At 38.8% G+C, this 65,833-nt stretch overlaps 1 protein-coding gene across 4 annotated transcripts; it reads right to left on the reverse strand.

Moving 5' to 3' along the window:
- Window positions 1-6,623: 6,623 nt before the first annotated feature.
- Window positions 6,624-35,391, reverse strand: LOC100716014 (zinc finger protein 709-like). Of its 4 annotated transcripts, none has more exons than XM_063243076.1 (4): window positions 35,262-35,391; window positions 13,512-13,638; window positions 13,273-13,333; window positions 6,624-11,442 (listed from the first exon to the last, which is right to left on the reverse strand). In XM_063243076.1, the coding sequence occupies exons 1-4, from the start codon at window positions 35,262-35,264 to the stop codon at window positions 9,927-9,929; spliced, it is 1,707 nt and encodes a 568-aa protein (XP_063099146.1). In that variant the 5' UTR covers window positions 35,265-35,391; the 3' UTR covers window positions 6,624-9,926. The 4 variants fall into 4 exon arrangements, with proteins under 4 accessions (XP_063099146.1, XP_063099145.1, XP_013013780.2 ...); XM_063243075.1 differs by having other exon boundaries at window positions 35,256-35,379; XM_013158326.3 differs by lacking the exon at window positions 35,262-35,391 and adding an exon at window positions 24,693-24,908.
- Window positions 35,392-65,833: the final 30,442 nt, after the last annotated feature.

Consider the following 65,833-nt stretch of genomic DNA (forward strand, 5'->3'; position numbering starts at 1 on the left):
ATGACAGTGAACCTTGTCATCTTCAGTGCAGTTGCCTATACTCACAGACATGATACTATCAATCATAACAGATTTGAATAAAATCTGTCTCGTGTTGTATCTTACTGGATTTTATTGTGTGGTAGTATAAACAAAATTTTTATGAGCAATGAGATAATACAGTAACCATTGTTCAACTTCTGTTCTATGGTTCTGAATGCCCTGTAATATTTTCATTATCTTTAATGATTTTATATTATCTTGTTATTTTTGACATTATTGTGTATGAAGGTATACTCATGTATTTCAAGGAAAGAGACATTATGGTTAGCTACTGTTATATCGGGTTGTCTTGTAGTGAAATATTGTGTTGCTTAAATTGTCCTGTTCTGATCTGCTTTGTTATGGCCTCTTTTATCTTAATCTCTTTAAAATAAAAAAAAAATTTTAAATTAAAATCTGTTGATACAAAACAGCAATCTAACAAACCAGAGTCAACTAAGATCAGTCATGGTAAAACAGTATAAGTTATATAGGGCTTCAGATTAAGTTAATAGGAAGTTAAGGATGATTACCATACTATATCCTGCTATTTTTGGGATAGCTGTCTGTGCCCTCAAATCTAGTAGAAGTAGACAAACTGGAACAGAATATAATATATCTAAACAGAGTGGTGTGAGCAATGTGTGTTTTAAATCCTCATACACTATTAACAATATCCTATGCTTTCTGGTTTTTTTTTAGACCACTCCTCCCTTTTCACTCCCACAGGGTGCGCTGTGCATTTTGGTCCCAACAACTCCCTCAGATTTTAGATTGGGAGGGCAACGTGCTATTTACCTAAGTGGTTCCAAATCTTCTCACTTCTGGACTTGATCTCAAGTTGTATTCCTTTACCTACAAAACCTGTCTTTCCAAGCTACCTGCATGTGCTTGCAGAGTTGCACCTATTCCTCTCTGGTTCCCTGTCACATAGAGCATTGTTTTCTCATATTTGATTTTTGGTCCATTATCCCTATTTCAGGTTAATTATATTTCCTATTCAGAGAATCTCAGTGGACTCTACCTCCTGATCTGATCTGCCTGTGTTTCTTCTTTCTTTTTCAGTGTATCAAGGCTATCTATATCAGAGATTATAGCCAACCTTCTCTGCCTCATTTCTGCTATGCTATTTTTCTGCCATTAGTTGTCTGATTTTCTTCTTCATTCCAATTTCTGCCCCATTCATTGAGGCCTCTCTTCCCACTATTCCTGACATTCTGGTACTTTTATTTTCTTTCTCTAGAATGTCCTTCATTATTCTCTGTAGGGTTGGATTGGTGGTCGTGAACTCCCTCCATTCCTCTTTGTCATGGAAGCATCTTGTTTCTCCATTAATTTTGAGAGACAGTTTTGCAGTGTACATCAATCTGGGCTGAAGGTTATTTTCTTTCAGGGCACGGAAAACTTCACTCCAATCTCTTCTGGATTTGATGGTCTGTGTCAAGAAGTCTCCCATGTTTTTGATGGGTTTTCCTTTATATGTGACCTGCTTCTTTTCTATGATGGATTTTAATATTCTGTTCTTATGTTGAGATTCTGGGATCTTGATTATCATCTGACTGGGTATAGCTCTGTTTTTGTTGTAGGTGGCTGAAGGTCTGTATGCCTCAAACTTCTGAATATCATTTCCTTTTCCTATGCTTGGGGAATTTTCCATAATTATTTCTCTGAATAGTCTTTGTATTTCCTTGTTTTACCCCTGCTTCTTCATTGAATTCTTTATTCTTAAGTTATAGATCCTTTTGTCATCTTCTAGCCTTTGTATCATTACTGCCTGTTTCCTTGTACTTTTAAGAGATCTTTCCTTTCATAATCACACATTGCAAAACTGTGTTCAAGGTTTAATAGTCTATCCTTAGTTTCTTTCGAGCAGTTTTGCCAGCTTTCAATGGAGTATTTAATTTCCTGGTAATCTCTTTGAACGTGCTTCATGTATTCTAGGTTTTCTCTATATTTATCATTGAACGTTTCTCTCCTTTTTTTGTCTTCTTCTATTCTTCTGTCTGTGTCTTCTTTGAGAGATTCCTAGCATTTCTTTTATTAATCTATGTATATTTTGCTTTACTTGCATTAATATTTAATTTTGAATTCACGTATGAGGTCCCAAAGTATTTCTTTTGTCTACTGATGCCATGTCAGCTATTGCATGTTTGCTGCCCTCAATCTCTTTTGTATTTACCTCTCCTGTATCAATGTCCTCAGGGTTGGGGACTTTTTCTTACTTCTTTCTTTTGTCATGATTTTGTTTTCTTCCATACAGGTGTATAGAGGAGGTCCCAACCCCTTTCCTTGTTGGTTATGGTTCATCTGAAGCATGCTGGCTAGGGATTTCTGTCCTCTCCAGTTTTTCTGTTGGTCACTGAGGTGCAAACAGATACAGCATATGCTGGCCCCTCCCCTCTGGGTAAGTCAACCTGTTAGGGCCTTCACTGTGTTAGTGTGTGCCACGCATACAGAATTGATGTGGGGTGACTTATTGGGTCTCAGCCTGGAGTGTGACCCAAGCCAAGCAGATCCCACCAATCGGCTCTGGGAAGGAAACAACTGAGTGAAATCACTACTGTTCCTTGTTCCTGCCCATTCTGCCTAATTCCAACATGTCGTCCAGTTGGTCACTCCTTTCCCATGGGAGGATCTTACTTCCAGCACTCACTGAGGGTTAATGCAGGTCCTTTGCTGGTTCCATTGTCTATTAGGTTTGGAGACCTCTAACTTCAGTGCAACCATGGCTCCAGCAAGTCTCAGCAGTGGGAATTTGCATGGCCGCTAATCTTAGCTGCACCAATTGTAGCCCCAGGACTGTGTGCTTGACCAACTCTTTTCCCTTTAGTTTCTTCCTGGGTCGAGAGGATCCATCTCCCTCTGTCTGGACCTTTCCATGATAGTTTATTCCAGCATCTGAGTTGTCTCTCTCAGGGAGCTTCTGTATTCTGCTGCTTACCAATCCACCATCTTTTGCATTATACCTTTCATGTGCATCAATTTGGCTATAAATAAGTCCTGTTTATCCTTTTTTGTGGCTAAATAGTACTGTATTCTTCATATATACCGTGTTTTCCTATTGATTCATGTATCAATCATGGCATTGCGCTGCTTTAAACATGTGCATGCCAGTATTACTGCATTATGATAACAAATCATTTTGGGAGGTAAATCTTTCATCACAAATAATTCTTAGTTTTTAGTTTTCTGAAATATTCTCATAGTGCTTCTTTTAGTGGTTGTACCATTTTACTTTCCTACCAACCAAATGCTACAAACCATGAGAGCATTTCTTGTTATTTAAGTTAGTGCTGGTAGTGATGTTGAACATTTTTCCATGGACTTATTTGTACCTCAATTTGTACTTTCGTTTTTTGTTTCAGCCTTATTTTGGAAGGGCTCTAATTTGCTGATGTTCTGGTATTTTCATATATTAGTCACCTGTCTGAGGAGTAGCTGGCAAAACTGTTTTCCCATTCTGTTATTTGTCACTTCACTGTGCTGGTAGTTGAACTCTGCTGTGCAGAAATTTTTCATGTTGATATGATAAAACTTGAATCTTAATGTTGTTTCTTCTTCAATTAGTTTTCTGATGAGATAGTTATTGAAGACACCTGTCTTCAAGACTTTTACCTAGTTCACCTTTTGCAGACTCTGTATGTTTTTATTTCTAGGTTTTTGATCTATTGTGACTAGTTGAACCCATGCTGAGAGACAATGGTCTTGATTCCATTATGTCTATGTGGAAAAGATTCTCAGCACTGTTTATCACTTTCTTCAGCATTTTTCAAATGTCAGACTGCTCCATGTACCTGTAGGTTTCTGCAGTCTTTCCTTGAATTCATCTACCTACGTGTCTGCTTTTCATAGAACATAGAATTCACTGCAGCTTTGTAAAATAACCTGAAGTCTGATATTGTGATTCCTGCTGCTTGTTTTACTGCCCAGCAATGCTTTTGCTATTTTGATCTCTCTGATGAAGAATGATGTTGGTGTTTTGATTGGGGTTGCATTCAATGTATGTTTCAGTTTTGGAAATGTGACAATACTTATTTTGCCTACTCAGAAAAAGGGGTTATATTGCTATTTTTGAGGTCTTCTTTGATCACATTTTTCCACAAAAAAAGCCACATTTTTTTACAGAGATCTTTTACTTCCCTTGCTATTTCAATATACATTATTGATGCTATATTTAATTGTATTATTTCCTTGATTTGGTTTCCAGTGACTTCAAATTTTTAGTGTTGGTATTAATTTTTGTTACTGATTTTGTATCCTACTAAATTTCTGGATTTGTTTATTAGTTCTAGGTCACTACTGAGGAATTCTTTTGATGTTTCCATGTAAATAATCTTGTCATTTATAAATATGGTTTGGCTCATTCCTCTACATTTTCTCTATATTTCTTCCTATTGCTGATTGCTATGAGAAATATTTTGAGTACTATATTGAATAGGATTATTATGTTAAACAGTACCATATTGAATACCATATTCAATATTATCTTAAGCAATGAGAATCCACATTATCTTCTTTTACATTTGAGGAATTTTTTCAGTATTTCCAGTATTGTATGTTGTTAACAGTAGGAATGTCATTAAGACTTTTATCAGATTGACAATATTCCAGTTCAGGTCAGAACTTTCTTGGAGCTAAGAAAACTGTTTCTCTGGATTGTCAATATTTATTGATCTTTCACCAAATTTGAAGATGGGGCAGGAAAATGGACAGAATACGTGAAGCTTAAAGTGAAAAAATGAGAGATGCCAGCCCTCTCCTGTGAGTCAGGGCCATTCAAAGACTGAGAGTAGAACAAGAAATCAACAAGAACGTAAGACCTCCTGTGACTCGGCACCATGCCCGGACTGATTGGTGGGGAGCAAGATACCTGCACTCTGCTGAGTTAGTGTCATTCTCAAACTGTGGAAGAAGAGAACAGGAGGTCAGTAAGAAGCTGAGATTTCCTGTGGTTTGCAGCCACACACAGGTTGCCTGAGGGAAGGTCAGAGGCATCAGCGTCATTTATGGACTGTGCAGGAGGAGAAAAAGAAGTCAAAAAGAATATAAGACTTTCTGTGACTCGGCCCCATGTGCAGGATGATTGATGGAAAGCCAGATGCCAGCCCCTTATGGCATGTGGGCAGGAACACAAGAAGAGCCTATGTCCCCACTGCTCATAAGCGACTGGCTGATCTGGAGAAACACAGGCTGTGATGATAGCTAATAAGCAAAAATACAACTTAATAGTTGTAATGTTTAGTGTTTCACTGAGTTTATAGGCCTAAAACTGGTAGTCTAAACATGTGTTAGGAGAACAATACACAGTGTAGCATAAATGCAGGCTCTCCTTCCTAAGGTGGCAGCCATAGTTAATGTTCTATTGTTTTAAAGTCCTGTATCATTCTCATTGTTTTGGTTGGTTGGATTTTATTGTTTTATCTTGATTTTATTGTATCTGATGACATGAGTTGCTATTTCAATGATAACAAGATATACTATGGTACCCATATTGGATTCACTATTATATTGTTCTGAAGTCTTGTACTGAAATCATTATTTTGTTTTCATTGCTGTATTCTGTCATGTTTTGCTTGATTTTACTACGTCTGAAGGTATGGGCAGCTATTTTGAAGACAAGAGTCACAGGGTGACCATTGTTGATTTCCTAATATCTTGTTTTAAAGTCCATTCTCACTGACAAGTCTTGTTTTGATTGGCTTTATTTTGTTTTATGTGGTTTTATTCTAGCTTCAGTTAGAGCTTCTCATATTTTGGCACACATTCCACCGAGTTGCACACGTTATTTCCCCTCTGCCCCCATTTAGTTTTAATTACGCAGTACACCTGTGCCTGAGTGGCAACATGACAGACACAAACTGCTGACATTAATATTTTCTTGATTGTAAGCTGGTGGGAAATAAATATGCTCAGGATAAAATGACCTCTATTTGCAGTTTTGCTTTGGCTGCTCTAACAGTGTGCATTATGCAATGCTCTAATGATGATAAGAGTTAGAAATGAACTGAAGTAAAATTACTCACAAATGCAAGCATATAAATGCATATGGTATATTACACAATGTAGTAGAGTTCAAGATAAATGAGACAGATTATTTCATTATAAAATAGACAAAAAATTTCCCTGGGGTGGTAAATGCCTAACCAACATTTGGCAGGATTAAGATTGCCATGAGTTGAAGGCTACATGGCGAGACCTTATCATTAAAAAGAAAAGAGTAAATAAAATGTGGCTTGTCTAAGTATAATAAACTTAGGCTACGGTGAGGTACCAATGTGCAGAGTACTAAGACTACTCAATGTATTTCTCATTTACGCTCTGACCTGGCATTACTGAAACCTGACCTCATGGTAAATGGAGCTGCTACTGAATTGAAAGGGAAAGCAATGCAGCATATTTTACAAAGCACTGCAGTATTTGGAGATAGAGGCAAAATAAGTCAAGGATGCCAGATGGTCTCACCCTGACAGCATGAACAAATCTTATGCTGTGTAAGTGACATCATTTTCTTTAATCATCTGACAGTGGTACTTGGCAATGAAAACACTACCATAAATCTATGTCTAAATTTGAGAAAATAGAACACAAATGAATCACACAAATTACTCAATTTCTATTTTTAATGACTGATTTGAGTTTTCCAAGTTAAAAAATGTATTTCCAAAGTATAAAAGATATTTTCAGCATAGAAAAAATAGAGCTAAGAACTGACAAATTGTGAATAAAAGAAAGCACCCAATAGTGTCAAAAATCAATAGGATCAAAATTCCTGAGGATGTTCTTGCACACAATCGAAAATCATCATTAAGGAATGTGGAGAGGTTAATTATAATGTATTGTATTTTCACTGAGAAAATATATAGTCCTGCTGGTCTCTGGCAGTGGGGGACTCATAGAAATAGAGATATACTTTGAATAATGAATTCCAAAATAAATCATGGAATATGAGCCTAAAAAGTAAAATTTAATGATAAAAAACAACTGATATTATAGACACATGATATTAATGTTTCTGATGTGGAGAAATGGCGGACAAATTTTTGCACTCCCTGTGATTTGTAATCATGTTGCAATATATTATTTTTACAGTATTAAAAATGTATTTGTTAACTTACATATTATTTGAAACAAATGCACGCTCAAACACATGTATGGAAGTTACTAGGATTAAAATTATAAATTATGACATCCATTTATAAAATTCTTACTAGAATAGTGCACAGTATACAGCAAAAGTTTAAATACAAACTAGTGGAAAAATAACAACAGTTAATGGAAACTCAGCTTTAGAGCACAGTTCCTTAAAGAGAAAACAAAGGAACAAACAAGAAAACCCAAAATAATGAACCTAATGGTGTGTATGGAAATACAAGATATCTAACCTGCAGCTCTAACAAATAAAAGACAATTATCATCTACTTTAAGAAAACAATACGAATCTGCTGTGCCACTGCTTACAAGGAGGCACAGATTTAAATGTAGTATATATTTTTTTTCTTTTTTTTTTTTTTTTTTTGTCTTTTTCGTTTTTACTGGTACCAGGGATCGAACTCATGACTGCCTGCTTGCAAGGCAGGCGCTTATGCCACTGAGCTAAATCCCCAGCCCCTAAATGTAGTATATATTTTTAAAAGTAAACTTCAAATTATTTAATCCAGAAATCTCCATTAAGACTGAGTTTACAGTATTTTTACTTTAAGATATCTCTTCCACATGTGCATTTTCTGGAGAAATAATTGATATCTTATTTTAACATAACTCATCTTTAGGTTTAAACTATATAAAATTGATCAAAGAATTAGGAAAATTATAGCTGAGAGTTTCGTACAAACACCGATAGATACAATATTCACTCTTAGATGCAGTGCAACTGAGAACTTCTGTACATCAGTTATATTAATGTTCTGCCACAGTGCTGTGCTAACACGCCACATGAATTAAGCCAAAATGACTACAGGTGTTCCCACATGATGGACATTCTTATGAACTCTACTGTGCTGTGCAAGATTTAATAAAAAATGCAAAAATGATTTCTCATATTCTGCTTTTTACTAACCCTCCTGAATCTGTAGGTTTTGTGATATTATCTTATCAATGAATTCTCACATTACTTACCCAGATTTCTTTTTAGTGGAAGTACTTTCATGTATTTCAAGTCAATTGGAAGAATGGAAGAATATGGATTTCTTTTCATTAGAATTCTTTCATATATTTCAGGTGAGGAAAAAATACTCCTACATAGCTCATCCATGTTGTGAGTCTGTCCACTGTAAATTCTTTCATCTATTTATTGATACCAGTTGGACTACAACATGCTTTATTATTTCAAGAAAAGATCTACTCCATATGATTCATGTCAGTATAAGTCACTTTATATGTTCAGATTTTATTCTCCCTTTTATATACTGATGATGTTACTGAAAAGGCTTTTCCAGTAACAGTCTTTCTCCTAAGTGAGATTTTTTATGTATTTCACAGTATCAATCTGTACTGACTGCATTCTCTCATTGTTTACATAGATAGCATTTAAAGCTTATGAGTCCATTTGTATCTTGGTCAAACACTGCATGCCGAAAGGCTTTCCACATTGCCTGCAAACGCTGGGTTTCTCCACAGTGTCTTTTTATATATTTTAAAATATGATTTACTGAAAAATTTCCCACAGTTTACTTACATAGGGTTTTTCCCCAGTCTGAGTTCTCTTGTGTACTCAGTGTACAGGTATGTTTACTCTGTTGCTTATGTAGAAAGGACTTCTCTACAGTGAGTCTTTGCATGTACTTGACAGTAATGTATTTTGCTAGAAGCTTTCCCATATTCTGTACATACCTAGGGTTTTTCCCCAGTGTGAGCTGTCTTATGTACTTGATAATGACTGTATGTGCTGGAAGGATTTCTGTTTTTTGGTTTTTTTGTTTGTTTATTTGTTTTTGGTACCAGGGATCAAACTCACAACCATACGCTTGCAAGGCAGGCATTTATGCAGTTGAGCTAAATCCCAGCTCAAGTAGTATTTTTGGGTATGTTATTGCTAGGGATCGAACTCATGATCTTGCATTTGCCAAGCAGGCACTTACACTGCTGAGCTAAACTCCCGGCCCACTGGAAGGTTTTCTATATAGCTTACATACATAGGACTTCTCTGCAGTGAGGCTTTTCATGTACTGGGCAGTAACGTATTTTTCTACTTTCCCACATTGCTTACATACTTAGGGTTTCTCCCCATTATGAGTCCATTAGTTAATTTAGAATAAGTTTTGTCCAAAGCCTTTCCCACCTTACTGTTTCTCTACAGTGGGAGTCCTTTAATGTATTCAAATATGGCTAGTACACACTGCTAATGTACATAGGTTTTTTTACAAAGTGTGGACACCTTCACAAATCTTGTAATCTTTGTAGTGAAAGTTCTCCTATATTGCTTATATACATAGGGCTTCTCCTCAGTGTTAATTCTTTGATGTTTCACAATAACCATGTGTGCTGAAAGCTTTACCATACGGCTTACATATACAGGTTTTCTCTGCAGTGTCTTTTCATGATTTGACAATATCTTGAATTAAAAGCTTTAGCATATATCTGGCAAACATAATTCATACACAGTGTGAATTTTTTCATGTTTTTTCCGCAATAAGCACTTGTGCTGAAAGATTTTCCACATCACTTACACAACCAGGCTTTCTCTACAGTGAGTCCTTTCATGTTTTCGCCTATTATCTTTTGTGCTGAATGCTTTCCCACAGTGCTCATATATAGTTTTCCTGCAGTGTGACTCCTTTCATGATGTTGCCATCTATATTTTCTGCTGAAAGCTTTCCCACAGTGCTTACATACATAGTTTCTCACTAGTGTGAATACTTTCATGAACTCGACAACACCTTTTAGTCTTAAAAGCTCCCCCACATTGCTTACATACATACAGTCTCTCTGTAGTGAGTTCTTTCATGTACACTAACACCACTGTATGTAGCAAAAGCTTTTCCACATTGCTTGCATACATGGGGTTTCTCTCCAGTGTGAGTCCTTTCATGTACTCTAATACCACTGTATGTGGCAAAAGCTTTCCCACACTGCTTACATACATAGGGTTTCTCTCCAGTGTGAGTCCTTTCATGTACTTGACAATTCCTTTTTGTGGTGAAAGCTTTCCCACATTTCTTACATACATATGGTTTCTCCCCAGTGTGAATCATTTCATGTGTTTTACAAACTGTGTTTGTGGTGAAAGCTTTCCCACACTGCTTGCACACATAGAGTTTCTCTGCAGTGTGAATTCTTTTATGTACTTGACAATTTCTTTTTGTGCTGAATGCTTTTCCACAATGATTACATATATAGGGTTTCTCCCCAGTATGACTTCTTTCATGTGCCCGGCAGTGACCATGGGTGATGAAAGCTTTCCCACAATGGTTACACACATAAGGTTTTTCTCCAGTGTGAATTCTTTCATGAATTCGACAACTACTACTTGTGCTGAAAGCTTTCCCACACTGCTTACATACATAGGGTTTCTCCCCAGTGTGAGTTCTTTCATGTATTCGGCAACTATCTTGGGAGCTAAAAGCTTTCCCACATTGGTTACAAATATAAGGTTTCTCTCCAGTGTGAATTCTCTCATGAATTCTGTAAGTACTACCTTTGCTGAATGCTTTCCCACACTGCTTACATACATAGGGTCTGTCTGCAGTGTGAAATTTTTCATGTACTTGACAATAATATTTTGTGCTAAAAGCTTTCCCACAGTGCTTGCATACATAGGGTTTCTCCCCAGTGTGACTTCTTTCATGTATTTCACAATGAGCACGTGTGCTTAAAGCTTTTCCGCATTGCTTACATACATAGGGTTTCTCCCCAGTGTGACTTCTTTCATGTATTCGACAACTATTTCGGGTGCTGAAAGCTTTCCCACATTGGTTACATATATAAGGTTTCTCTCCAGTGTGAATTCTCTCATGAATTCTGCAAGTACTACCTTTCCTGAATGCTTTCCCACACTGGTTACATACATAGGGTTTTTCTCCAGTGTGAATCCATTCATGCATTCGCAAACTATCTCTTCTGCTAAAAGCTTTCCCACATTGTTTACATACATACGGTTTTTCTGCCAAGTGACTTCTTGCATCATTAGCCAATGAATTGTTAGTGAAGGATTTTCCACATTGTTCAAGTCCATAGGTTTTATCTCTAAAGTGAGGTTTTTCATGTGCCCGAGTTTCCTTTCCCGATGATACACGTATGTACATATTTACTTCACTGTGACTGCTTGCTCCAATTTGCACATCATTTGATGTAATGATGGAAACGCTTTCACGTGGTTTTATACCAATGACTCTCATTTGCACATTTGTGTCAGGTGTCGGAGAAACCATTTTGCCTTGTTGATACCAGAGTTGATACTGCCAGGACTGCTCTATCTCTTCACTTCTGAAAGAGGGGAGAGTAACAAATCAACCTCACATTTTACAGTGTCTTTGTAGTAGTGATTCACCACAAGGAGATCTGCTTGGATGCCCTTAAGAACACACAACCATCCCTTATTGTGCAGCCTGCAAGACAGCTGGGATGCAGCTGTCACCCAAACAGGATTCAAATGAGAGTTTGTAATTGACCCATTTGCAATTCCCAATACTTATTTCCACATTGAGGAACTGCAGCACAGCTTGCAGAACCCAGCTCCATGCACTGCTGACCTCTCACACCTTTCCCGCCATGATCCCATCCCCTGCCCTCCACTCAGCCCCCTCAGCCCCTCCAGTGCCTACCTCTCTCTCTGCCACCATCTCTCTCCTGTTTACTCCTTAGCTCATATGGTGGGATTCTCATGCATAAGAGAACATTTGATACTGAAATTTCTTTTTGACTTATTTAATCTAACTTTATGGTATATTTTGACAAACGGCACTTCATTCTTTTTGGCATGAATACTAAGCCATTATGTGGATAGAATACATGTTTTTCACTACTGGAAATTGAATCCACAGTTTTAGCATTAAGATACATGCACATGCATTTTTATTTTTATTTTGAAACGGAGTCTCATCAATCATTAAGTTACCCAGGCTAAGTATGAATGCATGATCTTCCTGCTTCAGTTTACTAGAATACTAACATTCAAAGCCTGTCCTTTTATGCCTAAGTGAATTCCGTATTTCCTTAGTCAGTTCATCTGAGAATGGATATTTAGGCTTTCACCGGAGCTTAGCTTTTCCAATTTGTGTTGCTACAAATGGTTATTTGATAACTAATGTAATGTCATTATTTAAACATTTGGGGAATACAAGCAGTGTAAGTATAGTTGGGTAAACCCCGGGAGGGTGTTGCGTTACTGTCATCCTAGCCTTTGGGAGGCTGAAGCTAGAGGATCACTGTGAGTTTGAGGTCACCCTGGACTACACAGTGATAACCTATTTTTTAAAAAAACAGTATAGATGATAAAATACAACGTCTACATTTCTTTTTCTGTGGCATCTCCGTATCCATCGGCATAGATATCACAGCACACTGACAGTTCCGCCAATGACATGGAGATGTACCTTTTAATATATAGAATATGAATCATCTGTGGGTTTTGGAGGACTGCTTGAAAAGAAATCAATCACATCAGAACAGTGGTATTCATTTAGATTTTGAATATATCCACAATATTAAAATTTTCAAACACTCTATGGGTACATCACATTGAACTGCATATAATGTCACCTATAATTTGTTTAGTATGGAATTGGTCTTTTAAAAACACATGTACATACCATTAGAAATTAGCTCTAGGTGCACACAAAAAATGTGTTTCATATCGTCTTGTCCTCAATGTCTGAATTCAATTTCAGTGAAAACATGTATAAATCTGAGCATGGAAAAACTTGTAAATTTTTTTATTTTAATTTTTAAAATTTCAGCTAAGGCTTCACGGCCATTGGGGCTTTGAAGTCAGTGGCTTTGAACTCACTGTATGTCCCACTCTGGCCTGACCTGGTGGCAGTGTTCCTGCCTCAGTCTCCAGGTGCTGGCATTACAGTGGGTACCCAGCATCCCGCTAAGTGCTCTTTTACTTTACCTCAACGATGGCATAAGATGAATACCAAATGGATTTCAGACACTGGAATATTTCAAATATTCAGCTGTCAGATTAGACATGTTCAATCCACTGAGAAATTTTGTGAAGATAAAGAAGTCTGAACAGGATCTCATTTGTATAGTTTCCTTGGGTTTAATATTCTGACATTTGTGGATCTTTCTTCTCTAACTACAAATTACCTTAGATGTTTCCTGCAATTTCTGTACTCATCTTCAGCATGCTGGTCATCTGAGTCCCTTCCTAAAGGGTAGAAACAGGAATGTAATGACTTACTAAACATATGAAACTTGGGAGAGTCCAGTTGGATTCGCAGTACAGGGTGACCATTTGGCCACATAATGTTTCACACATAACGTTTCCATCTTCCCATTAAGGACACTGTGCTGATGAGCAGCACCCAAAATGGCATCTTCCTTACCTACAGCAGCCAGGTTCGTAAAGGTTTCCAGCATCACATCTCTGTAGAGCTTCTTCTGGATTGGATCCAGCATAGCCCACTCCTCACCGGTGAAGCTCACAGCCACATCCTCGAAGGTCACCACCTCCTGCATCATCAGACATGGATTTCAGGAAAAACAGTGAGTCACAAACATGAGGTCTCTCAACTCTACCCGTAAACAGCCCATGTGAGGCTGACTTTTCCCCATATTTAAGGGTGTCATGGTCATCACACATTTATTCTGCATCCAGTTACACTTGTCTCACGGGACCTGTGAGGCTACCCTGGAATTGGGTGCTCAAGTCACAGTGGGATGGGACAGTGCTTCTCCTGCTGGTTAAACTTAAGTTTACTAGTACAAAGTCACTAAAGCACGAGTCACAGTAGAAGCCTACGAATCCAAATCCAAGTGAAAAAAGTAAGAAACAAAGACATGAAGAATTGCTCTGAGGCATCAAAGAAAATGCATGTTCTCTAACTTGCTGTTTAGGGCACTGATCACTCCCTTTTCCAGTTCTGCTTACACAGTGCTGTTGAATTTCTACCTTTTGTTGCTTCCCGCACTAGGTTACATGTGACCTGTGTAAGTTTACCCTGGAGAGCTCCACCCACCTTGGCTAAGAAGGGGGATGAAAGCAACCCCGCTGCTCTCCTGGGGTGTTTAAGACATCAGAAGACCCAGAGAAGGGTAACCGATCTGGGCAACTGCATAGACAGTTTTTGCACAGCCAAACTAGGACAAGGAGCAGCCTGTAAGATAGAAGGACCTGGAGAGGTGGAGTGGGGAGGAGGGGCAGGCCACGTGCAGTGACAAGCCTGAGCTTCTCTTGTGGTCCAGATGACCCCAAGACACACACAGTGCTATTCTCACCTACATCATCCAACTGCCTGCTAGGAAGCCTGGCCTGCCCATCCCTTCGGGCACCAGTGACAGCGCCCCTCCCTCTCATTCCAACACTGCAATCTCGGAAAACACTGCCAGGGTGCCTGTGGAGACCTGACTGCTGTTTCAATATGCAAAGAAGAACAGGAAGCTAAAGTGCTTTTATTTTCCTTCAGTTTCAAAAATCGTCCATCAGGCTGCCCTGCAGCGATGCTGACCACATTCGGCATGGGAGCAGGTCCATGCACCCCGCATGGCCTCCTCCTTCCCCACCCACTTCATCCCCCATCTCTTGGCCTCCTTCCCATGAGCATCAGCTCGGTCTCCCCAGATCCTTCATCTGTCTTCACTGTGCTGCTCCATTGTGTCTGCTTCTTCCTGTTCACGAACAGTCTCCAAAAACTACACGTGATAATCTGGAAAGCTAATGAAAACCTTTACAGTTTCTGTTGGAGAATTTCTTAGAACTCTGAAGCTGGATTATGGAAGCCAAGCTGTCCTGGGACTCAGTGACCAAAAAGGTGGCCTAAGGAGAGAGATGGGGATGGACACGATGCCATGTGTATGACACGTACTGATCCCAGCACTCTGGAAACTTAACAGGGACTGATAATCAAAGGTAAAACGGATGAAAAAGTCTCAGTTTGAATATGCCTGCAAATGCGACAGTTTCTTTAACGTACAGTTTCAGAATTCACTGTGAAGGGGAAGGCTCTATTATTATAGAAAGTGACACACAGCCCTCAGCGCAGGAAGACAGTCGGTGACGGGTTCATCCACAAATAGAAACTGCCTTACTTACTTTCTTTACATGGCTGAGAAAAAAATGCCCTACATGCAAAATTAAGGGAGCAAAGTGTCATTTGGGCTCATATTTGTAGATTTTAGTGCAAGACTTGCTGCAAAGTAGGGAGGCGGGGGAGAGGGGCATCGCGGAGGAGAAGCAGCCCACGACACACAGGCAGAGGGCAGCAGAGGCGGGAAGCAGCAGGCGTTGAGTGAGAACAGCTTCTGCCCTGACACTTTATCCAGGACGAGAGCACTGACGCTGCATCCTGGCATCTCACTGTGCACAGCTCGAGTGACAACTGGGTGCTATTAATAACAACTCCCTAGAGCTTACACTTTTTCACTATTTGTAACATATATAACCATATGCTAATAAAAAGTTTGTAACAAAAGACATTCACAGTAAGAATGGTCTCACCTGTGTGTAATTCAAGAAAAGTTTAGAAAACAATACAGTACATTTAATCACATTTATGCAACATTCAACTGAAAACTGCTAAGTGTGTGCAAAAACATGGGGATTACACCACCACACTGCAGGAAGGCAGGCAGATCTTCAATGCGGGACAAAGCATTCCCTACTCAAGTACAGTGGGAAAGAGAAAATAATCTCTCTTCTTGGCAGGCAGTCCACTGATGAAACGGATGCTTAGACCAAGTCAGGTCCCAGGTCCCATGTGCAGCAGCACACACACTCATACACACACACTCACTCACACAGAAGGTGGTATTTATCTGATTAAGATACAGATGTCTCAGTGTAAGAAACCTCTCATAAAATTCATCACAACAATCTACAAAGTAAATCGTCATCTGATTATCTCTATCTAGGCATACACCTGTTTTCAAAATCTCAATTTATATTGTTTCTCAGAGCCCGCCAAAGAAGGAAAAAATGAAATGGAACCTCATGCCTTGGGAAGAGACAGAGGACAGAACTAGCCTATGAGTCCTGAATGAAGGCACCGTCCGGATGCTAAGTTAAAATCAAAAAAAGGAATGTCCGCTGTCTCCACGACTCAGTCCCATGAGATCACAATCAACAGTGGCGTTACAGGGCAGAAACCAGAAATTACTAACATGAGCAATGAAGAGAAAACTCACTTTCCATAAATTATTTAAGAATCAAGATGTAATACGTTAGGAGAACTGTGCTGCCAAACACAAAGTCAGCTGGAAAAACAATCATCAATGTTCCTCATGGTCTTAACATTCACCCAGACTACATCCATTTAATGATGCTATCATCACCAAAAATAAATTCTGAATAAGTCACTCTAAGTCACTGAGCTCTCACCCTCAAAGCACCATAAACACAAAGAACCTTGGTTCATCTTTTTACAACCAAGCCGGACATATCAACATTCACATGGAAAGAGAATTTTAGACACATTTCACATATGCAGGCAGATTTGCAATGCAAGACAAAGTATTCCCTATTCAAAGAGAACTTGGCCAGAGAATGGTTTCTCTTCTTGGAAGGTAACCAATTTGTGACATGGTGCCTAAATTGTGTCAGGTACCAGGTATGATACACCCCCACACACGCACACACACAACTGCATCACAGGAAGATGTTTATCTGAGTAAAGGGTGAGAAACCTATCATAAAATTCATCATGAAAATCAACAAAGAAAAACTTTATCTGATTATTTAAATCTTGCCATATTTTCTAAAACTCAATTTATATTGTTTTTAAAGCACTCCACAGAAGAAAAGTTATGAGTGAAACTTCATACCTAGATAACATACATGGAATACAGAACTCCCCTCATGTCCCTGAATGAAGGCATTTTTAGGTTTATATTAAAATCAGAAATAGGAATGTTCACTACCTCCAAGACTAAGTCATGTGAGACCAAATATATATGTGGTGTTCTAAGGCAATAAACAGAAATGACATGAACATTGAGGTGAAAAGAGAAAATCACTTTCCATAAAGAATTTAAGAATCTAGGTGTCTTATTTTAGGAAAATAACAGGAGAATCATGCTGCCAAACACAAGGTCAACTGGAAAAAAAAAATCAATGTTTCTCATGATCTCATCTTCACTCAACTCTGTCTATTCAATAAGCTAAGTTACTCTCATCAAAAATACATTTTGATAGAATTGCTCTAAATCATTTAGATAAGCACAATAAATGCAAATGCTGCTCTTTCTGAATCAGGCTGGACATTTCAATAGTGATTGAAATACCAAAAAACTTCTCTTTTGTTGAGGAGTACTGGCAAGAACAGACGTGATGCTGCATAGTTCACTGACACAGCAAAAGACTCCTTATACGGCCAAATGCCCCCTAAGCACTGCACAGTTTTGGTCCTTGAAGCTGCGGATCTGTGGCCCTGTATGTTAGTAACACTGACTGTGGTGTGAGGATATTTTGTTTGCAGTTCTTTGTCCTCCAATTTTTTTTTCAAAGAAAGACAAAACAAAATAGAAAATGGCAGTATGTACGACTGCACATACTTTCAAAGCAAAGAAATAGTAATAAATCACTAGCTGATGTATACATATTGTCCTCCTATTAATAGTTGTTCAAGATACACAAGTGGAACATGTAAATGGGATTTCAACCAGGGGGACTACAAACAATTCTGTTCAACTATCCAATAAAAACTAAGTTTTATGACTATGAATCCTATAAACTTAAGACATGTATGCGTTTATCCATATCTTTATTTATGTTGAGACCTAACAAAGCATACTAGATTAAAATCCTTCTGAACAGAGATTAATAATATTGATGGATTTCACATCATAACACTCCGGAATCAGCACTGGGTACCGCAGTGCCACTTTCTTTCTGTCAACGTTTTTGTTCATTTCATCATGTGTCATCAGATCAGTGCTTACAAACTGGTTATAGGTTTTACAGAAGCTTGAGTCTTCACATGTATTTCTATCCTTTCTTTGTTAGAGGGGGAAACATAACAAAGCTGGACAGAACTAAACTTTTTCCTATAGACATATAAAACTAAAAAGACAAATAAATCTGCTGTATAAGGAGTTCTATCCTGGTCACTGTGCTGTTTCTTGTTATCAACAGAATTGGCTATATCATCAGATAAAGTATAACTGAACATATGAGTATATAACAGAATTAACAGAAATACAACTTTAGAGTGTAGGGCTACAAAAATAGGTAGTAACCAAATCAGAATGGATATCGCAGTGACTCATTGTCATTTGCAGTATAGTTGTCTGCCCTAATCAACTTGTTGCCATCATCCTTACAGGTTTTGAATAAAATCTGTCAATAATAAGCAGCAATCAAACAAGTCAGATTTAACTAAGATCAGTCATGATATAACAATACAAGTCATATGTGGATCCTGATTGAGTAGATAGGGAATTAAAGTTGTCCCCTATGCTATGGACAGCCTCAGATCCAATGCTTGTATACAAACTAGGACAGAACGAGTTCCAGTCAAGCAGAGTGGTGCGAGTAATACAGGTTTTAATTCCTGATACACTATTAGCTACATCTTCTGCTGTTTTGTTTTGTTTTTTGAGGACTATTCTTCGCTTTTGCTCCCCCAAAATGAACTGTGTATTTTTGGGTCTCCCCAACACTCATGGTTTTGTACTGGGGGGGGGCAACCTGCTATTTACTTGTGTTTCTGAACTTTCTCACTCCTGGGCTGGATTTCTAGTTATATTTCTTCATTTATTAAAGCCTATCCAACCTATCCATATATACTTGTCTAGTTACCTCTATTATTCTCTGATTCCCTATCACATTGAGTTCCATTTTCTCATGTTTGATTTTGGTCCATATTACCTTCTTCAGGCTAATTATATTTCCTATAAAGAGCCTCTTGGTGGACCCTATCTTTTGATCTGCTCTGCCTGCTATTCTCTATTTTTTCCCTGAAGTTAGGGTATCTAGGCCATCTATATTAGAAATTATAACCAACCTTCTCTGCCTCATTTCTGGTGAACTCTTTTTCTGTCATTAGTTGTCAGTTTGTCTTCTTGATTTCGCTTTCTGCTCCATTCATTGTGGCCTCTGTTACTGTTTTTGAAATCTTGTTATTTTTCTCTTTTACAATGTCCTGCAGTATTCTCTGTAGAGATGAGCTGGTGGTTGCAAATTCCCCTAGTTCCTCTTTATCCTGGAAGCACTTTGTTTTTCCATCAGGGATAGTTGTGCAGGATATATCAATCTTGGTTGGAGGTTATCTTTCAAAGCTTGAATTTTTTTCCCCGACGCTCTTCGTGATTTGATGTTTTGTGCCAAGAAATCTGCTGTCATTCTGATGGGTGTTCCCTTGTAAATGATCTCTTTTTTGTCTCTGATGGCTTTTAATATTCTGTTCTTATATTGGATTTCTGGAATTTTGATTATTATATGCCTGGGTATAGTTCTGTTTTGTTTGTAGGTGGCTGGGGTCCTGTATGCCTCATAGATCTCAGTATCTTTACCTTTTCCCATATTATGGAAGTTCTCTTGGATTATTTCTGTGAATAGCCTTTGTAGTTCATTTGTTTGTGTCCCTATTTCTTGTTTTACATTCTTCATTCTTAAGTTATAGATCCTCTTATCATCTTCTAGCCTTTGTATTATTGCTGTTAGAGTCAGTTTCTCAGCTCCTCTTTTCCCTTCATTTTGCATGGCTTCACAGGTTTTAATTTTTATGTTCAATTACATAGAACTCTTCACTATTTGACATTCTAGCAAAAGATGTCTACTGTCTCATTTTGTTTTATTCATTTATTTTTGTCTTTTTGAGAGAGGGTCTCACTATGCAGTTCAGACTGGTCTTCGGCTCATTTTGTAGGCCACGCTGGTCTCAAACTCATAAAGATCCTCCTGTCTCAGCCTCCTGAGTGCTACAATTACAGGCGTGTACCACCATATTCATCTTACTGTCTCATTTTAAAATGAATACAAACTTTGAGGATTAAAAAGACAGGTGTAGTATGTCATAGTACGAAAGTCAACAATCCCAAAGGCATGTTGCACCAATGGTACCAGACATAACCTTACTTCCTTTAGATATGGACAGTTTGCTTTAAAATTGAATGTCATATCCCTGAATATTAATAATATATTGTAGAGAAGGAATACTACCATTTTTCATCTAGTACATAGGACAAAATAATGCAGAACATATTTAAAATGGCAAGTTGGAGAACTTAAGAGATTGCCATTGTTACAGTTTGCAGGTCTACAGCACAGACATTCAGAACTCACGATCTAGTGGAGCTATTGCTGGGTGTGTCTGGCCATGGGTACTCCAAAGTTTCCATGTTCCTGGGCCAGAAGGGGCTGTGGCCTTTGGAGCAAGAGGGCAGAGCTGTTCTGGGTATAGATGACCCATCCTTGAGAGCTGTTGCTCGGCTTCATCATGGAAGTACTGTGTAATGTCAAACTCCCCGTACAAGCCTAATTAATAGCTCAAACTAGTTCCCCCATTTCCTCACCGCACAGAACAGCTGAAATGCCCAAGGGTTTGTCCATTTCTATTCTGACAGTGATGGAATCCATCTGTGGGTCCAATCTAGTCCCTTAGATTGTCTTCCCTATGGATCCTTTGAAGATTTGAAGCCTTTAATTCAGTTTACAATTCAAATACCTGGATCCATCATTTATTTGTTATAAAGTGCCTGATTACTGTGATTTCTGAAATTGAGTAACCTTAAACCAAGTTTTTAATGAGTGTTTCTTGGTGAAATGCAGACTACTTTTTTCCTCCTTTTCTCACCCTTCCACTCCGTCTCATTTTCTTCCTAATGCAGTGCTCCTAGGTGCTTCTGCTCTTTTTTCATGCAACATTTCAATAAGAAGTTTATTAGTGACATCCCCACTTTGGCACCTGTAAGGAGGTGTTCTTCAGCATGCACACTAACTCCCTGGAGTGCAGGTGGTCAAAACAGCAGTGGCCCAAAACTTTGCTGCAAGAGGTTTTGCAATGGAACACTAACTGCTTCCTGTACATCTTCAACAAGCTGGAAATTCTTGAGGTTTTTGGCATTTAAACTAAAGGGATCAACAGCTTTAGACACACAAACTCTCACTGATCAAACTGTGGGTACCATAATTTCCACCAGCTCCTGGGTGACTCCTGAGGTTGTTCAATACGGCACCAGCTTCTGATGCTATTATGTGCAGTAACCAGGAAGAGTGACCCTTTTTTCCCACACACCTCTTATCAGTAAATGTGCTTGAGGATGAAGACTGCACTGCAGCAATTCTGAAGCAGCTGCATGTGATTACCAACCTGCAGTTCTCCAAAGATGCTATGTCCTGCCCCCTCTACAATGGAGAAGGCTTAACCCACCGTGCTGCTGTAGCCCAGATGTGCTCAGGTTTCCATACTGGCGTTGGTCAGCCGGCACCAGCTGCAAATCGGGGACGATTCTGCCTTGGACTTCAGGCTCATTTTATCCAATGTGGAAGGCTTGCTGGAGAGCTGATCGCTAACTGTCCAGATAGGAACAGGGTTAGGATGAACTGGTACAGGGTACTCAGACTTAATGACCCAGCTGGGACAATGGTCACTTGTTTGGTAATGTTGCTGGCTGCCCTGAGGGAGTACTGCCATTCTAATGGGGTGGGACAAAAGGCTGTAGGATACAGGGCAGCATGGCTAAGACATGAGACTTTGCAGGCAGAATGAATGCCCTGAATCACAGACACTGACGGGTCAGAGGGCACTGCTCGCATCACCTGAGACATGGCTTCTATTTGAAACCCCTGGCTCAGATGAGGGATTTTTCCTGCTGCTTCAGAGCCCTGCCTCTTTTATTAGACTTCCACCCAAACTTACATACACATAACTTAACCTTTCTACTTGATTCCAACATTCAGACGTTTTCAAAATCAATGGGAAGAATGTTTTCTCTGTGTTTAAATTTAGCAGTTCTCATTTTCTATGACTGGCCACCTTTCACTATTTCAGGCTGTTCAGTTATAAAATCTCTTGCAGGTTTTATAGGGAAGGAGCACAGAATAATGTCCAGACACTTTATCTGTACATTTGGGAAAAGGCATCTCATCCTTTTCAGCATGAGACTCAATTCACCATTTTATTTTATTTTTATATTATATACAGGGATTCACTGCACAGTTCAGCCTCACCTGGGAGTCACTATGTCACCTAGGCTGACATTCAATCCTCCTGCTTCAGCGTTGAGTGCTGGAATTAGCAATGTGTGCTACCATGCCTGGCTCGTCATTTTAAATTGTGACAACAGATGGCGCTCAAGACAACTAATTTACAAATTTACATCCTTGGGCATCAAGGGTCATACACATCGTATTTGTAAATTCAAAAATATTTGTAGCTTCTCTTGTTATCATTTAAACTGGCCACTGTTGACCACAAGCCCCATAACTCTTCCATGTTTATGATGTTGGCCTGGTCCCTGGTGATCAAGCCAGTCTCAGAGTTTCTGTCTCCACTTTGAACAGTTGACAAGGTGACCATGAGCAGGACTAGGGGTCAGTGTGGGTCCAGAAGCCCAGCATCTGGACGTGGCAGTACTGATTCTCTGGTGGGAAGAGGGCACTCATGCTCCCCCATTTGCACCTCCTTGGAACTGTTGGGCAGCACCTCTGAGCCCCATCCTGGTCCCCACGCTGTGAGGAGGAGGAGGAGGCTGGGGCTGCAGACTCACCCAGCATCTTGATTGTATCACTTTCAAATGGGGCACAGGGAAGGAGAGCAGAGCATTAAATGCTGTCCATAAGCATCAAGAGAGCAGCTCACACACTGTGCTTTCCAGGTTAGCTGGGATGACACATAAACCATCGTGCCTTTATAAATAACAGAAGGGCTAACAAATTAATATTCAAAACCCTTCATGATGAAATAGATCCGTTATTTACGAAGTGAAAAAAAGAGGATGCAGATTGACAGAAACGTAATTTTCTCTGACAGGAAACCAAGAGCAAAAGAAATGCAGGCAAACTGTCAGTGTCCTGATGAAAACCTGTGAAGGGAGTTGGAGAGGAAAGACTCCCTTCACTCAACTTTACAAGATCTAAAAAAAAAATGACTCGGTTTGACCATGAACTATTGCAAGTTCCAACAGTGTGTATCAGAAAAAAATAAACTGTTTCCTTATTGTGAGAACGGGATCACAAAAAAACAAGCCATTTTGAAAATTCAGAGTTTTCACTGGAAAAACACAAAAACAAAACAAACTTCTGCAAAGCCTAAATCCTGGCTTGGGAAAACAGGAAGCACAGAACTCCAGCCACAGTAGTCTTCCTCCCTAGAAGCTGGCCTAGGACAATACAATGTTGATGTTCACCTCTTTAGACTAAACGACAATAAACAATAGCAACAAATCCACAAACGAGAGGAAAATATGACTCAGGAAGGAGACAAATATTGTAGCAAAATAGATCTGAAAATAACACGAAATAAATACATAAAGACAGTAGAGCAACTATGTTAATTATTCAAAGACTGGTGGAGGCAACCAGAGAGCAAGAACCTTCAGGAAAGAGAATGGTATCTGGAGAAAACTTCAGTAAAGATTTAGACATTAGAAAAGACAAGGTAAGTTACCCAACTGAAGAGAATGAATGAAATGAATGTACTGCTGCAGATTCTATTACATAATCAAGAAATTAAATCCAAACTGACAACATCAAAAATCTACATTGTTAGAATGATTGATTACAGCCAGGTGTAGTGGGGCGTGCCTGTAATCCCAGCACTCAGGAGGCTGAGGCAGGAGGATCAGGGCAAATTCAAGGTACAGAGTGAGGTCAAGGGCAGCCTGAACTGCATAGTGAGGCCTGGTTTCAAAAGAAAATAAAAGGAAAAAAATGAACTATTGATTATGAATGAATGGCATGAATTGTCAGAGAGAAGAGGAAGCTCTGTGACTGGCCTGAGGTGCAGAACTGAGTCTGAATCAACAGTGTGCTTCAGAGACAGGTTTAGATTACCAGTAAATACGTAAGACCAACACTGAAAAACCACACAATATTTGGATGCAAGTCTACTGAAAGTCTTAGGAAAAGACAGCAAACAAACCATATAAAATGCAATAGAAAAAAAAAGGAGAAAACACCAGCAAGATTATACAGTACTGGAAACAGGACAAAGAAGATAATAAAAAATCAAATAAAACAAAGTTCAGATATACTTATAAGTCTGATAGCAATTTGAGGTAACCTGCTAGTTTTACCATCTAAAATTATAAATATCTCAAAATTCAGGTTTCAAATTATAAACACATTGAATGGGGGCTGGGGATTTAGCTCAGCGGCATAAGTGCCTGCCTTGCAATCAGGCAGTCGTAAGTTCGATCCCTGGTAACGATAAAAATGAAAAAGAACAAAAAATAATAATAAATAAATAAACACATTGAGTTTCAATTTGTTAGTGAAAATATGGAAGATTTTCCAAATCCAACAACTGTAAGACACATGAATGAAAATAAAGATTAACAGGAGTATTATTTACACAGGTAAACCAGTCCACAGTTGATTCAGATGCTAACCAAATGTCACTCTTGTTTACCTGCCTGTCTCCCCAGAGTTTTGGCGAACTTGGGCCTCCTCCATCCATCCCCTGCAGCAAACCGTGCATCTTAGCTCCACTTTTTCCAGATTCTATGACAGTTTATTCTATACAATTTTCTCTACGTAAAAAAACCTCAAAAAACACATTTCAGCAATTATGACTGTTTCATCTTCAAAACACAAACTTGCAACTTTTTAGAATGACACATGTCACATAATGGTAGCTACAAAAGTATGCCTTCCATCTGTCACAAGCCAAATGTTTCACAACAAAAATTCCACCACCAGATTACAATTTGTTGCTGACAATGGTTGCTGACGATGTGTACAACATTCACAGCTACTTAATTTACAAGGTGCACAGTCACATTGGAACGTGTCCTGGAAGTTTCTGCAATTCTAAAACACACAAGTATTTTCTCAGTTCTTTTTTGTTTCTGCACAAGATATCTCATGGTCAGTAAATAAAGAAGAGGTTTGCTTTCACCGAGAGCTGTGGGCTACAGTGAGAAATTAAATCTGCTCCTGGACTTCTGACTGACAAGCCCTGCCGTCACACATGGGCAGAGTCTGAGTGCAGGGAGAACCCTCGCCTCACTCTCTGTGCCAGTCCCATCATTCACACAAAGCAACTCCCAAAACTATCAATTTGTAAGTGGCTTCTAAGTAACCCAACTGTCTGTATTTACTCAATGTATTTATCACGTGAGGGAAAATGGAGCAGGGAGAATCTTGCATGATTTTAGACTCACAAGGCAACACAGAAACCCACTGTTGTCACCATAACTGAACAAACACATCCCAAGAGACAGCCACAAGGTAGACGCTGCCACAGAGGCTAAAATGTGTACTGTAGTGCAGAGCTGGGCAAACAGGCAAATAGTGGGCACAGCCCACGGCAATGAGCAAGAACGGAGAGCAGCAGAGGGAACGAACAAGCTGCTCTGGGGCGCCCAGGACACACAGGTGATGCAGAGCAGAGGCACAAGAGGCTGCCACCATGTGTGAGGACACTGGACACAGTTGGAAGGGAGCTGCCCTGGGAAAGCCCAGAGGCCGCAGAGGACAGACTGGGACAGGGCTCGGTGCTTCTGAGCAGGCGGGGCTGCTGCTCGCTGGGCTCCAGGACAGGGTGAAGACACAGTGCAGACATTTAAACTGTGACACCAACCAAATGATAGTTTAATAACTATGTTTCTGAACAACTAAGTAGGCAGTGCACTGTCGTTTTTCTCATCTACACAGGTACAATCGCCTTGACGTTCATCGTAGAGAAGGCTAAACAGAGACACTGTATTAAGTTCTTGAGCCACAGATGTGAGCATTGGGGTTTTGTCAACGCCGACTGCAGGAAACGACCCGCATTTGTAGTGCTGCAGCAGGCGCGGGATAGCAGGCTAAATTACTTCTCAGAGTCAGCATGTTCTACACGTTTGGTTTCAGTATTTAAAAATGTATTTGCTGAGAGTTCCTGCTTATACTGATAACTTCCATGTTTTCATTTATTTTTAATCTGTACTTCAGCATGCCACACACCATCTTACTTCCTACAGAATAACAGTAAAGGGAGAAGGCAGCTACACTGTTCACCAGCAAACTCCACCCTGGAAGACTAAAGCAAGAGGACACAATGTAAAGTTCAGTATCGGGTCATTCAGCAGGAGACTGTATTGGTATTGAACCAGCAAATAATTGCAAATATCTGATAAAATTTCCCTGAAATTCAAGTAGTAAATGGCACATCTTCACTAAAATAGAAACAGATGTACTCAATCAAAATACACACAAAGGTGGCTTTAGTGAAGAATGTACCATACCTCAGTAATACAATTAAAGACTATTTTAATGCATTTAGAAACATTCACACAAGAGGTAGTAAATATAGACTATTTATAAAACAAGCAATATATGTTTCACCAAAAATAAACATTTACAAAAAAATTTGTTATGCATATGACATTTTCTTTCAATTACAGAATATAAATATAATACAGAGTATAATACGGAAGAACCACCATGGCAGAAGGTACAGCTTTACAGCTGTAATTTGTTTGCTTTCTCACTACAGGGATGAAATAGTGGACTTCAGTCACACTGAGCACGCAGCTGACCACTGAGTTTCTCTATTAGTTTCTCACATTCTTCTCATGCAAACTGTTTTTAGGGAGGGTCTCACTATGTAGCTCAGACTGGCCCTGAACTCATTACACAGCCTGACTGGTCTCAAACCTGCACTTGTCGTCTCGCAGCTGAGTCACAAGTGCTGGATTTCGGGTGTGAGTCAGCACACCTGACTGAAAAATACACTATGAAATAAAGTTTCAATAGAAAGTCATGAAATGAATATGCAAGTATGTGGAATTAACTAATGATTTAAGGATAAAATGCCAATGTTTTGGGGAAAAAAAGACTGTCAGTTATATATATTGCTTTTAAGAAATATATGTAGAAAAACATTTCGTCAAAAACAAAGATTAATGAAACAAGTCTCAAAATACTGAAAAATATCATCAAGATGGTGTAAAAGAAACAGGCAACAGGAAAACAAAAACTGAAAAGAAGCGATACGGGGCCAGCGGGCACGTCAGCTTCTGCACAGCGTCTCACTACAGGGTGAGCCGCGCTGGCCGTCAGTGCTTGATCCATCGGACAAGCCTCATGGAGGACCGCACTGCACGTGCAGCCCACTGCACCTTTCCAAAGAGGGTGTTTTAAAAGAAATTAAAAGTATAACAGAATTACCATTTGATGAATTTTAGATGGTAGAAATATTGTCAGAATTGTATAAAATTACAAAAATGCCCATGAAAGACATGAACGGCAGAGACTAAAATGTTAGAAAGGAACCAAATGATGATCCAAAATTCACACTGATTTATTGAATTTCTTCAGAGTAAACAGGAATCCATTTGTATATGTACCAACTGCTCAGGATGAAAATATTTATTCTGCAGGGGAAACATACAATTATGAACACAAGAATAAAAAGCATTCACTCATCTGAGCATAGCATTAAGTGTCTGTCATAAAAAAAACTCGTAAATAATTTAAGAACCTTACATCATCAGGTTAATACAATCTTTACCTCAACCTAGAGAACATGTTAATAAGGAAAGGCAAATAAAGGCCCATCATGCACATGCAAGCTGACTTTCAAATCCTGGATAAAATTACCTAGCAAAGTGCAAGATGATATTAGCAGTGTCCCACGTCTGCATGCAGCTGAGTGGTGGCACAGTTCCCTAGCCAACTTGATGTCCTGGGTTCAATCTAAGTACCACACACGGGAAAGACCTGTGTAAACAGTAATGAACTGTGTTTCTTCATCTCATCAAAGGGTGTGTCAGTATAAAACTGTGGTGAAACTCACCATACCCACACACAAAACACCTGATCTCATTCATCAACTTTTGACATATTTTCTAAAACCCAATTTTTGTTAATTATTTGTGAAAGGTATATGATAAAGCAAAATAGTATAATAACTTGATAAACACATCAGAAAATGCACTAGTGCTACAAACAATGAGGACACGTACATGAGTTATTTTAAAATCAGAACTAAGTTGAGAATATCCACTGTCTCCACAAATATTCAAGTGTTACAACAGGACAACATGAGCAAGACAGACAAAAAGTGACAAAAAGATGAAAGAGATAAACTATGCTTGAATGATAAAAGAATCAAGATGTAAATCTTGAAAATAATAACACTTACTGTTGTGGAAGGCAAGATCAACTGCATAAAGGAAATAATGCTTCTCATAGTTTTAACACTGATTGAAACAATGACAATACAGTGAAGCTACATGATACACAGTCAGAACACAAAGCACAAGTAAATGTAGCTCCCAAATAATTTATCTTAAGGTCAGGACACAAAATAATCTACAAAGAAATCTGAAAGGTTGCCAATTAAGGACCAGTGTTTAGCAGATTATCAGTGAAACTAGCACAAACAAAAAAAATGTTTTCTTATTAGCTGAATTGGAAATACAAGAAGGGCTGGGGATTTAGCTCAGCGGCATAAGCGCCTAACTGGCAAGCATGAGGTCACCAGTTCGATCCCCAGTACCACAAACAAAGAAAGTACAAGAAGGTCCCTATGCCATGTAGATACGAGGAGTGCAAATTTTTTAACATGTGCAACACGTGCAAAGAGAAAAATCACACATAGAAACAGAGTTGGAGAAGATCTAAATATCACGAGAATCATGTACAGTTTCCAATTTGTGATACAGTATGCTAGGAATTGTTAAATAATTGTGAAATAATTCTAAATCGAACAAACCACAAAAACAAATGCATACAATATAAGCACTTTTCCTTTCCATGAAATACAATTAGCAGTACTATTATCCTAGCTATTTTGTGCATATATATGTATGTATTTTCTCTTTTCTCCTTCACACCATCCCCAATGTTCTTTCCTTTTGAGCAGTTTCTTGCCCTTTCACAGCATCTACTGGACCTTTTGGATCTTATTTACTCTTTCAGTTTCTTTTACTAGGGAGAAAATACGATGTTTACATATGCAAGTCTGATTTATTTCACATTATTTACTTCACATATGGTCTCTAGTAACATTTATTCATCTATAAAAGCTTCAAGTTCATGTTTCTTTAATCTGAGCAACTATTCTGAAGATAGTAATGTGCAATATATTATAAATTGCTAATTTCCTATCATCTTGTTTTGAAACTCTGTATCATTTTTATTGTTTTCTTAATTCTCTTTAAAAGAAAAAGGATGCAGTTGTATTTTCTAATCTCAAATAAGAGCATAAACAGAGACAGCCTTTCCCACTGTCCAGAACTTGCTCTACACTAAATCACTTACACCTGAAACTCATACAAACGTGCACACACTGAATTTATAAGAAGTACCAATGAATACACTTGCTTTAAAAATACTGGTATTTCATGGGGTTGTCAGAACAAACCAAATGCACAAATCATTTCTTACAGCGCTCACTGAATCTCTCTAATTTTGCATCACAAATATTCCAATGTGTACTCTAGGTATACTGAGAAAATATGTAATATAGAAGCAAAACATGAAAAAAAAAACCCTACTGAATGAGAAGCTGTACGAGTGAGGATATCTTTAAAAATAAAACTGTAAAGCACAAATGTTAAGGTGACTTTGAAGATATAAAAAGCAATTTAGAATTTCTGCTCAGGAAAGTAAATTCTTAATGAAAATGGCATGACGGAAAAATTGTGAGAAGATATGTTGATTCTGTATAACTTACAATAAAATATGAACAAAAGGATTTTATCAAAAAGATTCATCAGAAATATGAAAACATGATGAAATTAGCTATTTTTAGGACTTAAACAGAATGAAAAAACAATTCACAAAATAGAGACATAAGTGAGAAAAAAAATAAAAAGACACAATTAAATTTTTCTAGGATCCCATAAAGCATCAAATGGGAAAGCCTAATATTGGTTGGATATGAGAAGTGGGAAGGCAGCCCCCAGGCGGAAGTGTGCCTGGTCCATCACGATGGTGCTGGACACACACTCTGGGCCCCAGCAGAGAGGCTCCTGGACCTGAGCATCTACGGCATCTTCTCTGATCGGCTTCTAGGGCACTAAAGAATGTGCTTGTGGCATTTACAACAGCAACACAGCTGGACAAGCCTGCTGTCCCAGTGCTGTGGAAAGGGACGTGAGTTGTCACCAAGACAGACTCCTGTGGGGAGTTACAGGTACACTGATGGAAGTAAACCTGCAAAATAATGTTGGGCAGAGTAATGAACACACAGGCTGAGCGCTCTCCCACACACCCACGTGGGCACACTACACACGGATGCACATGGGCTGGATGTGGGGCGCAGGGGGAGAGCACACGGCTGGCACCCGTCAGTCTCTGGGGTCTGCAGACAGCAGGAACACTGCCCACAAAGCCACGGTGCAGAACCCAGTCATGATGAGCAGGATTATGAGGGTCGAAAAAAGACACATGTGCAAGAAGAGCACTAGTGACAGGGCTGATATTTCATTCTTGTAAGGGCTGTCCTGTGAGTCATGGGAGACTGATCACCATCCCTGATTTCTACCCATGCTGTAACCCTCACTTAGGACCCACACCTTGAATACAACAGAGCAGATGTTTTCTGATGTGCACAATCAGCACTCCTGAAAACCACCCAGTTGGCAGGCACAGTGTACACACAAGCTCTGAATAACAAGATACCCAAAATGGGCAAAGACCATAAGAACTGCCACGTTTCTCTGTGCCCAAGGCAAAGCATTCTGGGAGAGGAACTGCGGACACAGCTATAAGCAATCCAGGATAGAAAGGCAGATTTCGGTCCAAGTTTAAAGCAGTCGGAAGGCTTCTCAAAATCAGCATAAATCAGAGGTAGGAATCAAGTGTTTTCCATCTAACATTCCACATGCTTGTGGTCTTGTGTTAAACTTTTCAGCTCAGTATCTTTACCGGAATGTTCTACTCATTCTTCTTTTATTCTTTCTTTGTGCTTTTTTTGTTGTTGTTTTGGTTTTTTTGTCTTTTTGAGACTCAGTTTCACGATGGAGTTTACGCTGGACTTACGCTTTACCTTGTAGGCCAGGCTGGCCCCAACTTCACACCAAGCTTTCTGCCTCAGCCTCCCCAGTTCTGGCATTACAGGTATGTGCCACCATGCCCAGATTTACTCCCTTTCAGTGGTGACATAAGAATACGACTAATTTAGGGGACCTCACTGTAGTACCAAATAGAACAAAGTAAAGCAAATCAAAACTCCAAGTGAAAACTCCACAGACCACTGTTCCTGTTCCCAAACTCACACCCTTCTCGTGCCTTGCTGGCTTTGTAGAAAATGAGTGAGATAGCATTCAAAAGAGGAAATGATCCTATGAATGCACTGTTCTAAATGGACTCCATACAGAGTTGAACTAATGAGTCCACAGATACTGAGTTAGAAAACAATACTGCGATCAACCCAAAGAAAGGTGAAAATAAAATGTATTGAAAATGCACACAATATCCCTGATTAATCAAACATCACTGTCAAACCTTTAAACCTGCTCAACACATACTCCTTCATTTTTATTTAGGAATATTTATGTAACAGAGACAAATACAAGATAAAATATCATATAGCTTATGTACAGTATGGAGTACAGTGCAGTGTAATCCCTGGCTGTTCACCTAAGCAGCTAGATTCATGGTGTGCACCACCAGGCCTCACTGATGTTCACTCTCCTGGCACTGAAATCTCAGGAAATCACTGGGATTAAAGAATCGTAACCTTAAAACAGGTAAATGTCACACGTCTGTCTTCCTAGCAGTGAGGGAGGGGGACACAGTATCAAAAGTCCCCCCCACAGCCTGGGAAACTGAGTAAGACCAGGTCTCAAAAGTTAAAAGATATGGGGCCTGTGTAGCTCAAAGCAAATTCCTGCATTCAGTCCCCAATAAAATCTTCAAACACACCTTGTAATCTTTGTATTCAAGAGAAACCCCTTTCCATTGTAGTTCAACGGTGATGCCCACCCTATTACTAAATCTACAAGTCCAGTTTAATAACTTCAATTTTGCCTCATAAATAATGTCGTGAACTGATCAGGAATAAGAGACGACACAGTCACAGTATTGGTCACAAGGTTCCCCTGCTTTCTTTAGGCTCTGACCTCTGAGCCTCTCAAGGCAGGGCAGCACAAAGTCCAATTATTATCACAATGAGGACAATCCGATCTCAGGAGAAGGTCACTGCTGCCACTGCTGATGTCACCTCCCTCATCCAAACTCTGGTCCCTCATTGCCTTTTTCCTCCCCTTGGCTCCTCCATATTAAATGGCTCCTCCATTTATTCCTATTATTATTAGGCCTGTAGGTACTCAGTCTAGGGATTTTCCTCTGTTTCGGTGCTTGTTTTATACACAGCACCTCTTACTCAACATTTCAATTTTAAATCAGTGTGCACAAGGATGACAGCAATGATTTCAGTGATGACAGCCCTTGTCCTCCCTCCACGGCCAGTGTCACATGTCCCTGTCCACACAGATGCCTCAGTTCAAGGTGTTTCTCAGTTTGGGTTTAACATGCAGCACTTTCAGAAAGTCATCCTTAGCAAGAACTCTTTCTCCTTTCTTGATATTGCACAGGATTTCTCTGATTTCACAAACAGGACAAAAGAAAATAAACTTTCAAAAGTTTCTTGAAGAGATGAATTTCCCTTTAGCAGCAGACAGCACAGACTGCAAATTACTAGGAAGCAAGCTGCACAAGCCATCCTTCCTCCCTGGTGCATACTGTCATCACAGCTTGGAGAAAGCAGGCCTCATTATCTTTTTTTTTTTTAATTTTATGTAAAAGGAAAAAGAGAAAAACACAAAACAAAACAAAGCAGTGTAAGGGTACAAGTAATACAGAATTACAATAAAAAAAAAACAGTAAAAAATCACCAGTTAATAGATTACATATTATCATCTTAGAGATAGTTCCTCAAAGTATCAAAGCATACAAAGTGGACATTCAAACAGTGAGACTGCAAACAGTTGTGTTCAATGATCCAACCAAAAACATTAATATGCAGACCTCATTATCTAACCAACTGGTTACACTAAAGAGGTCATGGCTCCTGGGCAGAGTAAATTCTGCCACTTTGAAAGCTCTCTACTGCAAAGTTTTATAGCAGATCATCAACTTTCTTTCAATATTTGCCGGAATAGTCAATAAAGCACACGCACATTTTATTTTTAAAAAATGGCTTTGCAAAAATAACAATGTTTATAAAATTGAGTTATTTGCTTTGGCACAAAAGACTATCTCTTTCCTCACTAGTAATGCATTAATATCCCCACCATCTTCCTCAGAGTTCTAAACTCTCTGGAAGGCCTTATTTAAACAGTCTGATTTTCAAGGATAATTTGTGATCTTATGAAGGCGGCACATAGCTGTGGTAAATGGCCTGGGGTAGAGTTGTGTAATCAGCTATACAGATAACAATTAAAATAACAGGTAGCCAACTACAGATAGAATATCAAGATTCAACTACCTCAAGAAAGGGAATGCAGCCTTCCCCTACTGCAAGGAGTTGCAGCCACTCTTTACCAAGCTCCCCAGTTCCAGGAAACTCAAAATAACTACTTTTTCTCTAAAATCCCACTTTCCTTTAAATCTTACACAGTAAAAAAACTGGCTTGAGCACCTGAGTTTCAATGGTGATTTTCAATACAGTCACCTGAGAGAGACAGATATTAAATAACTGAGCAATTACCATGCGCTGGTTATCTTTAATTAGCTCTGGATTGATCAACCACCTGGCCACCAACTCAGGATGCTTCAAACACAGAGCTTTGTTCATAATTTCAATGAAAACTCTCTCTAATGTATGGACAGCTAAGACCCATAGGTGGGGTTAGAGAACATACTGAGCCCCCTAAGAAGTAGACATACAGCCTCTGTGTCACAGCAAACAGTCATACTGATGGAATGCCATTTCACACTTGTATCTGTGTAGCTACAGCTTGCTCCTTTAAGCTCCCCTTCAGCAAGGTCACTTCCCCAAAATGAGTTGCTAAGCTAGTGGCTGGACAATTCCCCTGTGGCCCACCAAACACAGCACTCTACCAACACATCCAATAACCAATCATACTGTGACCATTGCAGGGGATTCAGATGATGCCCTCACCCTATAGCACAAGACACCATCCACAATTCGTTGCTAACTCAACTTTCAGTGTCCCCATTTCTCTCCCAGAGTGGCTTTCGACCATTTCTCACAATACCCTCAATACAGTTTTCCTTGGCGCTGGTCTTCCCTGACTGCTTTTCCTTTCTATGTCAGAGAGTTTACAAGCCCAGCAAAGTTGAGTCTGGAGACCCAGACACATGGGCACCAGAGGTAACATTAACAGCCTTTCTCAGGTTCAGCACTTCACTCTAGTGTAGAAACGATATAATTCTGTTTTATAGCATTGTCCATACGGATCTCATATAAATAACTACGGTGATAGTTTTTTGTATTGCTAAGTGTGCCACTCAGGAGTTCACTGCACTTATGGGAAACCTGTATACCAAGTCACGTCACCGGTATGTTTAAACTTGTTTTGCATTCTCGTTGCCCTTCTCAACATATTATGAGGTTGGCAATGTGGAGAAATATTAGAAACTCAGGAAGCCACTGTGAATACAAAAAGGCAGAGGTCTGAGGAGAGGAGGTGTGGATCTGAGACCCCCACGCAGCCATTTATAACTGTCACATCCCCAGCTCTGCTACTGAAAGCACCGAGACCAGGGACCCAGCGCCCCGCAGCCGCACCAGCTCCAGGCCGCCCTGAACCAGACCGCCCCGAGCCCCGCTCTCCCCACACCGCTGAGGCGCTGCCGGGCCACACCGGACGGCACTGTGGGCCGGCAGTGTCACGGTGGGGACCGACTCACGGGACACGGCGGTGACCCGGACCCCGCCGAGGGAACCCAGAGCCCGGAGGACCTCGGGGTCCGGAGCTCGGCGGGAGGCTGCGGCTCCCAGAGCCGGTTCCGGCCGCCTCCTCTCAGACCTCAGCCCGACCCCATCCCTTCCCCGGCTTCCGTCCCGCACCATCACCATTGCGCGGCTTCCCGGTGTCCCCGAGTCCTTCCCACGCGGCCTGCAGCCGGCAGAAATCCCAGAAGAGGGGCTAGCTAGCTGAGGGACTCTCCACACTGAGAGCCATGACACCGGAAGTCCTTGCCATTTTGCCTCACTTGATTGGACAGTTCGTGCAGCCCGCCTCTTCACTGATTGGCTCCTGATCTACTGCCCTCCCTCTGTTCAGAATGAGGAGAACGTAAATTCCTGCCTGTCTGGTTAGAGCTCAAATGATAGATTCTCACCCAGGAGCTTTTCGGTAAGGCTGTTTCTTCTGATGTCTGTCTCACCTAGCTTAACACAATTGCATTTACAGTGTACACGTCTCTTGCTTCAGCTACCAGTGTTTGGTTAATAGACTTAATGTGCTCTTAATAAAGTGCGATCACTAGTGTGCTAAGAAGATTTTGTTTTGTTTTGTTTTGTAGTTCTATATTGCGTGTACCCTTACGCCGCTTTGGTTTGTTTTGTGTTTTTCTCTTTTTCCTCTTAAATAAAAAAAAAAATAATAATAAAATAAAATAAAATAAAAAGATGGATTTTTAAAGTTTAAAAAAAAAAAAAAAAAAAAGAAGATTCCTATGGTGAGGGTCCTATGGAAGAATCAATTCCCTGATGTAAGACAGCGTCATGAGTGCAGGACAGGTCAGGATTGAATGGAGTAGAGGCAGGGTTGGCTGATTCGCAGGTCAATATTTGACTGTGATGATTTCCACACTGTCTCAATCCACTTTCATTGAAGAAAATTAGTATAGGCCTGCAAAATGAATACATTTATTATGTAGATGAAGAAACAATAGTTATGTTAGACCGGTGTCGCGAGGAAGACTCTAAGGGCCTCGCTCTCAAGTAAAAACAATGGGGTTTTTATTATTCCGTGTACACGGGGTCCTCCAAACAGGTGGAAACGGAGAACCCTGAGTTGGGGCAAGGCTGGTGTTTTTAAGGATGAAAACCACAAAGCAAGCAAGCATTGTTACAGAAGCCAATCATAGCAGTTAGAGCAGAACAGTTGGTGATTTGTCCATTTGTGATTGGTCAGATCATGAGGGGCGACCAGTGGGTCAGAGTTGATTAACTGTCTTGTTTTGCACAGCTTATTTTTAGGTCACCTAGCTCCTGTGTGGCTTGGTTCTGACATACTTCCCAATCTTGATTAGCATAGTCAGCAGACTTTATCTCTGAGTTTCCTGACATAATTACCTTACTTTAGCACCACAACCTTTCTATTTGTAGAGGGCAACAATGGTTAACATATCAATTGGGTAAGATTTTACAATTCTTTACAGAAGAGAGCATTGATTAACATATCAATCTTTTACCCAGGGGAAAAGGAAGACACACATTTATAGTTACAGGTATTACTATGATATAAACGAAGCTATTTCTGTGAAGAATGTACAATCTAATACAATCTGATGCAATTAACACAATTTGTGACGGGGCTACCGGATAGGGAAGACCCAGGATGTCAGGAGCTAGTACCTCAGGCCTTTGTTTTATGGCCTTTAGGAAGTTAAAACTTAACCTAGTTGGATTTGAAGGGAGAAGGGGAGGGGAAGCAGCAGATGGAACGAGCTTTCTTCGTCTCTTCAGTTAAATGATAGCAATATTCTGCAAAAGATTAAAGATAAAAGGAAAGCAAATGTTCCAATTCCCTTAAACAAGTTTCATACCTCATCCAGAGTTATGACAATCCCAGAATATTGAGGCTAAGCATATTGCCAGGCATGAGGACAACAGTGCTGAAAGGGACCCAAGTCTTGGTCCAGTGGGTCACTTCTCGGTGAAGACCTCAGACTGTAGCTTTGCATGCCCACCACTTTCCTCTTCGAATATTGAATTCCTCCACATTTCATCACTAGTTTTCCTAGAAGAAATTACTGTGTGCCAATAGTATGATACTTTTGTTATAATTGAATTGACCTGAGTGATGTACAGGATACTTGTAAAGCACACTTCTAGATGTCTGGGGAAGTCATGTTAATGTCACCTGATGGACAAATCCGTCTGCTGGACCCTTTGGGGCTAAATCCCTGCTATCTGTTTTCGGGATCTTATACACTAGTTACATTTTTCTTCACTTATATTTGCTATGATGTTTCTTCATGGGAAGATATGAAACTGACACTGCAATCTTTGACACAATAAGATATTTCTTGTTTTTTCCTTTGTGGCCCTGGAGATCAAAGGCAAGGCCTTTTCTATGCTAGGTAAGTGCTTTTCCACTGAGCCAGCCACACAGCCCCAACTCTACAACTGCATTATTTTTTGTTAAGGTTTGCCAGTATTTTGATAGTGGTGTTTAGTGCATGTTCTCAAAAAGAGTGTCTCATTATATAGTCCAGGCAAGCCTCAAACAAACTCTTCTCCTCCTACAATCTGTTGGAAATAAATTCCCAGACTCAGTTTTTTGATGTGAATGATGAGACACCCAGACATCAAGGAAACTTGACAAGGCTTTTACTTTTGCTAAAGGGTGGAAGCAGACCCTAGCAATAACATAGCAGATGTACAGACTCGCTGGAGAAACAGGAGTTCTGAGGCCTCGTGTATGACAAGTGGATAACTTTAAATTCATTGGCTAAGTTCAAAGGCTTGCAATCTATTGTACTGATAACTCAGTGGTACAAGAGAATGGGTACAAGAGAATGCTGGGTCAGTTAGAAACAGGACAATAGTTTGGAAGGGAAAGTTCTCAGGTTTTAATCTCAGAAACTGGTGCATTCTGGGGAAAAGGACACAGTCACATGCCAGTAGACACTTGAACAACAGTGTACTTGATAAACCCAGATGCCAACGTTAAGGGTATTTCCCCATCTGAGCCTCTTCTTCCAAGCCCTCTGTCAATCTAAATCTATTTACTGAGAGACAGTAAGCTCTTTGAAAAGGGCCCCATTTTTCCCAGCAGCTCTCTCAGTTCATGCCTAGAGATTAGCAGATAAGTAGATGAATTTGTTAACTGCCCACATTTGGGACCTGTATTATTATTGTGTGGCTTAAGGTTGCTAACTCTTCAGGGACAGGATTGGGTCAGGGTTCCTTGCTTGGATCAGGCACAGCATGATGTCCAAAGGGACAGGCTATCAATGCTTGTTGCCATTGATGTGATTGTGTGGGAGGCAGACAGGCACCTCTTGCTCTGAATTCCTTTCCTGTGTCTGTGAATCCTGAGTGAAAAGAAAGCCATAATGCTGCCTTTGCTCACTCCAATTGAAGGCCCATTTACTGGTGCCAGATGTGGCTGCTATCGACCTGGAACACTATGGACAATGTCCAGTACTGAGAATGGGTTTGCAGGCAGCCATAAACCCAGGGCTTTAGCTCTATTGGTTCCTTAGCGTGAAACAACCTGTCCCATGTAAAAATGAAGCCAGTGTCTTTTCATCCTTTTAACCCAAGGTCAAGATGAACCCCAAGAAGTCAGAAGGGGGGCACAAAAAAACTGGACTCCTTCAACAGGAGCTGCCAGAAGACAGGGAAAAAGGAAGACTCTTTCCTCCTATTATGAATGCTTATACTTCACACAGCTTATTTTAAACTTCAGCACTCAGAGTTAATTCAGCTCCTTGCCTGCGTCAGACCCCAGCACCCAGGTGTACAGGTGTTCTCTATACTTCTTCAGACATACCTTGTTTGTGCCTAAGCCAGTCTGCTCTAAATGGCCCTGGTCGGTGATTCAGGCAGAAACTAAAAACAGCAACTGGACAGTGTCAAGAGACACAGGCAGATACACCTCGGGATTGCCTAGACTCCTCCTGTGCCCTTGGCACCGATCTTGCTTTCATGGTCAGAAATTCCCAATTCCCTCCCTTAGCTTGGAGGTGCCATACTCCACAGTTCGGTCCCCAAGGTCACAATGCGCCTGCTCAGCCCACTTACTGTACCCGCTGATTATACAGGCTGAGACTATCACCGTCCCTCTTCCCCAGACTAGCCAAGGCTTCTGCTCACGGGAGAACTGGTGAGCAGTAGGACTGGGACTGCAAGGGAAGATTATTAAACTGCTCTGCACTCTCTTTAGGGACTGCTAGCACATTAAAGTACATATTTGGAAAATACACACAAGTAACACTAGCAGAAAAGCAGGATATCAATTTGTCAGGGTGAACTGTTTTGTTTAATTTTGTTTTGATGCTAGTGAGTTCAAACATGGAACACAACCCATCAGTGAAATAAACAAGTCATTTACACTGAAACTACAAGTATCAGAACATCACTAACCGACTAATTGAGAGAAGATTTTGTTTTGTGAGGACCAAGACGGCAAAGGATACTGGAGGGTGTGTAGTAGACAGCGCAAGCTAGAGCTTTTGGAGCTTTATGCCAGCAGGACTCCGTATCCCCTCCTTTCTACACGGAAGTTTGGAAAGTAAAGATTTCCTTCTGCTAGCAAGCAAAGCTGACAGGCACATTCAGAGCAACGCTTGAGGTTCCCAAGATTCAAGGGGAAAGACAGCAAGAGGATGGGAAAATAAAGAAAAAAGATGGAAGTTGGTGTTAGATGAAGGCCTCTCTCCTGATGGGAGGAAAAAAATCAATTCAAACAGTGCAATGTGCTTGTTTATATACTTGGAAGGTTGATGTTATTTTCAGCTCTGCTGCTTTTGCTGTATGAATTTCCTGAGTACTCTGTGTTCTTGAAGCTGAAACAGCTTGTTTACTTGAAGCTGGAACAGCATTTAATTGGCTCACCACAGGCTGTCATGTTCTCAGGGCTGGCCCTGCTTCAACTGTGCCCACATAATCAATCTCCAGATCTAGCTGTTCCCCACATCTCCCCTTTTCTGTTTTGTAGTTGCAGGCAATCACTGGTCAGCTGGAGTTGGAAGATCTGGGTTTGAAGGATTTGTAGATGACCTTCATTCTTGAACACTTTCCATTCTGAGGAACTTACTCATGTAGGCTAAAGATTTCCAGTCCAAGTCTGTGCTACTGGAGTGAAGGATCTGTGCCAGCAGGCTGAGGGTTCTGAACCAGAGCTGAGAAGTGACACTCAAGGACCAGTGCTTCTCTGAAAACTACCACACCCATTCTCAGTGACAATGAGGTCCTGAGCTCCTCCAACAAGGAGAACAGCTGAGTACATGTCAGCAAGCTAGTGTGACAGGCTTCTCCTGGAGATTGAACAGCACACATCTTCCCCTCTGGAGCCAGGAAGCAATGCCTACTATAGGGATCAGAGCTCCCTGAACGTGAACCACTGCCATTTTCAGCAACAATGTCCTGTGCTTCTTGGATGACAACAGGTGAGTTTATATTGGGAGCCAGCATGACAAGCTCTTCCAGGAGAACCAGTGGCTCCAAAGAACACCAATTAGAATCCACAATGTTACTCTTCCGTGCCAGGTTTTTTTTTTTTTTTTCATGCTGGCAACAGTCCTCAGGTAGGCCTTGCATGCTCAGCACCATGCTGATTCAGTTCAGCTGGTGGTTAAGTTGACCATCAGTTACTAATCCACTACATCTACATAGTGGGTTCAAGGGCATCCTGAACTTACTGTCTAAAAAAACAAAACAAACAAGCAAAAAGACACTATTTTTAAAAAGCCAGGCATAGTGGCAATACATGTAATTGCAACTCTTGGGAGGCTTAGGAAGGAGTATTGCCATGAGTTATAGGCAAACCCAGGCTACAATTTGAGGTCAAAGTCAGCTGAACTGCACAGTACCAAAAAGAAATTAAATACTATTTTCTTCCATTACAAATGTAAAAGTATTAAAAACCCATTGAAGAAATTTTAAAAATACATGAAAGTATAAGGATTATAAAAACAATTTCCACTTGTAAGGCAGACATTGTGATCCATGTCTGTGATCCCAGCACTCTTGGAGGCTGAGGCAGGAGAATTAACAGTTGAGGCCCTGCCTGGGTAATTTAATGACTCAAGGAGACTTGTCTCCAAATTTACAAACAAACCATATCGAGTAATAATGGGTTGGGAATGTAGCTCAGTGTAAAACTTTTGGGTTCATTCCTTAGTAATGAAGAAATTACCAGTTGGGCCACACTGTAGCTGCACACTGGGAAGAAGGAGCTGGGCCAAGCCGCAGGATCCCATTCCAGCCTTGCGGACCACCCTCTCTCACCCAGAGGGCACACGGCAGTGCCCTACATGAAGGAGGGAACTGGGCCAAGCTGCGGGAAACTGCTCTGATCTTGCCTGTGACCTTCTTTCGGTCTAGAGAGCACTAACACTACTGCCACTGCCTGGCAGAGGGGGCAGCCGTGCTGAGGAGGTTTGAGGCCTACTTAGGCCATAGTGGGACTCTCTATCAGCCTGGGGAGCTTTGCCATTCAAGGAGCTGGATGGTTACACAACATACAATCCCCGGGAGAGCATGAGATCCTTGCTTTAGGGGGTTGGGGGCCTGCTGAACTTGCAGCCACACTAGATTGGGCTTAGCAGGATTTAGGATTGCCTGGACCACACCAGGTGGCCTTGTTTCCCTCAGGGAAGCTTTTCTGCCAGAGTGGGGAACTGTGTAGTTTGAGGAGGCTTTAGGTCTACCTGAGAGATGCCTGGCAACCTTCTTTTAATCCAGGGGCTTCCCTGCCCAAGGAGGGAGCTACACTACCAGAGGAGTCCCAGGAGTCCAGGACATAAGAGACAATTTCCAACACACCCAGGGGAAGCTTTGGAACAACACTCAAAGCACAGAAATATAGGAAAATGACAAAAAGAAAGACCAAAATGCAATCTCAAACATCCAATCCATCCCAAGAAAGCCTAGGAGCCATGTACATAGAAGAAAATACATGCCACATGCCTCAAATACCTGAAATAATAGTAACCAAAATAAAGAAGCAAATCCCGGAAGCCTTAAAGGAATTCAAACTAGAAATAATCTCTCAGGTAAAAGAAGAAATGATAAAAGAAATGAAGGAGATGCTGAACATATCTAAAGAAGACACTGTTAAAAATTGGAGGAACTAAACAAAAAGATAAAATCCTTGAATTAACAATATAAGAAACATACAGAATATATAAAGCAGATGCAAAGTGATATACAGGAAATCAAAAGTTCCACTGAAAGTTGTAAAAACTACCTCATTGAATGTGAAGATAGAATTTCAGACCTCGAAGACAAGATTGCAGCCAGTGAACAGGAAAGGAAAATCTTTTAAAACTAACAAGAAATCACAAAATAACAATTCAACACCTGTAAGATGACACAAAGAAAAACAATATAAGGTAGATAGGGATAAATGAAAAAGTAAGAGACAACATAAAAGATGTCAAGAGGATATTTAGAGAATTAATAGCTGAAAATGTCCTAAACATGAGATTGGAAACTGATATCAAGATAATTAAAGCATATAGAAATCCAAATAGCCATAAACAAAATAAAAATACAGGGACTTCCGGGAGAACATGGCGGACAGATAGCAGCAGCTTCCGAGGCCCTTTGAGATTATCAGCTTGGGATCCAGGAATGGTGTGGAGTGGGGAGTCCTAAGCAAGGGGAGATATACCCTGAAGACAAACTAAGCTGAAAGAAACCAACTGGAAATGCAATCCTAGTGCTATAACTGGAACAGATGAAATCTCAGCAAGGAAGCTGGACCCCACGCCTCTGGAAGCCGTGATTTGGATTTCCTGCTTCTGCTGCGTCTTGTTGATTTTGATTAGGAAGCAGCTTTCCTTCTCTTTTTTTTTTTTTTTTTTTTTTTTTTTTTTGTCTTTTTCCTTTTTATCTGTACCGGGGATCGAACTCACGACTGCCTGCTTGCAAGGCAGGTGCTTATGCCGCTGAGCTAAATCCCCAGCCCCTGCTGCTGCGTCTTAATAGGCACAGCAGGGAGAGAGAAGCACGAAAGCCCTGAGAGTGGGAATCGGCAGACAGACTTGAGAGCAGGACTGGGGGGGGGGGGGCTGCTTCGACCTGTAGTGAGTGGTGGGAGTGGGGCCTCTTCCATGGATTAGTAGGCTCCAACAGGGGACATTCTGGGGCCAGGCTGACTCACCAGAACAGGATCCTGCAGTGACTTTAGTCGCATAGTCTCCTCTCAAGCAGGATTGCTGGGAAGTGCCTGACCTGGGTGATGCTGTGGACTAAGACCCAGTAGGCTAGCCCAAACCAGGTCCCAGTGCCTAGCAGTGCTCCCTAGCAGTAAAGCCTTCAGTAGGTTGACTGACCTGGAGGGGCGGGCCCAGCAGAGGCTTCCCAGGTCTGTGTCTCCCTAGTACACTGCAGTGGGTGGGAACACCTAGCCCGCTGATTCGAACAAACTGTAACCAACAAAGAAAAAAAAACTGGGACTACTATTTACACTTGTATGGAAGAAACAAAAATATGGGAAGATGGAGCAACAAGAAAGTGTCCTCGGCTCCCAATCCTGAGAAAACTGATGCAGGAAAAGTAAATACAAAGGAGAATGAGGACACAAAATATGCAATATCAGGCATGGCACCAATAGACATAAAGTAATATCTCTGGAGCCTCAGAGATGAGTTCAAAAGTGAAGTATTTAATGAAATAAAGCAAGATATAAGTAGAATAGTTAGAGAAATGCTAAGCACTGCCCAAGAAAAAACAGATGGTGAAATGGAAGAACAGAAAAAAAGGGGAGCATTGTTTGATGGGAAAAATAAAAAAAAAAACATAGATTATGTGAAGCAGATTCAAAGAGATTACCAGGACACTAAAAACTCTATTGAAAGCTGACATAACAGCTTGAAACAAACTAAGAATAGATTATCTGAACTGGAGGACAGATTTTTAAGGTGGGAGCATGAAATGAAAAACTTCTTAACAATAACAAGAAACAAACAGCAATAATACAAAGGCTAGAAGATGATAATAGGGTGTATAACAAGATTTAAGAACATAAAAGAAGAGGTAGGGACAAAAACAAATGAACTACAAAAGCTATTCACAGAAATAATCCAAGAGAATTTCCCTAATTTAGCAAAAGGTAAAGATATTCAGATGTATGAGGCATACAGGACCCCAGCCACCTACAACCCAAACAGAGCTACACCCAGGCACATAATAATCAAAATTCCACAAATCCAATATAAGAACAAAATATTAAAAGCTACCAGAGACAAGAAACAGATGACTTACAAGGGAACACCCATCAGAATTACAGCAGACTTCTCAGAACAAGCTATCAAATCATGAAGAGCATGGGGGGAAATAATTCAAGCTTTGAAAGATAATAACCTCCAGCCAAGATTGATATACTCTACACAACTATCCTTAGAAATTGATGGAATTACAAGGTGTTTCCAGGATAAAGAGGAACTAGGGGAATTTGCAACCACCAGTTCAACTTTACAGAGAATACTACAGGATATTTTAAAACAGAAAAATACCAAGATTCCAGAAATAGTGGCAGAGAGGCCACAATGAATGAAGCAGAAAGTGAAATGAAGAAGACAAACTTACAACTAGTGACAGAAAAAGAGCTCACTAGAAATGAGGCAGAGAAGGTTGGATGGTAGGAATAGCTATTTTGGAGAAAACAAGACATCATAATAGTTAGTGCTGATTTAATATCATCTTGTTTTGAAGTCCCATCAAACTTTTGTTCTTCTGTCTCCATAGGTCTTAACATGTTGTATCTTACTGGATGTTATTATATGTGTAATATAAACAAAAACTTTTATAGACAAGAAGATTATACACAAGCCATTGTTCATTTTCTGTTAGTTGATTCTAAATACCCTGTAATACTGTCATTCCCTTGAATGGTTTTACATTGTTTTGATATGTTTGATGCTAGAGTATGTTAAGTTATACTCAAAGATTTCAAGGAAAGATACACTATGGTAATTACTTTTATGTCCAGATTATATTATGGTGAAACACTATTTTGCTTAAATGGTTATGTTTTGACCTGCACTGTTTTGATGTTATGCCCTCTTTTATCTCAATCTCCATTTTATTATTTACTTTTTTATTTTATCCTCTTAATTAAAGGAAAAATAAAAAATAGCAGGATATATTATAGTAACCCACTTTAGTTTTCTATTAACTTGATTTGAAACCCTATATTGCTCTCACCATCTTGTTTTGACTGATTTGCCTCTGTTCTGTTTTGCTTGATAGTACGAAGTTTGAAAGTATAGGCAACAACTGTGAAGACAATAAGATTCATTATGACGCCCATTCTGGTTGACTATTATCTTCCTTTGAAGACCTCTAATGTCTCAAATATTTTGTTTTTCTTGGTTTTGTTCTTTATTGTTTTGTTCAATTTTATTATAACTGATGATATAGGCAATTCTTTTTAAGATAGCAAGAGGCATCATGGCAACCATTGTTGATCACCTTGTATTATATTTTTACATTATATATTATGTCCATCCTGTTGATTTGACTAACTCTATTCTGTTATGTCACATTTAGTTTTACTCTCTTCAAAAAAAAGTAATAAGAACCGTGGGAATAATAAAACCCAAAATGTGTCATTGTCATTGTATAAAAGAGAGGAAAAGAAAGTGTTCTAAACAGTTTAACAGCATGTATATTTAAGTGTATAAGATAGAAAACCATATTACTGAGATTTGTTGGATTGTTGAACAATCTCTCCCTATTTGACAATAGTCAATAGTCTCCCTATTTGAATGTCCACTTTATATGCTTTAATTTTGTAACTTGAACAAATATTTCTAAGGTGATAATATGGAATCTATTAACTAGTGATTTCCTACTGTTTATTTTTTTCTGAAATTCTGTATAACTTTACCCTTTTTCTGCTTTTTTTCTTGTTCTCCTTAAATAAAATTTTAAAAAAAGAAAAAAAAAATAGAACTACACCCAGACATATAATAATCACCATCCCAGAAATTCAACAAAGAATAGAATATTAAACCTGTCAGAGAGAAAAGACAGATTACCTATAAAGGAAAACCTATCAGAATCACAACAGACTTCTCAGCACAAACAATAAAGTCAAGGAGAGCATGGAGTGAAGTATTTCAGACCCTAAAGGAAAATGATTTCCAACCTAGACTGATGTACCCTGAAAAACTGTCCTTGAAAATGAATGGAGAAATAAATACTTCCATAACAAAGAACAGGTGAAGAACTTCATGACCACCAAGCAACCCTGCAAAGAATACTAAATGACAGTTTAGATACCCTTAGGGAAAAAAGCACTAAACAGACAATTAAACAAAACATAAAGATAAAGATGCAGCAGAAAGATAACATGTCAACAATAAATGAATATATAACAGTTATAGCCATTAATGTAATGGTCTCAATGCACCAACTAAAAGAAACAGACTGGCAGAATGGATCAAGAAACAGCATCCAACCATATGCTGTCTACAAGAAACCCATCTAACCCGAAAGGGTACAGACAGAGTGAAAGTCAAAGGATTGAAAACAATACTTCATGCAACAGGAACCTCCAAAGAAAGGCGGGTTAGCTATTCTCTTGTTAGACAATGTGAACTTAAAACCAATAATGATCAGAAGAGATAAAGTAGGTCACTACATACTGGTGAGGGGAAAACTTCAAGAGGAAGAGATAACTATCTTAAATATATATGCACCAAATTCTAGAGCACCCAGTTATATAAAACAAGTATTAACAGAAATGAAAAACCAAATTAGCAGCAATACAATTATAACAGGAGATTTAATGCACTGTTGACACCAATGGACAGATCAACCAGACAGAAAATTAGCAAAGAAATAAAAGAACTGAATCTCACCTGTGAACAAATGAATTTGATAGACATATACAGAGTATTCCACCCAACAACAACAGAATACACATTCTTCTCAGCAGTACATGGGTCATTCTCTAAAATAGACCATATATTAACTCACAGAACATATTTAGATAAATGTAAAAGAGTTGAAATTATCCCTGGTATGTTATCAGATCATAGTGCTATGAAATTAGAAATTAATGATGAAAGATAAAATATAAAATGTTAAAAGATAAAATACGGCAAAAATCTCACAAACACATGAAAACTCAATAACACATTCTTGAGTAATCAGTGGATCACAGAGGAAATTAAAGAAGAAATTAAACAATAACTGCAAGAAAATGAAAATACAAATACGGCATCGGCCTCTCCGTGTGTTTGGAGGACTGTGGATATCTCTGCAAGCAGGGATGGATCGCAAGTTCCTGAGGCACCACAGCCTGTGGTGAGTGCTCAGCACATTCTGCCCAAATCTCAGACTGTCCCGGACCCTCCAGGCTTCCAGGTGCAGTGAAGTGGAGTAGTGGGTTTGAGGCCTCTACATCCACCTCCCCATCCCAGCTGCACTCGGAGAACTGCTGAGCTTCCGATGGGTGGGCGGGCCCACACTATCCCCGGAGCCCAGCCTGTTTCGCTGCCGCGCCTAGCCATCGGTGTGCAGAGGAGGGGCTGGGCAGATCTGGGGCTCCTGCAACGGCCTCTCCGTGTGTCTGGAGGACTGTGGATATCTCTGCAAGCAAGGAGGGATCCCAGGTTCCTGAGGCACCACGGCCTATGGTGAGTACCCTAACCTGGCTGCGATTGGAGAGCTGTGGAGCTTCCAAGGGGCAGGTGGGCGCACAGTGTCCCTGAGGCCCAGCTTGTCTGGAACTGCGGAGTTCTGAGCAGGCAGAGGAGGGCCATTGGTTCTGCAGGCCCAGTGGCTTGGGGTAGCATGGTGCCAGTCTCAGTAGCTGCAAACATAGAAGGGGATTTTCAACAGATCCTGAGGAAGCTTTCAAATAACACTTGAAACACAGAAATATAGGAAAATGACAAAATGAAAGACCAAATTACAACCTCAAACCTCCAGCCCATCTCAAGAAACCCTAGGAGCAATGTATATGGAAGAAAATATATGCCATCCGCCTCAAATATCAGACACAATAGCTACTGAATTTGACAAGCAAATCCAGGAAGCTTTAAAGAAATTCAAACTCGAAATAATCTCCCAGATAAAAGAAGAAATGATAAAAGAAATGAAAGAGATTCTGAATATATCTAAAGAAAACACAGATAAAAAATTGGAGGAACTAAACAAAAAGATAGAATCCCTGGACGAGCAATATAAGAAACAAACAGAATACATAATGCAGATGCACAGAGATATACAAGAAATAAAAAACTCCACTGAAAGTTGTAAAAACCACCTTAATGAAAGTGAAGATAGAATTTCAGACCTTGAAGACAGGATTGCAGCTAGTGAACAGGAAAGGAAAGATCTTTTAAAAATAATAAGGAATCAGGAAACAACAATTCAACAACTGCAAGACGATGCAAAGAAGAATAACATAAGAATGATAGGGATTAATGAAAAAGAAGGAGACAACATAAAGGATGTCAAGAGGATATTTAGAGAAGTAATAGCTGAAAATTTCCCAAGCATGAGATCAGAAACTGACATCAGGATCAGTGAAGCATATAGAACTCCAAACAGTCATAACCAAAATAAAACTACACCCAGACATATAATAATCACCATCCCAGAAATCCAAAACAAGAATAGATTATTAAAAGCTGTCAGAGAGAAAAGACAGATCACTTATAAAGGAAAACCTATCAGAATCACAGCAGACTTCTCATCACAAACAATAAAGTCAAGAAGAGCATGGAGTGAAGTATTCCAGATCCTAAAGCAAAATGATTTCCAACCTAGACTGATATATCCTGCAAAACTATCATTCAAAATTGATGGTGAAATACAATGCTTCCATGACAAAGCATAGCTGAAGAATTTCATGAACACCAAACCAACCCTGCAAAAAATATTGAAAGACAGTTTAGATACACAAAGGAAAAAAACCACTAAGCAAAGCAAATAATTAAACAGAACAGAAAGATAAAGATGCGACAGCAGAGAGATAATATTCCTACAATAAACCAGCATTTAACAGTAATAACCATTAATGTAAATGGTCTCAATGCACCAATCAAAAGAAACAGACTAGCAGAATGGATCAAGAAACAAAATCCAACCATATGCTGTTTACAGGAAACCCATCTAACCCAGAAGGATACTCACAGACTGAAAGTCAAAGGATGGAAAACAATTCTTCATGCAGCAGGAATCCAAAAAAAGGCAGGAGTAGCCATTCTGTTTGCAGACAACGTGAACTTTAAACCAACAATGACCATAAAGGACAAAGAAGGTCACTACATACTCGTAAGGGGAAAACTCCCAGAGGAAGAGATAACTATCTTAAATATATATGCACCAAACTCCAGAGCACCCAGTTATATAAAACAATTATTAACAGAAATGAAAACTCAAATTATCAGTAACACAATTGTAACAGGAGACCTTAATACGCCATTGACACCAAAGGACAGATCAACCAGACAGAAAATGAGCAAAGAAATAACAGAACTGAATCACACCTGTGAACAAATGGGTTTGATAGACATATACAGAATGTTCCACCCAACAACATCAGAATACACATTCTTCTCAGAAATACATGGATCATTCTCTAAAATAGACCATATATTAGCTCACAGAACATATTTAAACAAATGCAAAAGAGTTGAAATCATCCCTTGCATGTTATCGGATCATAGCTCTCTGAAATTAGAAATTAATGATAAAAGATACTGCAAAAATCCTGCACACACATGGAAACTGAATAACACACTCTTGAGTAATCAGTGGGTCACAGAAGAAATTAAAGAAAAAATTAAACAATACCTAAAAAAAATGAAAATGCAGATACAACTTACCAGAATCTGTGGGATGCAATGAAAGCCGTCCTGAGAGGAAAATTTATTGCACTGAGTTCCCACATCAGAAAAACAGAACGAATACAAATAAATAACTTGATGCTACACCTCAAACAGCTAGAAAAAGAAGAGCAAGTCAAGCCCAAAGCCAAAAGAAGAGAGGAAATTATAAAAATCAGAGCAGAAATCAATGCAATAGAGACTAAGAAAACAATCCAAAGAATCAACGAATCAAAGAGTTGGTTCTTTGAAACAATAAATAAAATTGATAAGCCCCTAGCCAACCTTATTTTAAAAAGGGAAGAAAAAGCTCAAATTCATGCAATAAGAAATGAAAAAGGTGAAATCACTACAGACCCAATAGAAATACAGAAGATCATCAACACCTATTTTGAAAACCTCTACTCTCAAAAGTTTGATAACACAGAAGAAATAGACAGATTCTTAGAAGCATATGAAGTACCAAAGCTAGATCAAGAGGATGTAAAACTGTTGAATAACCCAGTCTCTGTTAATGAAATTGAAAATGTAATTAAGTCCTTACCCACCAAGAAGAGCCCAGGCCCAGATGGATTCACTGCAGGATTCTACAAGAAATACAAAGAAGACCTAATGCCGACACTCCTCAAACTATTCAATGAAATTGAAAGGGAAGCAATCCTTCCTAAGTCATTCCTGGAAGCAAATATTACTCTAGTACCAAAACCTGAGAAAGACCCAACTAAAAAAGAGAACTATAGACCGATCTCCCTAATGAACACAGATGCAAAAATCCTCAATAAAATATTGGCAAATAGGATCCAGCAAACCATCAAGAAGATTATACACCATGACCAAGTGGGATTCATCCCAGGAATGCAAGGATGGTTCAACATATGCAAATCAATAAATGTAATCCACCATATCAATAAAGCCAAAAATAAGAATCACATGATCATTTCTATAGATGCCGAAAAAGCCTTCGATAAGGTCCAACATTTATTCATGATACGAACTTTACAGAAAATTGGAATAGATGGTCTCTACCTCAATATAATAAAGGCCATTTATGACAAACCAACAGCCAGCATCATACTAAATGGCCAAAAATTGAAGGCCTTTACTTTAAATACAGGCACAGGACAAAGATGTCCTTTATCACCACTCCTATTTAATATAGCACTGGAAGTACTAGCCAGAGCAATTAGGCAAGAAAGAGAAATAAAAGGGGTAAAGATAGGAAAAGAAGAAGTTAAATTATCATTGTTTGCAGATGACATGATACTCTACATAGAAGACCCCCTAAACTCCATTGAAAGACTCTTAGATACAATAAATAAATTCAGTAATGTGGCTGGATACAAAATCGATACTCAGAAATCAATAGCATTCCTATACACAAACAACAAAATCACAGAGAGGGAAATAAGAGAAACTGGACTATTCACATTAGCAAGCAAAAAAATGAAATATTTAGGAATTACTCTTATGAAAGAAGTGAAAGACTTATACAGTGAAAATTATAATACACTGAAAAAGGAAATTGAGGATGATCTCAGAAAATGGAAAGACATCCCTTGCTCATGGACAGGAAGAACAAACATTGTGAAGATGGCCATTCTCCCAAAACTGTTATACAGATTCAATACAATCCCAATAGAAATACCATCAACATACCTTATAGATCTAGAGAAATCACTCCTAAATTTCATCTGTAACCAGAAGAGACCTAGAATCGCAAAGGCAATTCTAAGCAGCAAAGACAAAGCAGGAGGCATCACAATACCTGACTTGAAGTTATACTACAAAGCAACAGTAGTAAAATCAACATGGTATTGGAATCAAAACAGAGCCAAAGATCAATGGAATAGATTAGAAGATACAACCACAACTACAAACACACTCAACCACCTTATCTTTGATAAAGGAGCCAAGCAGGTTCATTGGAAGAACGACAGTCTCTTTAATAAATGGTGCTGGAAAAACTGGCTCTCCATTTGCTGAAAACTAAAGCTAGACCCATGTCTATCACCATGTACTAAATTAAAATCTAAATGGGTCAAAGATCTGAATATTAAAACAGAAACACTAAATCTATTGGAAGACAAATTGGGTAGAAACCTTGGAGACATAGCAGTAGGTAAAGAATTCATGAACAGGACTCAAACCGCACAGGAAATACTTCCCAGAATCAATAACTGGGACCACTTCTTATTAAAAAAGTTTCTGCATGTCAAAAGAAATCTCCAGCATAGTGAAAAGAAAACCCACAAACTGGGAAAAGATTTTAGTGAACTCTCTCAGACAAGGGACTCTTGTCTAAAACATATAAAGAATTAAAAAAACTCAGACCTCCAAAATTCAAAGATCCAATCCAAAAATGGGCATCTGAGATGAATACACAATTCTCAGATGAAGAAATGCAAATGGCAAATAAATACATGAAAAAATGCTCATCATTATTGGTCATTAGAGAAATGCAAATTAAAACCACACTGAGATACCATCTCACTCCTGAAAGAATGGCCAGGATCAAGAAAACCAACAACAAATGCTTTAGAGGCTGTGGGGAAAAAGGAACTCTCCTGCACTGTTGGTGGGAGTGTAGACTGGTACAGCCTTTGTGGAGGTCTATCTGGAGATTTCTCAAAAAGTTGGGATTGGAAATACCATTTATTCCAGCTATTCCACTTCTAGGCATATTCCCAGAAGAACTGAAAGCATCATACCACAGTGATATATGTGCACTTATGTTTATAGCAGCACAATTTGTAATCGCCAGATCTTGGAAACAACCCAAGTGTCCATCAACTGAGGAATGGATAAAAAAGTTGTGGTATTTCTATACAATGGAGTATTATTCAGCTATAAAGAAGGATCACATTGAGATATTTATCAATAAATGGGCGCAGCTTGAGACCATACTCATAAGTGAAATAAATCAATCTCGCATGTGTGAATACCGAATAGTTTCCCTAATGTAAGTAATGATTCAAATATATAAAAATATGTGGTAATCATGATTCCCCAGTATGTGGCCTTGAAGCCTTATAAAGTTTTCACTCATTAATTAGAAAGGCTTTATTCTGGGCTTCTTGATATGGAAATATTTGAAGCTATAGTATATGAAGTTTTATCCAAATATTTCAAGGAAAAAGACAGACACTATGGCAACTACTATTAAGTCAGGTTATATGGTGGTGAAGTACTAGGTTGCTGAAATAGTCAAGCTTTGACCTCTATTGTTATATTGTTATGTCCTGTTTTATCTCAACCTCCCCCTTATTCTTTAAAAAAATTATTTAGTTATTTCTTATGTTTGTCTTAAATAAGGGGAAAAATTTTAAAAATTAGGATATATAATAGTAACTCTTTTTGATTTCCTATTAACTTGTTTTGAAGTCCTGTGTGATGTGTGATGATGTGTGATGATGAAGTCCTTTTGAAGAGCTATGTGATGTTATTTGTCTGTGGAGTTTGTTGAGCTGTTCTTGTAATCAGAGCAGCTGCAGACCTTGTTGTTCCTGAGAATGGTGGAGCTCTGTCCTTACTTTGAGCATCACTTCCTGGCTCTGGAGGGGTAGCTCAATCTCTCTCTCATGAAGTTTGTCATGCTGGTTTTCTGATATAAACTAAGCTGTTCTCATTGTTGGAGGAGCTTGGGAACTCATCGTTTGCTGAGGATGGCTTTGGTACTTTTTTGGAATTCACTGGTCCTTGCTTTGAACATTGTTTCCTGGCTCCAGTGCAAGACATTCAACCTACTTGGACAGAACCTTTTCCTGTTTGTACAGACTTTCTAGCTTCCACCACTGACCTTTGGGCCTTCCTAGTGCACCTCTGTGAAACAGACTTGTCCAAGTCATTGTCTTAGGCTCTAGGCCTCCAGTTGGACTCATGGGATGAATTGTCATTGGCTCTGTGTCTTCATTGGGACTCATGCAGGGCATTGCCATGAGATCCAAGCTGTCAGCTGGATTCTATGAGTCTTAGTGTGTGCACAGATTTCCTGTACTCTTTCTTTTGTATTCAACTCTTTGTGAGATCATTTTAAAGCAATATTTAAATTACTTGTCCTATAATATCTTGTTCTCCTGTCAATCCCTGACTAAAACATATTTTCAAAGGAAAAACAGATTTCCTGGTGTTAGAAAAACTGTCTCTATGTGTCAAAGATTAAACCTAGGCTTCTTACACCCACCATGTACTAAAATAATAATGGGTCTAATATCTAAATGTTAAAAATGTAATATTTACTCTGGCTATACAAAATAGATGAAACTCCTAAAGGCACCAGTGCATGCAAATATGTTCTAGACAGAATTATAATTGAACAAAAAGCCCCCAACAAATGAGATCATGTTAAATTTAAAAAACATCAGGGGCTGGGGATTTAGCTCAGCAACATAAGTGCCTGCCTTGCAAGCAGGCAGTCATGAGTTCAATCCCCGGGACCGATAAAAATGAAAAGACAAAAAAAAATTAAAAAGCATCTACACAACAAAGGAAACCAACAACAGTCAAGAGACAAGGACATAATGGTGAAATATTTTTGAAAGTAAACATTTGACAAAAGACTAGTATCTAAAGCATTTGAAAAATAAAACAACAAACCTCACAAATTTAGGTATGTTCTCAAAATAAGCATTTAAAATAAATAGATACTACTTAGAAATACAAGTGATCAATAAATATAAGAAAAAGTTTGAAATTATGAACCCTTTGTAAAATGCAAGTTAAAGCATTATTGAGATTCTGGCTTATTACAGAAAGAATGGCTGCATGTACGGAATTAAATAAAAATAAACCATGAAGGACCCATAGGAAAAAAGAACCCATTCTTAAGTACTCATGCAAACTAGTACAACCACTACATAAATCAGTATGGAGATTCCTCAAAACACTAAAAATAAAAATAACTTAGCTCAGGACTTCTGGGAATATGATGCAGCAGCAAACTGCAGAGAATTGAGTGTCTTTGAGAATCACCATCGAGATGATGGAATAGAGCATCACAAGGAAGACAAGAAGGAAGGAAGTGAGTTCCCTGTACCCAGGAAGAATTTGAATTGCAAATTGGAGCCCATAGGGAGAGCAGAAAAAACTTCAAGGAAGAAGAAGGCAGCTGCCAACAATGCCATGGCACAGAGACAGGGCTCACTATGCAAGAAGAGCTATTTGATGCTGGGGTTGTACAGTCACAGTGAGAGTGAGTTATGGCAATGCCAGAGGCCTCTGCAGAGAATGCAGCAGACCCAGAGGACTTCACTCTGGTGGTGAGTGCAGAGGGCTCATTCTACCCACATGGAGAGAATGATTAGCTAGGAGCCATCATAGAAATGGACAGTGTTAAGCTCAGAACCCAGAATGGCTGCTGGTTTCCTCTAGCAGCACCCAACTGGACACAGACCAGTAGAACCTGCTTGGGTTGTGATGAGCCCAGTAAGTCTGGCCTCAGAGAGCCTGCTAAAGTTATCTACTACTTCTCCATAAAGCAAGTGTTGGCTTGCTGGGCTAAATCAGTACAATTGGGACTCTTTCCACAGGTTGTCTATCAGTGAACCCAGACAGAATTCTGGAGTTAGAATGCTTGTTTTTCTTTTTTCTTTTTCATTTTCTCCTTTTTCTCTTTCAAATATTTACAACAGTATGAAAGTTCTTCCTAACCTATTTATGAATGTGGTTTTGTTGTTTTTCTCTTTTTTTACTATATATTTTTTGGTAGCACAGATCAAACCCCCAACCTTGAGCACTTGAACCACTGTGCTAAACCTGTGGCCCTTGTTCTGTTTTTCTTTTATTTCTTTTATCTCTCTTTTCCTTCAGTCTTCTGCACCAGTTTTCCCAAGTTGGCATGATCCTCCTTTGTCTTCCAGCCTTACTTCTAATCTGTTTCTCTTCTTTCACTTCTCTATTTTCCCCTTAATCCACTTTAAATTTCAATATTTGCCAGAATTGACAAATTATGAACTTATAAAATCCATATAATTATCTTTTGTTTTACATTTTGTTTTATAATCACAAAATCTTGTTCATATGGTTAACAGTTACAAATTAAGGGATAGCTCAGTTTGTTGCTTTTTATACTCTCTTTGTTGCTATTGGCACCACTACAGCCAAAGTTGACATATTTGTTCTAAACAGCTTTTGGTCTTGGTAGTCCATGACTGGGATTATAGAAGTCACAGAAAATACAATGGCGCAGTATCAAAGAACCAGGGACTAGGCCAAATAAGCAACAATTTCTTATCATCAACAGACAGAACAGGTAACATATTCTGACAGATGCAAAACCCCAAAACCAGCTACAAATACAAAGTACCTCAGAGAAGAAATCATGACCTAAGGGTAGTAGTAACTACCAAAAAAAATCAACTGAAAATATGCAATTTAGAAGCATCCCCCCAGAATTAAACTAAAAAAAGAGAGAGAATTAAATGAAAAGACACTTAAGCAATGCAACTGCAGATATCTAGATCACCAAGGCAAAGCCAAGGGACAATGAGGTGGGACAAACTGAAAGTCCCCCCATCAGGTCTTTCTGACCTGGAAACCACAAAGCAATTGAATGAAGCACTGGAAAAAATGAAGTCAGGAAGAATTTCTCAGATAACTACAGAGATTATCAAAATACACACCATGCTTAGTGACATTAGAGCCGGAACAGACAAAAAAATAGACAAGCTTAAGAAAATTTTGCCAGATAAACATAGGATTGAAATGGAATCCATAAATCAGGTAAAAACAGATATCCAATACAGTAAAATGTTCTTTGAAAGTATTCAAACCAGATTAGGCTAATGTGAAGATAGGATCTCAGATATTGAAGACAGGTTTGCAGGTAATGTCTAGGAAAAGGAAGATTTTTTTCAAAAATAGCAAGGGAACACTAGAAATCAATCTACTATCTGGTATTTGAGACAAAGAAGAATAACTTAAGATGAATTGGAGTCAATAAGCAAACAAGAGATAACAAAAATGACATTAATGACAACAGGCATCATGACAGAAAACTTCCTGGTAGAGAAAAAAAGAATTGACATGGAGATAAATGAGACATATAAAACTCCAAGTAGCCAAAACCAAAAAACTCTACAGTCAAGCATATCATAATTAGGATTCCAGAAACTCAATACAGGAATAGAATGCTAAAAGCTGCTAGCAAAAAGAAAAAACTCACCTATAAAGTCAAGTCCATCAGAATTACAGCTCACTTCTCAGCAGAATCACTCAACTCAAGGAGAGTCTTGAATGAAGTACTCCATGTTCTAACGGAAAACAAATTTCAACCCAGACTGACGTACTCCACAAAACTATCTTTCAAGATTGATGAAGAATAAGATACTTTCATGACAAAAATATCTCAAGAAAATTATGACCACCAAAGCATCACTCCATAATGTCCTCAAGGATATTCTAGAAAGAAATAATAAGGATAATAGATCCATGAACCCCAACAGAAGGAACCCAAAAGGGAAGGCAAACCACTAGTGAAAGGGGAAAAAAAGAGCCAACAACAGGAAAATAATATGACAAGAATATCAATACATTTCAGTTATAACCAACAATGATCGTGGATTTAATTCACCAGTAAAAAGACACAGACTGGCAGAATAGACCAAGAAGCAAAATCCAACAATATTCTGCATACAAGAAACATTTAATTCAATAAAGAAATTCATAGACTGAAAGTGAAAGGATGGAAAACATTCAAGGTGACAGGAACTCAGAGAGACTGTAGAGTTGCTATTATATTTGTAGACAGTAAATTTCAAGACAAAACTGATTAAAACAAGTAATGAAGTTAACTACATACTCATAAAAGAAGAACTCAAGTGTAAGAGATAAAAAATCATAAATATAGATGCAACAAATACTAATGCACCAACTCTATAAATCAATTACTAATGGACATTAAAAATCAAATAAGCCAAATATGAATGTATTGAAAGTCTTGAATACCCCACTGTAACAAAAAGACAGATCAACTAAACAGAAAAACAATAAAGAAGTATTAGAAATACAGCAAAATTTTTAAAAAATGGACTTAGTAGATTTCTATAGAGTATTCCGACACACAACATCAGAATATGCATTCTTCTCAGCTCCACACAGGACATTCTCCAAAATAGACCATACAGAGACTCTAGAACATGCTTATGTAAAAGCAAATGAATTGAAATTATCCAAAGCATACTATCAGACCACAGTGCAAGGAAATTGGAAATCCATGCCAAAGGAAACCACAAGAACTTCATAAACATGAACATTAAATAGCACACTGCAACTAATGGGTCCCAAATGAAATTAAAGAAAAACTTAGCATTTACAGTTAATTCACAATAACAATTCAACATAATGGAAATTGTGGGGGGAAATGTCAGCAAACTTAAGAGGGAAATCTATAGCAATAGTGCACATATCAGGGAAACAGCAAGCACATATAAACAAGTTAATTTTGAACCTCACAGGCTAAGAAGAAAGAGAGAGCAGGCTAAGATAAAAGCTTGTACAATGCAGAAAATTATCAACATCAGAACAGAAATTAACACACTGGAGACTATAAAAGATACTGAATCAATGAATTGAAGACTTTGTTCTTTGAAACAATAAATAAAATGAACAAACCTTAGCCAACCTTAGCAAAGTGAGGGGAAAAAAGAGTCAAATCCATACAATTAGGAATGAAAGGGTGAAATCACAACAGATCCTGAAAAAGTCCAGAAAATCATCTATACCTACTCTGAGAACTTTTATTCTAGTAAGATGGAAAATACAGAAGAAATGGATAGATTCCTAGATACATGTGAATTACCAAAGCTAAATCACGAATACAAAAATCATAAATAATATCAATAAACGAAATTAAAGATATAATTAAAAACTTAACAACAAGGCAAATCCCAGGCCCTGAAGGATTCACTGCTGAATTCTACAAGAAATATAAGAAGACTTAACATCACTGCTCTCAAACTGTTTAATGAAATTGAAAGAGAAATGGTACTTCCAAATTGATTCCTGGAAGCAAACTTTATCTTGATACTAAACCAGAGAAGGATCCAACTAAGAAAGAGAAATTACAGGTCTATTTCCATGTGAACATTGATACAAAAATCCTCAATAAGGTATTGGCAAACAGATGGCAGCAAATCATCAAGATTGCATTTGTTTCTTTAGTGCCACTCATCCCAGAGATTACAGGAATGATACGATGTACATAAACCCATAAGTTGATTACACCATATTAAAAGAGCCAAGGAAAAAAATCATATTATCATCTCAACAGATACAGAAAAGGTTTTTTCTTTCTTGTTTTTTTTTTCTTTTTTTTCTTTTTTTTTTTGGTCTTTTTCAGACAGGATCTGTCAACTTAGTTCAGGACTCGAGTTCACTTTGTAGCCCAGGCTGGATTTTAACTCAATGATATTCCTGCCTCAGCCTCCTGACTACTTGGATTGCAGGTGTGCACACCATGTCTGGATTAGAAAAATGTTTTGACAAAGCCCAGCACACACTCATGATAAATACCCTACAGAAAATAGGAACAGATTGTGTATCTCAATCCCACAAATCATCTCTGACAAATAAATAGGCAACATCATACTAAATGGACAAAAACTGAAAGTTTTCTCTCTAAAATTAGGAACAAGACAAGGATGTCCACTGTCTCCACTTTTATTCAATATAGTCCTGGAAAGTTTAGCTGGAACAATTAGACAGGAGAAACAAATAAAAAAAAGATAGGGAGCAAGTATTTTATATACACTCTGCTCATCGATTATGATAATGTACAGAAATTAGACCTTAAGAGAGAAAAATTGCAGTTTTCAAACATTAGTTTTACAAAAAGCATTTTTAAATTTCCCACCTTAAAACTACAATGTGTACAAACAAGACTGTTGCCATCTCTAGTATAAGCCTTTCACACACTGTAAAATGAGCCTCTTTTTTGTGACAGGGTCTCATTATACAGTTTAGGCTGCCCTGAAGCTCACTTTGTAGTACAGTCTGCTCTCATACTCGCAATGATCATCCTGCCTCAGCCTCCTGAGTTCTGAAATTACAGACATGAGCCACCACACCAGGCTTCATTTTCTTTTTTTACACACTTTTACTCATTTGTTTTTCTATTTTAAAAAGCACAACTGAAAAAAGGATAGAAGTGATGCAGAATTTCAAAAGCTGGAAATTAACAGCATTAATATATTGTATATTGCTAACTTAGAAGTAGTTCAGAAGTAGTTATAAGATCTAGGCATAAATTTGATCAAATAATCAAGCAGTGACAGCACTAACTGTTCTTTTTGATGAACTAACAGATATCAGTAGTTATCAAACACAAAAAACAAATAAGTGGCTGGATAATTACTTGTTTTTTATTTGGTAAATCATTCATCTTTTAAGTTGGGACATATACATATTGGAGCTTAGATATCTTTCATATTTCTTCTTTTTCTTTTCCCTTGCTAGCCTTTCCTTCTACTCCTAGATAAACTGATACATAAAACCTCTTTTTCCTATTGTGTTTTATTTTCATCTTTAAATCATTTATTCTTTGCATTTCTTGTATAAAAGAAACAATGCAAAAGTGTATCTGTAGACTGCTTTTTGAATTGCATTATACCTTTCTTTTTTTAAATTTTAATTTAAAGAGGATAAAGTTGAATACAACAGAACAAAACAGAACATAAGAAAGCAATGTAACAGACATAAATTTCAAAGCAAGACAATCAGAGATTTTCACTATCATATTGTCTGTTTTCTTCCAAATAATTGACCATATCTTCACATACAGAGAATTCACACAAAACAACATAGTATAGAGCTTATCTAACAAGATGAGGAAGGTGTTTTCAGTCTTCAAGGTCAGACAACAGGGAAGTCAACAATGTCTGTCATAGTGTCTCACATTCTCTTCAAAACATCTATCCATACCTTCACATATGTTAAAATTAAACAAAACAAAACAGCTAAAATCACTCTGAACAAAGAATAATAGTATTGTTGTATTTCACATCATGATGCTATGAAGTCAGCACTGGGGACTGTAGTGTCTCTTTTTCATCAAAATAGTTGTTCATGGGGCTGGGGATTTAGCTCAGCAGCATAAGTGTCTGCCTTGCAAGTGTGTGGTCATGAGTTCGATCCCTGGTACTGATAAAAATGAAAAAAACAAAAAAAGTTGTTCATTTCATCATGCTTACATGATCATTCTTATAAACGGTTTATAGGTTCTATGTATGCATGAGTCTCTACATGTATTTCTATCCTTTCTGTATTAGAGTGAGAAACAAAACAAAGTAATACAAAATAAAACATATTCTTATAAAAACAGGAAACAAAAAAGTCATATAACTTGTACCACAGTACAAGTTGTTCTACAATGGTTACTGTGTTGTGTCTTGTTATCTTCAATAGAATTGTCTATATCATCAGGCATGGTATAATTGAATATAGCAGTACATAAAAATATTAATTAAAAATAAAACATTGGAGACTTCAAAACTTCAAAAAGCACTAAAACTTCAAAAGCAGGTAATGATCAAACAAGAATGGGTATGACAGTGAACCTTGTCATCTTCAGTGCAGTTGCCTATACTCACAGACATGATACTATCAATCATAACAGATTTGAATAAAATCTGTCTCGTGTTGTATCTTACTGGATTTTATTGTGTGGTAGTATAAACAAAATTTTTATGAGCAATGAGATAATACAGTAACCATTGTTCAACTTCTGTTCTATGGTTCTGAATGCCCTGTAATATTTTCATTATCTTTAATGATTTTATATTATCTTGTTATTTTTGACATTATTGTGTATGAAGGTATACTCATGTATTTCAAGGAAAGAGACATTATGGTTAGCTACTGTTATATCGGGTTGTCTTGTAGTGAAATACTGTGTTGCTTAAATTGTCCTGTTCTGATCTGCTTTGTTATGGCCTCTTTTATCTTAATCTCTTTAAAATAAAAAAAAAATTTTAAATTAAAATCTGTTGATACAAAACAGCAATCTAACAAACCAGAGTCAACTAAGATCAGTCATGGTAAAACAGTATAAGTTATATAGGGCTTCAGATTAAGTTAATAGGAAGTTAAGGATGATTACCATACTATATCCTGCTATTTTTGGGATAGCTGTCTGTGCCCTCAAATCTAGTAGAAGTAGACAAACTGGAACAGAATATAATATATCTAAACAGAGTGGTGTGAGCAATGTGTGTTTTAAATCCTCATACACTATTAACAATATCCTATGCTTTCTGGTTTTTTTTTAGACCACTCCTCCCTTTTCACTCCCACAGGGTGCGCTGTGCATTTTGGTCCCAACAACTCCCTCAGATTTTAGATTGGGAGGGCAACGTGCTATTTACCTAAGTGGTTCCAAATCTTCTCACTTCTGGACTTGATCTCAAGTTGTATTCCTTTACCTACAAAACCTGTCTTTCCAAGCTACCTGCATGTGCTTGCAGAGTTGCACCTATTCCTCTCTGGTTCCCTGTCACATAGAGCATTGTTTTCTCATATTTGATTTTTGGTCCATTATCCCTATTTCAGGTTAATTATATTTCCTATACGGAGCATCTCAGTGGACTCTACCTCCTGATCTGATCTGCCTGTGTTTCTTCTTTCTTTTTCAGTGTATCAAGGCCATCTATATCAGAGATTATAGCCAACCTTTTCTGCCTCATTTCTGCTATACTATTTTTTTGCCATTAGTTGTCTGCCTTTCATCTTCATTCCACTTTCTGCCCCGTTCATTGAGGCCTCTCTTGCCATTATTCCTGAAATTCTGGTACATTTTTTGTCTTTCTCTAGAATGTCCTTCATTATTCTCTGTAGGGTTGGATTGGTGGTCATGAACTCCCCCCATTCGTCTTTGTCATGGAAGCATCTTGTTTCTCCATTAATTTTGAGAGACAGTTTTGCAGTGTACATCAATCTGGGCTGAAGGTTATTTTCTTTCAGGGCACGGAAAACTTCACTCCAAGCTCTTCTGGATTTGATGGTCTGTGTCGAGAAGTCTCCCATGGTTTTGATGGGTTTTCTTTATAGGTGATCTGCTTCTTTTCTATGATGGATTTTAATATTCTGTTCTTATGTTGAATTTCTGGGATCTTGATTATCATCTGTCTGGGTATAGCTCTGTTTTTGTTGTAGGTGGCTGGAGGTCTGTATGCCTCAAACTTCTGAATATCATTTCCTTTTCCTATGCTTGGGGAATTTTCCATAATTATTTCTCTGAATAGTCTGTATTTCCTTTGTTTACTCCTGCTTCTTCATTGAATTCTTTATTTTTAAGTTATAGATCCTCTTGTCATCTTCTAGCCTTTGTATCATTACTGCCTGTTTCCTTGTACTTTTAAGAGATCTTTCCTTTCATAATCACATATTGCAAACCTGTGTTCAAGGTTTAATAGTCTATCCTTAGTTTCTTTCGAGCAGTTTTGCCAGCTTTCAATGGAGTATTTAATTTCCTGGTAATCTCTTTGAACCTGCTTCATGTATTCTAGGTTTTCTCTATATTTCTCATTGAACATTTCTCTCCTTTTTTTGTCTTCTTCTATTCTTCTGTCTGTGTCTTCTTTGAGAAGTTCCTAGGATTTCTTTTATTAATCTATTTATATTTTGCTTTACTTGCATTAATATTTAATTTTGAACTCATGTATGAGGTCCCAAAGATATCTCTTTTGTCTACTGATGCCATGTCAGCTATTGCATGTTTGCTGCCCTCAATCTCTTTTGTATTTACCTCTCCTGTATCAATGTCCTCAGGGTTGGGGACTTTTTCTTACTTCTTTCTTTTGTCATGTTTTTGTTTTCTTACATACAGGTGTATAGAGGAGGTCCCAACCCCTTTCAATTGTTGGTTATGGTTCATCTGAAGCACGCTGGCTAGGGATTTATGCCCTCTCCAGTTTTTCTGTTGGTCACTGAGGTGCAAACAGGAACAGTATATGCTGGTCCCTCCCCTCCGGATAAGTTAACCTGTGGGGGCCTTCACCGCGTTAGCATGTGCCACGCATACAGAATTGATGTGCGGTGACTTATTGGGTCTCAGCCTGGGGTGTGAGCCAAGCCAAGCAGATCCCACCAATCGGCTCTGGGAAGAAAACAACTGAGTGAAATCACTACTGTTCCTTGTTCCTGCCCATTCTGCCTGATTCCAACATGTCGTCCAGTTGGTCACTCCTTTCCCATGGGAGGATCTTACTTCCAGTACTCACTGAGGGTTAATGCAGGTCCTTTGCTGGCTCCATTGGCCATTGGGTTTGCTGACCTCTGACTTCAGTGCCACCATGGCTCCAGCAAGTCTCAGCGGTGGGAGTTTGCATGAGTTCAGCAGGCTCCAGTGAGTCACGGAGGTGTGAGTGAGTTTGGGCGCCCCAGCAAGAGCACCCTGGTCGCTGATCTTAGCTGCTCCAATGGTAGCCCCAGGACTGTGTGTTTGACCAACTCTTTTCCCTTTAGTTTCTTCCTGGGTCGAGAGGAGCCATCTCCCTCTGTCTGGACGTTTCCAGGATAGTTTATTCCAGCATCTGAGTTGTCTCTCTCAGGGAGCTTCTGTATTCTGCTGCTTACCAATCCACCATCTTTTGTATTATACCTTTCATGTGCATCAATTTTGCTACAAATAAGTCCAGTTTATCCTTTTTTGTGGCTAAATAGTACTGTAGTCTTCATATACACCATGTATATATGATTCGTGTATTAATCATGGCATTGTGCTGCTTTGAACATGTGCATGCCAGTATCACTGCATTATGATAACAAATCATTTTGGGAGGTAAATCTTTCATCAAAAATAATTCCTAGTTTTTAGTTTTCTGAAATATTCTCATAGTGCTTCTTTTAGTGGTTGTACCATTTTACTTTCCTACCAACCAAATGCTACAAACCATGAGAGCATTTCTTGTTATTTCAGTTAGTGCTAGTAGTGATGTTGAACATTTTTCCATGGACTTATTTGTACCTCAATTTGTACTTTCATTTTTTGTTTCAGCCTTATTTTGGAAGGCCTCTAATTTGCTGATGTTCTGGTATTTTCATATATTAGTCACCTGTCTGAGGAGTAGCTGGCAAAACTGTTTTCCCATTCTGTTATTTGTCACTTCACTGTGCTGATAGTTGAACTCTGCTGTGCAGAAACTTTTTATGTTGATATGATAAAACTTGTTGAATCTTAATGTTGTTTCTTCTTCAATTAGTTTTCTGATGAGATAGTTATTGAAGACACCTGTCTTCAAGACTTTTACCTAGTTCACCTTTTGCTAGACTCTGTGTTTTTACTTCTAGGTTTTTGATCTATTGTGACTAGTTGAACCCATGCTGAGAGACAATGGTCTTGATTCTATTATGTCCATGTGGAAAAGATTCTCAGCACTGTTTATCAGAGGAGGGTTACCTTTCTTCAGCATTTTTCAAATGTCAGACTGCTCCATGTACCTGTAGGTTTATGCAGTCTTTCCTTGAATTCATCTACCTACGTGTCTGCTTTTCATAGAACATAGAATTCACTGCAGCTTTGTAAAATAACCTGAAGTCTGATATTGTGATTCCTGCTGCTTGTTTTACTGCCCAGCAATGCTTTTGCTATTTTGATCTCTCTGATGAAGAATGATGTTGGTGTTTTGATTGGGGTTACATTCAATGTATGTTTCAGTTTTGGAAATGTGACAATACTTATTTTGCCTACTCAGAAAAAGGGGTTTATATTGAGATTTTGAGGTCTTTAGATCATTTACTTCCCTTGCTAGGTAATTTCAATGTACATAATTGATGCTATATTTAATTGTAGTTTCCTTGATTTGTTTTTCAGTGATTTCAAATTTTTAGTGTTGCAATTAATTTTTGTTACTGATTTTGTATCCTACTAATTTTCTGCATTTGTTTATTAGTTTTAGGACAGTA

The sequence above is a fragment of the Cavia porcellus genome, unplaced genomic scaffold (genome assembly GCF_034190915.1).
Source record: "Cavia porcellus strain 051 isolate PalLab524CR breed Dunkin Hartley unplaced genomic scaffold, mCavPor4.1 scaffold_33, whole genome shotgun sequence".
Lineage (NCBI taxonomy): Eukaryota > Metazoa > Chordata > Mammalia > Rodentia > Caviidae > Cavia > Cavia porcellus.

Coding starts and splice junctions, on each gene's coding strand:
- LOC100716014 (XM_013158326.3), bottom strand. CDS start 24,761: ATGCACGGTTTGCTGCAGGGGATGGATGGAGGAGGCCCAAGTTCGCCA. Junction 13,334..13,511: donor TACGAACCTGGCTGCTGTAG/GTAAGGAAGATG, acceptor TCTACCCTTTAG/GAAGGGACTCAGATGACCAG. Junction 11,443..13,272: donor AATTGCAGGAAACATCTAAG/GTAATTTGTAGT, acceptor CCCCTCTTTCAG/AAGTGAAGAGATAGAGCAGT.